Raw genomic sequence first — 72,089 nt, forward strand, 5'->3', positions numbered from 1 at the left:
TTTCCTCCAGGTTCCTGACGTAAAGACTCCTGGGGTTGGTTGGCATATGCACCCTTACTGTTTTCCTGAAGAGGGTACCTCTATGTAATATTCAGCCTCCAGATCGCCCTGTAACTCCGCCAATGCCCTGGATGTGGCCACCATCATATCCAGGGCCCTCCACCATAGCAGGCTCCATAACCTCCTGCAAATACCAGTCCTTCCAGCTGGACCAATTCCCTGTCAACCTCTATCGGGGTACCATGTTGTGATTGCGCTAAAGAGGCCATGCCTAATTTACCAAGACCTTCATATTTTATTTGATTTTGAATTCCGGTTGAACCAAGCCTTCCTGCTTGTTGGGCTTGTACTTGGCTTATTTTACCCATCTGTAAGAAGGTTCAATGTTGGGAACTACTGTTCTCCTCTTCAACCACAGTTCAAAGCAGCCATGCCTAAATTACCATGCCCTTCTTATTTTATTTGATTTTGAATTCAGGTTGAACCAAGCCCTCCTGCTTGGTGAGCTTGTACTTGGCTTATTTTACCCATCTGAAGGAAAGTCTGATGGACTCCCCGGAAATTGGGAACTACTGTTCTCCTCTGTTGCAAAGTCATCCTGTGCCTTGGGCACCCCCCAACCTTTTGCTGACTGGTTCTGGTGGTAACTGACTCTGACTGCCCCTGGGTTCAGCCTAACCAGGCCCAGGGGGCAGTGCTACGCTGAAAGAGACACATTTAGAATACAATGAAAACACCTACATACACTAGGGTACACTGTGGTATGGGGTACCCCTGTGATTGGCATGACCTACCCTATCAGACCCTAGTAAATAATAGAGCAGGGGAATTGAAACTACCTAGAAGTCCCTAGTACACAATAGGGCATGGCAGTTTAGAGGCCAGCAGCTTTTTCTGTGCTTGCATGTGTGCACTACTGAAGCATGAGGTCAGTTTAAAAGCAGCCCTGTGTGGTAGGACTGCTTTTAAAAAGTAAATTGTGCCCAAACTCGACGTTGGTGTTTGGGGCACTTAAAATGGATAACCTACAATGTATTGGCATATTAGGAACCCCCAGGGTCTCCCTTAGGTGTCCCAGGAGTGGGGGGTCAGGTAAGGAGGAACCTTATAAAATGAGCTTTATATGCCCTGGGTTAAGTGAAAATTCACATTTCACTCCATACATTGTGATAAAGTGTTGCCCAAATTCGACTTTGATGCTAGGAGCACTGTGGATGGAGGATCTGCAATATTTCCACAGATTCAGAACCCCTAACGTCTCCCCTAGTTGTTGCATGGGGTGGGGGGGCCTGTAGATATAAGCGGAGTACTTATAATAAAATATGTTTTTATAAGCCCTGGTGCTGAAAAAATAGCTCAAGTAATTTTTAGGTCTCGCCTAGGCAGCACATACGCTGTCTCTCCGAAACATCAAGTAATCTATATGTTGGGTGAGACTCGGCCTATAGCCGTGTAAGTTCTCTTGCCTCTTGCTATCAGTTTAACTTTGTCATTGCTCGTTAGCTGGCTTCTTATTGGCTGCTGATCCGATACTCTCCGATTATTCTGGAAGCAGCACCACCTAACTACTGTTTTCGTCCACTTTTGTGGTTTATGTGTGTTTGAGGGGAACTTTCTTTTACGATTTTTTCAGCCCAGCATGCTGAGTTGCAGCAATACACTTACTTCCATACAGATTCAGCACGGTGCTCATCATGAGCGCCACACTGTTAATTGTTTTATTGTTTTCTCCACCCCTCCACCCTTTTTTTATTTTAATGGTTTCCTGCTCATCCCAGTGCTGCCCTCTACCCCCGTCAAATTTTTGTTTTCTACTCTGGGCTGAGAGAGCTCCTTGTCATGGCGACATGCCATACAGGGATACATTGTTTACGCTCTCTCTGTCAGACCCGCCCGCCCAGCACCACTGAGACCCACGGCCGCCATTAAAGTGAAAGCACTGCACGGGTCGCTTTTGCAAACAACCATATGCAAAGTAATAGGTCTTGTATTTTTGGGAGTTTGGTAAATGCGAGACCTATTGCATTGCAAATGCTTGTTCCCATTGCAGCTTCCATGCCACATAGGTTAACATGGCAAGAAGTTATTATCTAATAACTCCTGATAGGAGAATTATAGAACTTCCATTCAAAGACTTCCCAGAATGGTAGTGATAAATCCAACAATATCATATGGTTGAATTTCTTCTAAAATGTACAGACAAGAAGTTATAAGACTTTCTTCTTTGTAGGTCAAGATTTAGCTTTCCAGTGGTCTGTCCTGATTGGTCAGGGTTAAGTGGATTAGCCAGGCTGCTTTGAAGGGGTGATAAAGAGCCCCTGGGGTTAACCAGCTCTGCTTGGAGGGCAGTGTGCTGCTACACAGGAATGCCAGAGCAGGGGGAGGAGTCGTAAACCATGGTCTTCAAAGGAAAGGGGAAGGCCTCAGTGTCATTTACAACTCTACTCTTTTGACCCCAAGCCAGAACTAGGCTTAAGGAAGGAACAAGCAGATGCAAGGGGGATAGTCTATGGAATTAAGCATCCTAGGGGTGTTTTTAGCCAGCTCTTAACTCCCTGCTGGAAAATCAGCCATTATGAATTTGGAGGATTTGGTACACTCTGGGGCAAAATAATGCCACACTCTACAGTATGTGGTCATACATTTTGGGAGTTACCCTGCTCCCATTGGTCAGGAGTGACCTCCTGCTTGACCCAGAGCCTCTCAGATCTGCTGCTTGAAACTTAAGAGAATCAGAAGGGTCAGCGCTGAAGATTTTGATGTGCATTTCCAAAGGCCAGGACTCTGAGATTGCACCTGTTTGCACAATTTGAAACTACAGCCCTGTGGATCAAACCTGCTTCAAAAGGACTAAAGAGTGGACTCCCTGCAAGCTACAGGTTAACAGAGCTCACCTGGACATCTCCACAAAGAATGCCCAGCCTGGAGTACTACCAGTGGATTTTGAAGGTTTTTGTTCAAGTGGATTGTGGGAATTGAAGTTTCACACTTTCAAGGTCCCTCTTGGAGATTCCAGAACCTTGGATTGTGTGTTGGATACTTTAGGACCCGCAAGTAGAACTTCAGGAAGGAGTTCTAACTGGACACAGCCTGCTGGAGGGGGGGGGCTGCACGAGAGTGGTGAGAGATCCTCCCGAACAATTGCTAAAGTTAAATGTGTCCCTGTCAGAGGCATCAAAATGACTAAAAGGGGCACTGTTGGTTTCTAAGCACTAGAAAGTGACTAATATTTTAAAATTTGTATCTCTGGTTCCCTACAGTAGATATTTTTCATTTTGGTGTCATTTAAAAGATACATTGGTATTGGATTTTTATTAAGTGGTGTGTCTTAATTATTTACTGAATTGGTGTTTTTAAATGCTTTACATACCTGTCTTTGAAGTTAAGCCTGCCTACTCGCAGCCGCGTTACCTAGAGTTGAGCATAGGAATCATTTTCTAAGACCTATTCTGAGCCCTATACTGTGTTAGTGGCCTTATTGCCAGTGGCAGACCTACATTTGCCCCTACCAATAATCCACTTTCCAACATCCTCCTTAACCACAGTACCAAGATATGTCCCTCTGTGCTAGTGGGCCTTCAGATTGAGGGTTGGCTGAGCCCTGTATTTACCACAAGTATGTTTGTTTGAATAAGTTATTGATGTGGCCAACACAATACCCTTATCTTTATCCACTAACCTCCATTTGGGTAGGAGGATAGCACCGGCCAGGAATGGGACCCCATGGGGATAAAAAACAGCTGTCTTCATAACCTCAGGTCTGTGTGATGCATCCATTATGAACTGTGTGCAAATGTTTGCATTTTCATTGGGGGTTGACTAAGCCCTTGTTTGCCCCATTCCTTGGATGATCAGGGTGCAGACCATGATTACCATGTACCGCACCAGCAAGTGGACCTGTAGACATGGATCGAATTTAAGCTGTGTCATATCCTTTCGAGGATGCCTGGTGATCTCCTCACCTAAACCAAGACAAAGGTGGATTCAACCACAAGAGGTGAGGCCTGGGGTCCCCTAAGCGTACTCCTAATATTCTGCTACATTTCATGTCCTATTACCTGCTGAACACCTCCGCCTGACTGCAATCACAGATGCTGTGTCGCCACGCTGGTGTCCCTACCCCAGTGATTGTAACCCATAGACAGGTTTTGTGCCAAGAAGGTTTGCCAATGCTTTTGGGGACATGAAAACATATGAGCAAATTTACCTACCCCTTCTTACATATGAATGCAAATTGTGTTCTGGTAATTGTCAGCATTTGTGCTCCAAACCCCTCTTTACAACACTATTGGAGTAACAGCACACTGTGGTTGTGGAATGAAAAACCAACGCAACACCCCCCCGGCCGAAGGCTGCAGAAGGGATATCCAAGAATGCGGGAACCCGTCACCTACACTCCTCTATTACAGTATTCTGCTTCATTTCATGTAATCATAGCCTCCAAGCCCGTCACCGTCCGACTGTGATCTTTAGATGTTGAGTAGCCATGCTGATGTTCCCACCCTCGCAAGAGTAACCCATTGTCAGACTTCTGTTGCTGTGTACCAGAATGCAGACAAGTGGATGGAAAAGCTACTGGGATGTTGAGAACAATACATGCAGATCACCTGCCCCATATTAAATTGTGTGAATGCTGATGTCCAATAAATTGTAGCCTTTGTGCTGTAACCCAGTATTTTCCCAAACTTTGGAACCCCAACACACTTTTTAGACTGACAAACTTGTGGTCGCTAAAAGCCACTACTACACTTTACGCCTTTCCCAGGCTAATAATAATTCAAAGGAAATCTTTGCCATTGTACAAAGTTTTATGTCATCTAGGGCTCAGGTGCGCGCGACGCCAGTTTCAGAGTCCTGGTGCAACACTCTTTCTAAGTTATTCATGGACAAAATATGCAGCATTCAAGCTACTTTCTCCGCCCCTGCTATGGGGCTTCCAGCTTCCTTGTCTGGCCGTTTGGCTGTTGGTACGGCCAATACATTGTCAACCTTTGCGCCAATAGATCTATCTGACACTCTCAAAATTCATAAAGCCTTGAAGTCGGGCTCTCCCAATTACCCTTGTGCCGCCAGACTCTTGGCCGCTGCCGCTGACATTATAAATCCTGAAGTCAACCAAATCATCAACATGTCCCTGCGGGAGGCCACGGTCCCAATATCTTGGAAGCAGACACTGATTCTCCCTCTTCTTAAAAAGCCGTCTCTTGATCCATCGATACCTGTGAACTACTGTCCAATCTCGCTGCTGCCAAGTTTAGCTAAGGTTTGCGAGAAAGTAGTTACTAACCAGCTTACCAACTTTGTTGAGGTATCAGGCCTATTACAGCCAGCACAATCTGGCTTCCGAGCGTAGTGCATAGTGCAGGGAATAATGCTGCAAAAAATATAGGGCTCTTGTTCTCTGAGAACCTGAACTTTTCCACACAAGTTAAGAAGCTCGTCGGGAACTGTTTTGGCACCTTGAAAGTGCTGAGAGAGTTTCTTCCCTTTCTTCCATGGCCTGCTAAAGAAACTGTGGTCAGTGCCCTGATTTTATCTCGCCTAGATTACGCTAAGGCACTCTGTGTGTGCATTCAGGGCTACCTCCTAAAGAAACTGCAGGTAGTCCAAAACTCCGCTGCCAGACTCCTGTTGGGCTTGTCAAACAGGTGCAGTGTACTTGTTCATTTGCGCTCCCTGCACTGGCTCCCAGTGGAGTCCCGAATCCAATTCAAAATGCTGGCCATTGCCCATAAGGCTCTCTATGGCAGGGGCCCCCACCTACCTTCAGAAGAGATTTGCCTTTTATAATCCAGTAAAACAGTTGCGTTCCTCTTCTCAACTTCTGATGCAGACCCCTAGATTCAACCGCCAAAGGTTGGGTGGTTGTTCACTTGTCAGGAAAGCTAGCCTGGCTTAGAATGCTCTGCCCTTGGCGCTGCGGTGCATTCAGGATCATGTGATCTTCAAGAAAAAGCTAAAAACTTTCCTCTTTTAGTTGTCTTCCTGCTACATTCTTTCCTTTACCTAGTCTGCACGTGCCGGGACACTCTGTCGAGTAGCCGAGCGCGATATAAATATATATAACATAACATGCAACCCGCCGAGCTGCAATGGCGATAATGCGGGCGCATTTGTCTTGTCTACCAAGTCTGTTGAAGTGACCCATATGTTTGCACGGACAGTTTTCTTGACTAATGTGTCATATCAGGTATCAGTAAATGTTTGTGTTATGTGAACCAATCCCAGTATATTGGCGAATGCAACGCCTATAGTACTGCGGATCCCAACACAGAGCTTTTAGAATGGTGAGAACGGGAGAACCATACTTCCAGATTACTTGCCCTTTCTTCAATTGTGGGAATGCTGAATGTTTTCTAATAACTATGGCCGTGTTGCTCAAAACCAGTGTTTCCCCAGAACTTTGGAACCACGGCATACTTTTAGGATGACAAGCTTAAGCAACCCGCCTAGCTGCAGTGGCAGTAAGGTGGGCAACCTGTAACACGCACTAGTTTCTCACATTTTCTGTTGAGCTGAAAATTACTTTGCACCAGCCGTTTTATTGATAAAACTGTGGCAAACCAATTATTAATGTGTCAATCCAGTTTCAGTGAATGTTTTTCTTATTTGCATCTGCCAGTGAGTAAGTACTTTGATTTGTTAGGCTGTAACACGCTTGTGTACAGAGGGCACCTCTTCTGCCGCAATGACATATACATTTTCATGGACAGTTCTATTGATAAACTTTGGCGAACACATTACTAATGTGTCAAGTCTGGTTTCAGTGAATGTTTGACTATAATACATCTGACAGTGAGTACCTAGATTTGTTTTCATCACACCTCCGGTTACAGACATAAGCTTAATCTTTTAGCTTTGACTGTTGAGTGTGCCCAGTCGATTCACAGGTATCACTTTGCAATGTGGAAGGAGATAGTCAGCACCAGATCCCGTGCAAATGTAAAAACGTTTAGCCTCTTCTGTAGGGGGACATAGCCTCATGTTCGCCCTCAATGGTGTGATCTGCACTGCTTTGACTCCTCGCCACTGGAGGTCTTGGCAAGTAACATTGTAATGAATGATACAAAACATTTTACTCAGCATTAGACTGTCAGTCTTGTGTTGACAGTGCCATCCCCCATCCCATGCCCCTTTGAAATCACCATCTATTCTCCCTGCGCAAGGGCATTTTCCTATGAACCTGGTAGTAAACTTGTTGGCATGTTGGTGCTGCACAACAGATGTTTATTGATACCCCACTCAATGTTACACATGTTAACGACCTCCGAGGGATGACAGGCTGAGAGAACCCAACAGGGTTTGGTCGTGCCCAAGAGGTCGAACCCAGGCCCCCACAGTGGAAGCTGTAGTCCACTGAGCCAACAGACCCAGCAACAAATAGGTCCTGAACGGCTACCAGTAAAACCCATGTTAATTAACAGTTCATGGTGAAAGTCCTTGTTTACAGCGTTTTTTACTCTATAGAAGCTCTAGTCCAATAAGGTCTGTGTCAATGTTATGCCAAGGCCTCCCCAGCAGCCTGTTCTACATTGGTGACTGTCCCACTACGATGTGAGATGGCACAACTTTTGATGAGCTAGAATTGTGTGACATTAAGCAAAGGGAGTCCTTGTGTATGCCAGTTGTCACTCCTTTCGTACAGGAATTTTGCATGTGTATTTAATCTGTAGTGTTTTGCCCCCCAATCTTCCCAGGCTGATTACCTACTAATAATGGGGGCAGATGCTGACATTGCTGGGCTAAACCAATGGTTGCAAATTGGTATTCTATGCTGCCACCTTCATGTGCTTCATAGTTCATAGTAGTAATTAATTTTTATTACCCTCTGCCCCCCGCCGAAAAGATATAACACTCCGCTTTAATCAAAACTATAATTATTTTTACCTGGACAAACCTCTAGATGTGTCTGAGGTGGGACATTTATCCAGTGCAAGCACCTTGTAGGCTGGCACTGGTCTTGGTAACCTACTCGGGCACTATTCTCGATAACCTACTCAGCTCAAACAGACACAGCTATTTTGCCGAGTTGCACTGGCTCTCTGATAGCTGTTGTCTTTGGTTCAGCTGGGTAGCTATAATGGGCATTCTAACATGTGCTCCTGATCTCGCGGGGCAGCCGCCGAGCTAAGTCCGGACTCTGCCACGTATTACCAGAATTATTTGGTTTCTATTAAGGGCCTGAAACATACATTATCCCCGTAAAACCAGCCTCTAACGAGTACCCATGTATCCTACCGTCCAGTGCAAGCCAGTCATGATCAAAGTATCCCTCATGTTCCCAGTGCAAGTGTACACCTGAAAACATGCTGCTCAAATTGCTTAACCCTTCCCCCCCCCCCCCCCCCCCCCCAGCCGGGTCTTCCTGTCTGAATGCAAACACCAACGCCGCAGTCCTCAGAAAGGCCGAAAGAAAAACACAGACCTAGGGTTGAAGCACTCTGTGGGAAAACTAGCCCTAAACTTTTCCACGCTTGAGCTGTAACCTTTCAGACTGGGAATCATGCTCTGCCCCGTCAGCAAATGTACAGGACCAGCAATCAGGCATAGATGTTATTCCTCGTTGCCAAGGGCTATTCTGGAATTCATCCCTGTATCCAATCTGTGCCACACCGTAGCGTCCCAGGGGATACCCCCCTTCCTACAAGCCTGCCCAGACAGAAAGTCTAAGCACGCACGGTAATGTGGAACAGGATTCATGTGATGAGCAAGGGGAACTCTTAGTATACTGTCTGGCATAGTTCTGCCTTTTCTGTCATTGTATCCAGATGTATAAGCAACACCTACAGCAAGCCAGGACTGTTGACTTTGTCAATGGTTGCTTGTTGCGTAAGGAAAATACGCAACAATTATGGATTAGTTTGAAGAATATTGACCAATGACCGTTGCAAGGATCTGTACTCAACCCTGGCCCCTGCTAAATTGCCCGAGCGAGAGCACCATGCCCACAGGAGGGGCCTTTACGTGAAACACTGATGCAGAGGTACCTGCCCGGTATATAAAAAAAGACACCAACCGAGCTGAGGAAGCCATGATCAAGCTCCAGGAGTGCTACTCCGACCGGATGCATCACGAGTATTGGCCCTCTCAAAGCCTTGCCTGCAGCCCTCTCTCTTGCGTAAGAGAAAAACCACTTCCGCTGGCCATTGCACAGGTATGGGGCACCATCGGGACGAAATTCTCCCCTATTCCATAATGAATGGGAGAACGGGGGGGGGGGGGTGCAAACCGCTGCCGGTGCCGAGAGTCGTGAAATCTGCGCGGCAGAGCCGTCATTCAACGAACACAATGCACCCACTGGTGAGACCGCGTGCTTATGACGGGCCCGTGACCCACAGACACTCAGTAGAAATAATATTTCCTAATGATATTAGGGTGACCAACCGTCCGTAAATTTCACGGACAGTCCTAATTTCGGCTGTCTGTCGTTGTCCGTGAAGGATTCTTAAACGGATGCCATTTGTCCGTAATTTTAACCCTAAAGCTGGCACAGTTTCCACCCACTTCCCTGCTGGACTCCGATGCTGTTGGGGTCGGGTGTAACAGACTCGATGCAGTACCAAAGCTCAGATACCCAGCAGCATTGGAGAGGCACAGCGGGAAACAGCGGGATGGCCACCCTCACACCTTCCGCCCTTGATGAGCTGTTAAGAGGTGCTTGAAGGTGACTGAGAGGGAGGGGCTGCAGCTTCAGGAGCAGGGGCATCTATTCAGATGCAAACAGCCCTGAATGCATCATGTCTCTGCAATTTAGAGGGACCTCACACATTCCCTTTCTACCCAGGGCCCAAACATCCTAGAACCGGCCCTGATAACCCCGAGGCAGCACGTGGTCCTCTTCACAAAGCTTAATTACTGTCACTAAATTGTAAGCAAACCTCGGTTCTTCAAACATGCAGTCTATAATGTAATACAATAAAGAAATGGCAGAATCGCACCCACACTGATTAACAAAGTATGGAGGACAATCAGTTAAATCAGTTCTCTTGGAGTATCTCCTTTAAGTACTGTACATCACAGTGGGGGTTGGCAAAACTAACATTTTGGAAAGAGAGCCTGTCTTCTCGTTGTCTTGTCCAGGAAGGGTTGAGGAGCCCTACCACACCCTGGAAGAGACCAATATGATACTAGAATACTGCATGCCCACCCCTGTGTCCACCCTGGTGGATCCTGTTCCCCCTCCTGTAATGGCTCCTGCCCCCCCAGTGATGGCTTCTGTCCCCCCATGTGGTGGCTCCTGTCCCCGCTGACTGTGATAGCTCCTGTCCCCCCCTGTGGTGGATCCTGTGTCCGCCCTGGGTGGCTTCTGTCCCAGTCCTGGAATGGCTCCTGCATCGAGGTGAAGTTCTTGATGGGCCTCTTCTCAAAAAGGCTCAGCTCAAAATTAATATGAAAAGGTGGGTGAGTGAGTAAGTGAAGGGATGGGTGGGTGGATGGCTGGATGAATTAGTGAAAGGGTGAATGGATGAATGAAAGATTGAATAGATGGATAATGAGAGAGGATGGATGGATTGATGAGTGAGTGGAAGGATGGATGAGAGAAAAGGTAAATAGCTGGATGTATGGGTGGAAGGGTAGCTGGATGGGTAAAAGGGTGGATGGATGAGTGAAAGGAAGGATGAGTGAAAAGGTGGATGATGAGTGAGTGGGTAGATGGATGAGTGAAATGATGGATGGATTGATGAATTGATAAGTGCAAGGGTGAATGGATGGACGGATGAGTGAAAGGGTGGATGTAAGGATGGATGAGTGAGTGAAAGGGAGGGTAGATGGACAAAAGGATGAATAGATGAGTGAAGGAGTGAAAGGATAAATGGATGAAAGAAAGTATGGATGAGTGATAGGGTCAATGGATGGATTCATGAGTGGATGAGTAGATAGATGGGTAGGTGGATGGAAGGATGGCTAAGTGAAAGGGTTGATGGAGAGAAAAAGGGAGGATGGATGACTGAAAGGGTGGATGGGTGGAAGGATGAGTGACTGGGTGGATGGATGGATGAGTAAGTGAAAGGATGGGCGAAAGGGTAAATGGCTGGGTGGATGAGTGGATGGATGGGTAGAAGACTGGATGGATGAGTGTACAGATGGATAGGGTGAAAGGGTGGATGGATGGATAATGGATAGATGAGTGAAAGGATGGATGAAGGGATGGAAGAGTGAAATGAAAGATGGAAGGATACAAGATGGATAGGTTTGCAAATGGTTGAATATGTTTGGATATGGCTGGGCTTACTTATATACTATTGTGTGACCTCCTCTGATGTGTCTGTAAAACTTACCTATTGTCCTGAAGTTTTGTCCTGAATTTTGACCTCCTGTCCTGAATTTGTGTCCTGAATTTTGACCCTTTGTCCTGACTTTTTACACTCACCATCCTGAATTTACACCAATGCCAGTTGGCCACCCTAAATGATGTCTCTATTAGCTCTCCAATTGAATGGCATAGGTGTGCTCACATATTGCCATGGACGGTCCCAATTATATTTAACAGGTAGTCACACACTCGCCATGGTTGGGCCCCTGTTAAGGCTCTAGTAAACATAAAGGTGCACGGACACCCCCGATGCATCATGGGGGATCCCACATCATGATAGTAACAGCAAGAAGGATCACCGTTTGTATTTCATTGCTGCATACTACAGCAGGGCACAAAGTATGACACGGGTGGTCCTCAGGCCCCCAGCACATCTGTAAGTCATCATCTGGCAGACATTCACCAATCATACCATGCCCAGACAAAGTGCGGCAGACTGGAAACCAAGCACCCGATCCCAAACTCTAGCCCAGCTCTCCCCGAGCAACCGGCAACCCAACCAGGCGGTTGGAGCCAAGGACAACAGGGAGGGCCCCACGACTCTACTTGTCACGTGAGAGCTCAGCCTGGCACCCCACACAGGCTGTCACCGGGACTCGAACTCAGCTCCACTGTTGCACAGCCAGAAGCTCTGGCCGCAAAGATGCAGCTCCAATAACATGGGCCACATTAATACAGGGGGCCGTGAGCCACCCTATGCCGCCCGATGTCCCCCCAGCTCCCGAAAGACGGAAGAACACCAGGATGGACCTAAGCCTTTGCGCATCCTGCTGCTCCCACTTGGGAGCAAGAAAGCATAAACAATTGTGACACTGTATGCTGCCCCAGCATTGCGGAGTTGCTGTGGCGATGCGCAGCCAACGCCTGGTGCCAGACAATCTTGTGACCCCCACGCGGTCGGGTGCCTTTCGGCGCACCCGGTCGACCAAGCTACTGCAGCAGTTGCGGCTGACTACAGGGCCAATTCAAGCGAGCTCGTGACCCTCCACGCAGCCTTCGCCTCACGCTCAACCCTGTCAGCCGCCCCCGGCATTGTGGCCCAAACAATGCCCGAAATGGAGTACCCGAACCCTCTCACGGCATCGAGTCCACAGCCCCTCTGTTGTGACACAAGAAAGTCACAAAGTGAGATTGAAATAAAAGGATTTAATATATTTAAGGCCTGCAAGCAGACAGAATGAAGACGTGGCTTACAAGTCTCATAAGAGGCAGAAAGTGACCCAACGCTCTATGACATCATATATGTATGCTAACAACATTCTAATAATGACATCACAATGGTACAAATCAGAGACTACATATTTACAGAGTGACCTAATGGGAACAACCATAGAGTTAATAGATAAGTGAAATATATGTACAACACCCTCCCCTCTCCACGAGGCCCCGCAATTATGTGGAGGGCAACGCTGGGCCAGCACGGGACCGTTGGAGGTCACCCCCCCCAAAGAGGGAAGAACCAGGCCAAAAGCGGGAGCAAGCGAGCCCTGGACTGAAGGAACCAACCCCCAGTGCTCCTACAACGGCCCAGAGAAGCGGGGCCAGGCCAAGGCCACCATCCCTGCATTACTGCCCCGAATTGTTGAGCGGACAGAGACCTGGTTCAGGAATGTAAGCGACCCGCCCACAGTGCCCTCCAAGCCGCACCGCGTACACCCACTGGGAGAGCCTGCACAAAGGCGGGAGGGGATCACTTTAGTGTTGGTCCTGCCTATGAAATGAACTCGCTGACACTCGTAGCTGGGCTGTAGATTCTTTATTTAACAGAGGGAGAGCGCAGGGCACACACAACGCTCAGTAGCCGGGTACACAATGGTGCGCGCCTATCCCACAAGGCAACGTGCACGCTAACGTGGTGGTCAGGCGACTAGACCGCAACACCACATATCTCCCCCTTAACAACACCCAAAAACGTAACTCAGCATTGCGTATACACTTAGATTTTATAGGAAGCACCTAAACAAGGGCTGCGCTTGAACAACAGAAAACTATTATTCTCACAGGGGATAAGGAGGGGAGGGGGGGAAGGAGTACAACATCACAGTGGTGTAACTGTCAGGAGGACGGCACACGGTTACATATCAAATTCTCTGTATCTCTTAGGTAACATTACCACTCTGCCCGTGCAAGTGCGTAAGGGGTAACTGTGCCTTGTGTATTTCTCTTGTGGGGAGACTGGCCTCCCCGGTACTCCCCTCTGGACGCCTGCCGTGTACAGTGGAAGTCCCTTGCGTGGAGGCTTGGTTGCGAATGTCACTCGTATCTTGGGGTGTAGTGTGGTGTGTGGACCCAGAGTTGTTCCTCTCCCCAGTGGTCCCAGCCTCACCCCCAGCCTCCCTCATCGTGCCATTTCTCGGTGTGCTTGTGGCCCATCTGTCTGCATCATTGTCGGACTCCCAGCCAGTATATCCGGTGTTTGTAGCCAACTCGTCCTTGTTCAATCTGATGACTTTGTTCCACTTGGCCATTCAGCTTTGTGACCATGCTTTGCCGTCGCTCAGCAGGGCGGAATGCGAGTAGGCTTTCCTGACTTGTAAAGGCCTGCTGAACTTGCGGTCTCCTTTCTTGCCTAGGTGACCAAGTTTCACCCTGACCCAATCCACCGTTGCTGAGGAGACCTCTCGCACTCCATGCTTCTTGTCATAGTTGTCCGTGTAAATTTTCTGTGCCTTCTCCAAGTTGCATCTGACCACTGCTGGGGAACATTTGCTCTGTAGCTTGAGGTTCATCCAAACAGAGTTATCCCGTGTGAACGGTTCCCGGCCCGTAGATCTTGAATGGGCTGTAGTCAGTCAGAGTAGGCGTGATACAGTATGCCCAAACCGTGTTTCTGATTTCCGTCTCCCAGTTCTTACCTGCACTGATGGATGCTTGAACGGAGCCCATGAGCACCCGGATAAACCGTTCTGCTAAGCCGTTACTTGCAGGGTGTTACACTGGAGTGTGTTTGGCCGTGACTCCGTTTCTCCTGATGAAGGCATTCCACTTTTCCGAAGTAAATTCGGGATCATTGTCACACGTGATGACTTTAGGAATCCTTTCTCTCAAGAATGCATTGGTGAGAAAGGTAATGACGGCATCCATGTCCACCTTCTCGCACACTTCTACCTCCGGCCACTTGGAGTGTCTGTCAATCAGGACAATGGCATATTTGGGTATATACCCCACAAGTCCAGAATAGGGCCCAAAATGTCAATCGACAACTCTTTTCAGGGGTTGTTGGGAGTGGTGAACTTTCCTAGGGGCGGTCTTAGTAGGGTCATGCTGCAATGTTCGCATGTTCTCACGTACTTCTCCACCTGGTTGTCCATGGAAGGCCACCAGTATGATTGTTTAATTTTCCTTTTCGACTTCACAATTCCCAAGTGACCTCCATGCATTATGTTGAGGAGGCGATCTATTAGCAGTCTCGGAGGGATGACCTTGTCTCCACATAATAAAAATATACCATTGTCGCTAATGGATAGTTCGTCTCGCACCTCCCAAAATTTCCTGAGGTTGTCGCCCACATGCCTCTTCTCGGGCCATCCTTGTATACCTAGCTTTTTACGCACAAGATTTGGGGATCATTTTAGTAGGCTGTCTCCCAATCCTGTGCGCTGATAACGTTCTCTTGGTCCGTTGTGAACGCTACTGTGTACTCGTCCCATTCCGTGGGCGTCGGTGCCCCTTCCATGGCAGCTAACCGACTGAGGTAATCCGCCACTTTGTTCTTCTTCCCGGATAGGTACTCAACGTCGTAGACATAATCCAACAGTCTGAGGGTCAACTTGGCGATGCGCGGAGTAGCACTGGCATGACCGCTGGACGTGAGGACCTTTACCAACGGTTTTTGGTTCGTTCTGAGGGTAAACCGGGAGCCCCAGAGATACTGGCGAAATTTCTCCATGGCCCAAATTGACGCTAGCATCTCCTCCTCTATGACCCTGAATTTTTCCTCGTTGGGTGCGAGGGAACGGGAGGCAAAAAAAACTAATGGTGGTTTCTGTGCCAGCTGGGGACATCTGGGACAGGACAGCTCCTAAGCCCTTCTCACTGGCGTCCGTGGTCAATATGCTGGCAGCGGAGCGGTCGAATCCATGCAGGGGAATGGCATCGCAAATGTCCCTCTTGACATTCTCAAATTCCTCGTTGGATTCGGACATCCAGCTGAAAGCATTCCTCTCCTTCAAGATTTGAAGTAAGTGGTGCGTTTTTGTGGCAAAGTTACAGACAAATTTGCTGTAGAACTCTGCTAGTCCAAGGAATGAATGGACTTTGTCCTTGTTTCGTGGCACGGTTGCAGACCTGATGGCCTCTACGTTGGCTTTCTTCGAAGAAATTTCACTGTCACTGATCTCATGCCCCAAATATGTAACAGAGCGTAGACCAAATCTGCATTTTTCCTGTTCCGCTGTGAGGCCGTTGGTCGCCAGGGTCCGTAGTACCGCTGTCAGTTTTTTGTCGTGCTCCGCTTTGGTTTTCCCCATGATGACAATGTCGTCTTGGAAATACAAGACTCCACTGATGTCTTTGAACAATTTGTGCATCAACTTTTAAAAAACCGCGCCCGCTGACGCCAGGCCAAATGGCATTCGTCAAAATCTGTAGCATCCGAATGGAGTGATGAATGACGTTAACTTCCTGCAGGAAGGATGGAGCGAGATTTGGTGGTATGCCGCTGTGAGGTCGATCGTGGAGAACCAGTGGACTCCTTTGGTCTGAGCCAACAGTTTGTTGATTCTTGGTAACGGAAATGTATCCACAGTTATGTTTTTGTTCAGTTCCCTGAGGTCTATGCAGAGACACACCTTCCCGTTTGGTTTCCGTGCCACGACCAAGGTCACCAGCTATTCTGCACATTCGATCGGTTCATTTATGCTGTTGTCTTCAAGTCGCTTCAGTTCCAACTGCACCACTTCTCTGCAGTTGAATGGAATATTTAGGACTTTATGTCAGACTGGTAAGGCTCCGTCCTTCAGTAGTATTCTGTGCGTGAACCTTGAAAGCTTCCCAATGGTCCTGCCAAACACTGATGGAAAATCTTCTTTAAGTTTGCCCTCATCAGGTTCCGGTGGGTTGTCTGTCATAAGTACTTGTGTCTCTCCGCTGGGGTTGAGCTGAATGCCTAACACCCCTTGGTTGGCCCACCCCAGGACTGAAGGCCCCTTTTCCACAACGTACAGCTTGCCGAAGGAGTTTCTCCCTATGAAATCAAAGCTAAGTTGGCGATAGCCTACCATGGGAATTTTTTCTCCTGTGAAGGTGACTGGGTGTACATCAGTGGGGTGTAGATGACTCCCTATATTGCGAACAAAGTCCCTTTCCCAGATTCTCCGCTGAATTATGGTGTACCCTGAGTCTGTAACCATGGCTACCTGGACACCCCCAATGGTCAATATACAGGAGGGCTTTCTAGTGGTGTTGCAATCAATACCCATGATTTGGTCATCAATGCATAAAATACAGTCATCATCATCACCATCACCCTCCACCCCCTCCGTTTCTGACTCATACATAACACATTCGACTGTGTCAGAGCTGGGTTTTCATCTGCATACTTTCCCAAAGTGTCCCATCACCCCACAAAACGAACATTTGACTCAAAAAGCAGGGCACCGTCTGTCATTTGCCAGGTTAGTGTGACTCCCACATCTGTAACAAGTACCCCTATGGTCACTATGGGATTTGGTGGGTCCTATATATTTCTTCACCAGCTTCCTTCTATTCCTGGTCCCAGCGTTGGGAGGGGTTTTGTCACTGGGCGCTTTCGTGTCACTCACTTTGCACACCGTGGATTTGCTCTCACTGTCCCTCTTAGCGGCCACTGCGCATCTTTTTGACGGTTCAGCTTTCTTTACGATCGCTATGATTTCATTCAGGGGTGCATTCCCGCTAACCCACAATTTCTCCTGTACATTGGTATTGACAGTGTGCATGATGATCTGATCTCGTACTAGATCATCATGAAGGTGGCCAAATTTGCAATTTACTGTGAGTCTTTTCAGCACCGCCACATAGTCTTCCACTGTCTCCGTGTTGTTTTGCTTTCGGCTGAAAAAAAATGTATCTGTCAATGGCGGTGCAGACTACTGGCTGGTAATGACTGTCCAAGTCTTCCAACGCGTGCTGGAATACATCCGCATCATTGGGGCCCCTAGGCTTTTTTACCATGTTCTCATATACCCTTAAGCCTATTTATATAAAAAAATTCTGCGCTTACTTGAGAAGGTCTCCTCTCCTTCGTCCTCCAAGGCAGATAGATAATTGAGGAAGTAGCCCTTCCAATCAGCCCATTTCATGGCTGGCTCGCCTGGCTTCGGAAGGAAAGGGACAGGGTTAGTAAGTGAAAAGGTCTGGGCACACATCGTGGCTGACAGGTGGGCATAGAAATGGGAAACCTTGACAAGCGGCAGAGGAGCAGAGAGACCATTGCCCCCGTGGGCAGGGGTGGCACTGTATGCAGGAGTAAAGTTTCACTCTTCCCCCCCAGGTGAGGTATTGCAAGGAGAACGCTTGTATGCCACAGGATGCTGCACATCATAGGCCTGGACACTTGTCTAGAGGACCTTGTAGGTGCAGGGAGTGTGTGCTTCTTGTGATGACTGCCAGCCCTGCTGCAATGGGCCAGTACAGGGAGCTGCAGCTTGGAGAAGCAAGGTAGGGCTGCACAGGCGTGTGGTACATCCAACTGGAGGGCGATGAAGGCACTGGATTGTCGCCCCCTCCTGGGTGCACCGCTGGCACTCTTATTCAGGCTGCTGACTCCTGGTGCCTTCATGTGGTACCGGGAAGACGGGCGCGCTCCTGCACTGGAGCGTGAAACTTTCACTGGATGCGGCAGACTGTGGGGCCGGTATGCGCAAGCAGGCGGGAATGGAGAGATGTCCCTCACGGCCGGCCGCCGCGTGCAGCACTCCCCCTCCGACTGACCTGAAGCAAAGGCCGTGGCATGCGTATGCGCTGCTCGTCGAGGTTCTTTCACCTCGTCGCCAATTTGTAGTGTTGGTCCTGCCCGTAAAATGAACTCGCTGACACTCCTAGCTGGGCTGTAGGTTCTTTATTTAACGAAGGGAGAGCGCAGGTCCCACGCAACGCTCAGTAGCCCCGTACACAATGATGCGCACCTGTTCCACAAGGCAACGCGCACGCTAACGTGGTGGTCGGGCGACTAGACCGCGACACCACAATCACTAGCCCGGACTGGTGGCGCCTAGCCCCCAGGCACCCCTACCCCAGCACCCAGTCACATCGCCGCCCATTAGCGTCGGCCCCTGCAACCTATCGCGGGTGCCGCATAAGTGGCTGGGGAAGGGGAGCAGTGTGGGGCACCCCATTCACCGCAATTAGTGCACACTTCTTGACCAGAGCTCCGACCCTGTGCGCTGCAATGAGGACCAAATCCCTGATGACCAGATGGCGTGGCCAGGAGGCACAAAAGGAAAGCCCGATGGGCGGGGCAGGTATAAGTACTTTGCCCCTACCCACCAATGCACCAGAAGTGATGCGTGGCCCACGCCAGACTTTGGTGTCTCCCAGAGGGTCCTAACCACTAGTCCTGTTGCAGTGCCTCATGTGGCACTAGGGTGGCTGTCCTCCTGAGTGGGCACACTGCGTGTGCCGCGGGCAGCCTCAATTCTTCAGTTTGGTGAGGTCTGCTTATATTTCGAGATCTGGTGTGGCGTCGTTTACACGATTGCCCTTTTAATGACTAAAACAAAATATGAGGTATTAACGCATTATCACGTTGCGCCACATTTCCAAACTAAAAGATATACTATCCGATCTGCTTCACCCACCTGCAGGATGACTAACGTTTCAGCTCACTATACTTCTGTGGTTTATGGCATGTTTTTATTATTACGTCTTTCATCCACTATCAGCTTGTCATATTAGTGTTAGGCCCAAAATTGGCAGGCTTCAATTAGATTTCCTTACTTATAGTGAAAATCTTCGTTTTTAGGCATGAGAAACACGAACTTCGTCAGGGTTTATATATAAACTTAAAGAATGCGAGTCAACGCAGCTTTCCTTTTAGCAGAAGATTAACTTCGTTCAATAAGGACCCCCGAAGGGTGGCGGGCGCCCGCATTCAGAAGGCCCTTCAGGGCCCTGCAAGTGCCGGGAACGCGCAATAAAAAGACACCCAACTTCATTCAGTTCATTCAATTGCTCATTCTTCCTGCTGTTGAAAATGAGAAAGTCGAATTCAGTCGGTGCCATCCAGCTCCTACGGGACACGAGGTGCGCGGGGTGTGAAAACGGAATTTAATGTTTTAATTATGGCAGTCTGCTTTGCAAATGTGGCTGTTTCTTCGGGGAATTAAAAATGTTTCTCTGTCGCAGAATGTTTTGAAGAAACGGATGGCCACCCCTCGCCAATTCCTTTCCTCATTTGTCTAATAGATGTGGATGAATGGAACAAAGGCTACATGAGAAGGTATGTGATTTTTTTTAACTGAGCAGTGTATAATTGGGAAAATTATCGCGATTGCTTTGTATTTTGTTACAAAACGGTGCATTATTGGGGAAGTTTGGTGATTAATAGATCGAGCAATGTGGCAAAAGTGTGACTATTGAACAGTTTTTGCAAACACAGAAGAGGCTGCGAGGTAGGTTGATTAACACTGCAAGGGCCACCCTGGAGGCGATCACCTGTAGTACGCTGAAAAGCACAACCTGAGCATACTTACTAGTAAAATATACGCTCAGTGGGTCATTGTGACTAAACCATGTTTATGTTTCAATACCCACTGCAACCGCGAAATCGTGACAACATACATGCAACAGATATAGGCTTATTGGAAGCAAACACAAGTATTAAGTAAAGGAAGTCTGCCAAACATTCATCCACAGAAAGCTGAAAATGCTCACACACAGAGTTAACTATACTTGCACCCATAAGTACGGATATGCCTGTCAGATGCTCACATACATACACCCACACACATACACACAGACCCACTAATCCGAAAAGAAAATGGTTACTTTTGCACATACACTCAGAGCAGACAGATAAAGCCTACATGTGATAAATTAGGTTGTTGGTTGAGAGGATTGTGAGCCTTTCTCAACCAACAGCCACAATCCTTGTCAGGGTGAACTACACATGTCACTAAATTAACCTGAGCTCAACACTGGTCGTTTGGAACAAAAGCAGCTAGGCAAAACTCAGAGCATTGTGTAAAGTATTTATGCAGCACACAAGCAGTAATAAAGTGAAAAACCAACACAAGAAAAATCCCACACCAATTGAGAAAAATAGAGTAAGTTTTATTAAATAAATTGAGACCAAAAACGAAGAAAATCCAATCAGTAGAACAGGAGATATGACATTTCAAAGATTTATGGCAAGTATAGCGCCTAAAAGCACAAAGCACCACTCGCGGTTATCTGGTAATAAGAGACTGGTTGCAAATCACAAGTTTATGTAACCGCAAAGGACCATGTTAGTCCTGCTGAAAAAGTTACCTACTCAAAGTCCAACGGGAAGAGTCCAGTTCACAGTGGAGGAGACCGCGAGGAGGAGGGAGAGCCTCACGGATGTAGCACGAAGAGCAGGCCAGGCTGTTGCACAAAGATCCTGTTGGGCATCTCGGACAGTCATTGCTGCAGCTTCACATTGTCGATCACCGCTGGCAGTCAATGCTGTAGCGCGAAGTGCAGATCTAATCAGTGGCGGTCTCTGTAGCATGAAGAATCAGGTTCACCAGAGCTTCACATTCGTTATCAGCATGGGCAGCAAAGTCTTGCTATGAACGGGCCTGTTTGAGGTTGCAAAGAGCCTGAAACTTCAGGATTTCGCCTTTTCTTCCAGAAGGAGCTCAAGTGACGTCACACCAAAGGTTTAGGATCTGGGAGGGATCAAATGGGGATCAGGAACATACTCCAGCAGAGGCCAGCAGGGCTCAGGCAGGTCCACTCTCAGGTCCAGTGCAGCAGGTCAGCTGAGCAGTTGCAGAGAGGCCCCTGTAGTTTGGTGTGTCCCTGTAGCTCAGAACAGAGGCCATCTAACTAGCCGCTGGAGTAACTAAGGTAGCCTGGGAGGAAGGCAGTAGGTGCAGTCTTCCTTCTCAGACAGCAGGGCAGTCCTTCTTCAGCAGTGTCCACAGGAGTGGGTCAGAAGGTTCTAGTTTTATAACTGATGCCAGCTTTGAAAACGGAAGAAATTTCCAGAGTTTTACCCCCACAGAAGAGTCTAGAATTTCCTGCCTCCTTGCCCTGGTCCGAGAATGTCTGGGGAAACAATAGGATAGTGTGATGTTATTTTTGTGTGTGCTGAGGCATTGTCTTTGAAGTGCAAGTGGGGCTGGTCACAGTTCTGCCTCTACCATCAAATTAGGATGGCACATCTTGCCAACATCCAGCCCCCCTATGTGTGGCTGTCTGGGAGGAATACACAAAGGCCAACTGTCAACTGCAGCTAGTCATGTGACACACAAAACAGGCTGCAGGCACCAAATGGTTAAGACAAGAAAATACCAAGTTTCTAAAAGTGGCACTGTTAGAGTTCAAATACGGCTTTACCATTAAAGTTGATCTTAAATTTCAATTCCTTAGACACCAAACATAGCATTTCAACTTGCTCCCGAACAAAAGTTAACATGAATTACATTTTATAAGGTACCCAATGTCATTCTATGGGAGAGGTAGACCTCACAATAGTGAAAAACAAATTTGGGAGTTTTTCACTATCAGGACATATAAACCTTAAAAGTATGTGTTCAACTATTTAAATATACTGCATCCTGCTCTATCGGCTGCTTAGGGCCTATCTTACGGGTGACTTTTATGTATTAAAAACAGAGTTCAAAAAGAGAGAGAAATAGTGCAACCACTTAGCACTGGCTAGAAGTGGTAAAGTGCACAGAGTCCAAAAAGCAAAAAAAAAAATCTCAGCAAAACAGGGGGGGGTGACAGTAAATAGTTTGGGTGAGGGTGACGGTGCAGAGAGAGCCAGGCCCAACACTACCAAAACTGGAAACCCCATAGACTGTGCTCCTGTGACTGGAGACAGACACAGATACAATTAATCTAGAGATACAGATGAAGGGCCAAACTTACCAACACTTTGTGCCAGTGCAATGTCACCAAAAGTGACTGATGTAACGTATTGATTTGGAAATTAATTTTAGGTGCCAAACATGTTCTCCACAGGGAAGTAGCCCTAAATTAGAAGCACTACTTTCTATCAAAGGGGTGTCCAATTCGCGGTACATAGGCATTCCCATTCAACCACCCATGGTTTTTGATGCAAAGCCCCAGCAACTAACATTTGTAGACATGACTCTGTGCCATAAACGTATGCCACTTGGGGGAACGGAGATAGGTGCGAGAAAGGTTTTATTTTCTTCAAACCTTTCCAACTTTGTATGTGAGCAGTACAGTGCAGCACACATGTAAAGTTGCAAAACTGTTTTAAGTAAGTGTTAGGACAGTATTTCGTACTTGAAGGGTACCCTTCCAGTAAATAAAATGATAGTAGACTTATGTACTCTTATTTGCCCTATGGCGCAAATGTGTGCTCATGATGCTAGGCAATCAGAAAGTGCAGCAGCCCCCAGAATGAGAGGAACAGTGCCATGTCCTAGTTGATGTGACGCTGCCTTGCTCGTTCCTTTTCATGCAAAATAACACAGTAACTTTGGTTGCTGCTCTACGTTGCATGAAAAATGGAAGGTTTTTTCACTATATGTGCAAACCACGGCCTTGGCACATCGAAGAAAGGGGACTGATGTCCCATCTCAAAATGAATGTCTACAAAGATTTCACTCAAAAAAAGCATATAATTAAGAGCAGAGTGCCAATTAATAAATCTGACATTAAATCTAGGAAAATAAACAGAAACTCCTGTGTGTCAAGCCCTACATGATCAACCACTCCACAGTGTGTTGCTGGACTCAATCCTGCAGACAGATTGTGTTTGTGTATGGCTCCAGTTTACAATCCATTTGTAATTATGTATATATATACATACATACATATATATTTTTTTTCTCCAAAGCACCCTCGATTCGAAAACGCACTCCAAACTAGCTAATTACTGGCTGTGCAGCATCTCTTCACTTGGAGTAATTTGCAGCCTTACGCGTTTCGGGGCGTCATTCCCCTTGTTCACAAGCATAAATGCAGAGGTACAACGTCCTTACGTTTAAATAGGCGCACTCTTCAGCATGTTACTGAATCCTCTCACTTGCGTTGCATGCTGGGATAGGAAGTCCTTGCATAATCAATCGTAAGTACTTTTTATGAAGCACCTTCAAATTATAATCACCTTAGTAGGTTTGTTCCCTTCAACACAATTTTTCATTCTAAAAAACCCTCTAGTGGGCCTCCAACATGAAGGATGATGCCATTTCATGCCAGCTGGTTTCCCAAATGGAGACTGCCGAACAGTTCTTTTGTCGCCATGGCCCCCGGACATAAGGGGTGGTGCGCTTTCACGGCTGGATAGCCGCAATTATTAGTGAAGAGATGCTGCACAGCCAGTAATTAGCTAGTTTGGAGTGCGTTTTCGAATCGAGGGTGCTTTGGAGAAAAAAATAATAATTGCGGCTATCCAGCCGTGAAAGCGCACCACCCCTTATGTCCGGGGGCCATGGAGACAAAAGAACTGTTCGGCAGTCTCCTTTTGGGAAACCAGCTGGCATGAAATGGCATCATCCTTCATGTTGGAGGCCCACTAGAGGGTTTTTTAGAATGAAAAATTGTGTGGAAGGGAACAAACCTACTAAGTTGATTATAATTTGAAGGCGCTTCATAAAAAGTACTTCCGATTGATTATGCAAGGACTTCCTATCCCAGCATGCAACGCAAGTGAGAGGATTCAGTAACATGCTGAAGAGTGCGCCTATTTAAACGTAAGGACGTTGTACCTCTGCATTTATGCCTGTGAACAAGGGGAATGAAGCCACGAAACGCGTAAGGCTGCAAATTACTCCAAGTGAAGAGATGCTGCACAGCCAGTAATTAGCTAGTTTGGAGTGCGTTTTCGAATCGAGGGTGCTTTGGAGAAAAAAAATATATATATATGTGATCAAGGGCACTTTGTATGCCCGAAACACGTCATATGGCTTATTGAATAAAACAGTTTCAGCCACCAAGTTTGGGTCCGTGACTCCTTGTGCGTGCAAACAGACAACATGCAGAAGTCGTCCTGCAGATATATATATATATCTATATATATATATATATATTTTTTTTTTTATTAGAAATGATATGCTAGAATCTTAGGGCCTGATGTATCAAAGAGTTTTACCATTCTTTGTGGGGAAATGCATAGATCCATAAGTGTCATTTTATTTTGTAGAGGATAGTTTTCATGTCATAGGATGCTTTGAAAGCCTTACATGTGACCCCCTCCTCTAAATGACTTCTCACACTTGACATAGAACACTGACCAGTGATGTTCTCGAGTTCCACCTCTAGCCATAAATGCTGCTGACTGAATTCAACATGTCTGTTTGACCAACCTGTCACTGACCAGTAGCTACTTAATATTTTGGGGAGAATTACATTTGAAGGTTAATGGGAGAGTGCTCGTGGTTATTCTATTAGCAGGCCTGCTCCTCGTATCATCAACAACCTAAGGGTTCACTCAGGTCCTCCCATGTCTGAATCCCAAATTAGTCGACAAGACAACGTTTTGAAAGGAGGATTACCTCTCTCGGTCAAGGATTTCCTCAGCATTATGGCCTTGCTATTCTATTCCTGACCCTACCTCAAACTATTAGTGTAAGTAGCAAAAGAAGCACCTGATACTAGAAGAATACAGGCATATTTTGAACCACTTGAACCACCCGCTGAAAGAAAATGAAAAAACAGTTAGGGGGATACGTACAAGGAAGTGGTGAAGCGTGTGGTCAGCCTCCTTGGCTTCACGACACGCTCCGCCACTTCTGAAGCGCAAGGCTGCACCATATTTACAAGAATGTGGTGCAGCCTTGCGTTTCCCCCTACGATGGCGCTGTTTAGCAACTTAGCGCCAACGCAGGCACCCTTGCAGCAGAGTGCCAGGGTGTCTGCGTGCAGGGGAGGATTGTTTATGTGTAGGAAGGTGTCCCTTCCTGCACATGAATAATCCTAAATGCAAATCTGTCACTTTCATATGTGCTGCTTCATGCAGCACACATGAAAGTGACAAAATGGCTTCTTTTTTTAAAGGTTTGTTTATGTACAGCAAGGGACACCTTCCTGTACATAAGCAAACCATGGCATTTTGCTTTATGGAAAAAGCAAAAACGAGGAGAAATAAAGCATTTCTCCTCATTTCGCAAACTTAAGACCAGGGTTTTCCTGGTCTTAATTTTGGCACTTCCTTCTATGTAGTCCACCCTTGTACATAGGGGTCAGTGTCAATTACAATGGGTGTTGCGGTGGAACCCCCACCACAACACCCACTGCACGCCCCTTTCACGCTAACCATAGCGTGAAAGTGTGCCTTATGTACAAGGCAGGGTTAAGCCACTTTAAGTGGCTTAACCCTGCCTTTTACATAAGGCGCAGCCCCTATCGCCACCACTGCGTCCGTAAAAGTGACGTTAGGTGGCAATAGGGGCTTGTACATATGCCCCTTAGTGCAAATGTTTGTCTCATTTGACCCCTACGTCTGTTTCATTAGTAACTGATTGCTCATGCCATAAAAATGGGCTCACACATTGCAAATGCATTTGTAAGTTATCCATTTTGGCCCCATCAATAAAATACATCACATACACACACTATCACTCAAGGCACAGCATGACATGCAATGTCCACAGTGTTTTGCTATAGGTATTGGCAACCAAGCAGCTGAACATGTCCTTGTACGTGTTAAGTCTATGTAAGGAGACACTGTAATTAGCTCACCAAGCCTGTCATTGTAATGCACTACAAGGGGTGGCAGGGTGGGGCCTCACTAAGGTTTTCAATTACCAGGGTCAAGAAGATTGCAGATCATTAAGTTCACGGATTTGCAAGAAGGTCAAAGGCCCTGTTGTTGTTCATAGTACAATATAGTTGGTCCCAGTTGTATCCACAGTCTTCTGTTTCCCGCATGGACAGTGTTGCTTTACAAATAGACTGACTCTATTCAGATGTCAAATCACGTTGTTAGATGGATTCAGAAATATCTGTCATCATATAATCACAATCGTGTATTTGCATCATAACTAGGGCTCCCGGTTATATGATATTTGTTTTTGGACATTTCCGTCTGTATTTATCAATATTTATTTTTTGCTCGTTTTATCTGTATTTATCCATATTTATTTTAGGGTTTGTGAAAAAAATATGCGGAAATGTGTATATTTTTACATTTAATTGACCAGTTATTGTACACTCTTGTCTAAATGCCCGCCAGGTTTCAATGATTTAAACACACTCCGATGATAAAACATGCACTTATAAGAAAACATGCCATTTTTAGACTTAAACTGCTGTTTAAGGCTTTTTACTTAAATTCCTTTATTTAACCCTCTTTGCCTGTTTAATCTGCATAGCTATTGGCCTTGCAGTCATTGTTGACATCATTTAGAATCACTCAAAACCAACCAACTTCCGTTTTTATCCACATTTAAAAATAAATACAGACAGGAGCATAAATGGTTTTATGTCTGTATTTATCTGTAAAAAATGAAAAAAGGGAGCCTTAATCATAACATAGTGGTGCAATAACTCATCTCAGTAGAATTGTTCCATGGTTATCAAGATCATGGGAAACACATTTCTGTCTTTGAAGCTCAACTTGTCGGTTTTAGCTGCACCCTGTTTACTGGTCCTAAGAATATCTGTGCAGTGCCCCATTGATCCTCTTCAGTTACTGGGATTTATGAGACTTCAACAGCTGCTGGATGTCTGCCTGTCAGGAGATTAAACTGTAACAATTGTCAAATCTTCCTGGTGTGGTGTTCCTTCCTTGTTCATGTGGCCTAAGTGCAACTAAAATAAAACATTCTATGATCATAGCACCAATTACACTCCGATTCGCAGATTTGTGGATCTTTCAAAACAATGGATGCAAAGTACATGATGCAGTAAAGGAGGGTAGACATGGTCCCCATTTGCCACAAAATGATTGGTACTTAAAATGTGTTTGTCCGTGGATCCCTTACCATTTTCTCATTAACGCTCCTCCTGTGTGTGCCATTCTTTTAAAAAAAAAATGTTTTTATTGGTATTTTTATACGTACAACATAAAACATATAATCAATCATCGCTTTCTCGGTACAGGGTAGCAGCCCCACCTGGTTATGCTGCTGGTATAGTTGGTTAACACAATTTCTGCAAGGTTGCCCCCCTATCTACTGTCCTAGAGAAAGGAGAAGGAGGGAGTGAGAGGGGGAAGAAGTGGAAGATCAAGATGGGAAGGAAAGAGGGAAGCACACCTGGAGAATGATAGTCTCTTGGAGGAGTTGTGAAACTAGTGGGGAGTGAGGCTGTGAACCTCTTGTCTACCTTTTGTCGTGGCTGTTCATGGCGGCTTGTATGGGTCCAGTATCTTGTCTAGGGAGGTCCACATGCCCCTGTGTGGCTGTCATGTTTGTTCTTTCTTGGTAATTAATGAATGTGATTTCCAACTTGAACCTGGGTTTAATCTTTCATGTTTCATCCAACTAATTTCCTCATGGAAGTTTCCAGCCTCCTTAAACTTCTTTGGAAGTTAATTTTCCAGACCAGATTCTGATTTTGTATTTCATTATTCAGACCCCAACTTTCCTGGTAGTCATCTCATGTACTTTATGCTAGAGGGACAAGTTAGTCTACAGAGTACGTTATCACTGTTGCACTGTGTATATTTTCAAGGAGTCCTCAGCCCAATGGCAATTTTATTAATACTAGCTCTGTTTCTTGGAGATAATTCATGAGCGACATGGGTGGTGATGAATTCCTGGGGGGTAGACCTCAGACACTGCTTTGTGAGCTGCCTGTTCGAGCCCTTCGAAGGCAAAAATTAGTCTACCATTCAAAGGTATAGTCCCAGGATCATGAACGTTTCTATAGGGTTTAGTTAGAACCGGGCTTTCTGGTTATCAGAGTATGAATGAATGAATGAAATAGTTTTGTGTAGCGTGCAATACCCGAAGGTGTCTTAGCGCTGAGGAGATAAACCAGGTTCTAAACAAGGATGGCCATTGGGCCAGGTGGGGTACCTTTGGCATAGCTCAGTTACCTATTGTAAAAACAACCAGGTCTTCAGCTGTCTCCTAAATTGCTGCAAGATCGGTTGGGAGCGTAGTGCAATGGGCAGGGAATTCCATAACTTCCCACAGCAGAACTGAATTGTTCTACTGCCCCATTTTGCTTTGCTGACTCTTGGGACCGCGACCATTTATGCGGAGCTCGATCTGAGGTACTTGCTGGGAGTGTACCAGGAGAACCGATCCTGAAAGAAGGATGGACCGGCTCTATAAAGAGCCTTGTGTATTATACACAGAGCCTTAAAAGAAATCCTCTTCTCCACCAGCAACCAGTGAAGGTCATGCATTAAATGAGAAATGGGTTTAAACTTGGGGACCTTCAAAAGTGTTCTAGCTGCCGCATTTTGTAAGGACTGAAGTTTCTTTATCACGTATTTAGCGGCACCCAAGTAGAGGGCATTGCAGTAGTCTAACTTTGAGAAGATGAGGGCCATTATCACCATTTTCTGAAGCTCAAACGGGATGAACGGAAGATTTTTCTTAAGAACCCTCAGTGTAAGAAAACCTGCTGAGGCTACAGCATTGATTTGGGCGGAGAAACACAGTTTGGTGTCAAAAATAGCTCCCAGGTTTTTTGCCTTTTGCACTGGTTTTGGTAGTGAACCCAGCTCTAAAAGCCACCAGGGTGCATCCCAGAATGAGATTTCTTTACGAAAAAGTAGAACCTCGGTTTTGTCAGAGTTCAGTTTGAGACAATTTCTCTGCATTCACTCTGCAACCTGTGACATGCATCTACAGAAATTATTTGCATCTTTTTCCACCTGTGATGAGATAGATAACACTATCTGTGTGTCACCCGCATAGGAAAATACAGCCAGTCCACAACTGTGAATCAAATCGACCAAGGGGGTGGCATACACATTAAATAAGCTGGGACTAAGTGTAGAGGTACCCCGCAAGGGATGGAGAAGGGTCACGACCTTACTTCTCCCATCTCTACCCACTGTTGTCTCTCATCAAGGAACAAACTCAACATTTTTAATGCAGTGTTTCTGAAGCCTAGTGACTGTAGTCGCTTAACAAGAAGTTTGTGGTGAACCGTATCAAAGGCGGCAGAGAGATCCAATAAGATTAGTGCATCTCTGCCGCCCTTATCCATCACTCCTTTTATCTTTTCTGATGCAGCCACCAATGCTGACTCGGTACAATGGTTAGCTCTAAAACTGTACTGGGAGGAGTTGAGCAGCTGATTGATGTCCAAGAAGGTTAAAATGTCTTCATTCATTGCCATCTCTAAAAATTTGGCAGGAAGTGGAAGATGAGAAATGGGTCTATAGTTGTCCACCTACTTGGGATCCAGGGAAGGATTTTTCATCAAAGGTAGAATGGAGGCCATTTTCCAAATTGTTGGGTATTGCCCAGCGCTAAGTATCTCATTTAGTAGAACCATGAGTGGATCGGCCACCATACTAGCTGCCAGATTCATGACCGATGCTGGACACGGGTCCGAAGGGCCCCCTGATTTGATGGTGCTTAAGAGACTGATTGTTCTTTCCCAAGTAAGGAGTGAGAACCTTTCAAAGTTGGGTGTTTTGCAAGGCTCAAAAGCCAAACCTGAGTTAGGGACCTCTTACTGATTTGGACCTTCGTCAATATCTGGTATATTCAAGGTGAATGCTTGGAAACTGGAATTGACTTTAAGTTGGAAAAAGTCAGCCAGCTGATTGCAAAATGATTCATCAGGGGTAAATATGTTATTATTGATCCATTTGGACAAGTCTTTAACTGTTTTGAAAAGTTCCCTGGTAGAGTTTGCGGCTAATATAATTTTCCCAGAAACAAATGTAGTCTTTTCTGTTTTGATTAACTCTTTGTACTCAGCTAACCCTTTTTTATATTTATATGTATGTACCCTGTACAAGCAGGAACCACCACTCTAGTAAGGGTAAGCTAGATACACACCGAAAGATAACCTGTTCTCACCCTTTGGTAGCTTGGCACAGAGCAGTCAGGCTTACTTAAAGAGGCAATGTGTAAAGTATTTGTACAACACACACACACATAGTAACACAATGAAAACACCCCAAACATACCCCACACAAGGTAGGAAAATAGAATATATTGAGTAAAACAAGACCAAAATGACAAAAATCCAACAAATAGAAGCAGAGTAATGAATTTTAAAAGAATAAAACTAAAAGTAGTGCTTAAAAACATACCGTGCTTAGGGGTTTCTTGAGGTCACCCTGGACTGGGATAAATCCAAAGTTCAGGCCAACCACAGTGGAGGGCAGGCCAGCTACAGGGCTCATGCAGGTTACCCTGAAAAAGCACCTTGGATGGAGCAAGTGTCGACGTCGACTCAATATGCCGGTTCTGATCTGAACAGGCGATTAAGGCTTCGTCGACGAACCCCTTTATGATGCAGGCGATGTGGCATCGTCGAGCCGTGCTGTCCGTTATCGTCGAGCTGTCCTATCCGTCGAAGCGATGCCGTCAATTGGCTGCAGCAAAGGGCAATGCGTAGGTTCCAACTGGCGCAAAGTTGTCACTGCTTCAATTATTACAATAAGAATGGTGACTTGGGGAAATGGCGCACACTCCAATATGGTCTACAATTGTCCCGACTACAAATATACATTTACATAGGGTGCTCAAGGAGGAGTAGAGCCACCAAATCTTCCTCAAAAGGAAAGTAGACAAAGTCTTTTCCTCACACCTTACATTTATGCTCAAAGCACTCCAAAATCAAATTCAAGTCCGTAATGTGCGTAGATTTCTAATGTCTTTTATTCAGACGTTATATGTCATGTTCTTTTCCACAGTTCCTTTGTGTTAAGCACATTATCATGTACATATAGTTCATAGTAAGCATTGTAAAGGACATATTATATGGATTCCTTTCCAAATGCTGTTTAAAGCCAAGTAGATCATCCACTGTCCCAGTCCATATCAGCAGAATGTCGTCAATATATCTGCCCCAAAAATGTATGTGTTGAACCCAATTGGCACCAGTCTTTCCCCAGATCCACTCCTTCTCAAACCACCCTGTTGGACCTGTCAGCCCTAGGGTGGTCTCCCCATCTATTTTTGATCGTGCCTCATTTTTTCCACCCTCATTTTTGATGTTGGACTTAGGTCTCCGGGCGCCTTTTCATTGCCAATCAGTGTTAAGGTGCAGGTGCTCCCTTCTCCCAAGATGGCTGCCACAGGCCCCTGCTACTGCAGAGTGGTCTTTATTGGTAGCACCCTAGCTGCCAGGAGCTGGCTGGAACCCCACAACAATGTTGCAACACCAGCCCGCCTTTTTTGTCCCATAGGTAGAATGGGGAAGCTCCTGGAATGTGCTGGAATTGACCCCGGTGCGCCCCCTGCAGGCTGGGAGCCACACCGCACCCTGGGCCTGGGTTCCCTCTCCGTGGGAGTCCCCCGTTCACCACGACGTGGACACCCCTCCGAGGGATTTGCCCCCCTTTTCCCCAGACTGTTCGGAAGCTTGGTGCGCCACGAACTGCACCGAAGGAACACTGGAAGCTTGCTCGGTCCGAGTAGCGTGGCCCCCTCGAACTGAACTGAAACAGTCTCTGCTCTGAATGTTATACGCTGTGCTAATTACGAGTAATTCCACATTTACAGGTTCTGCTTTGAATGTTATACGCTGTGCTAATTACGAGTAATGCCACATTTGCAGGTTCTGCTCTGAATGTTATACGCGTTGCTGATTACGAGTAATGCCGCATTTGCAGGTTCTGCTTTGAATGTTATACGCGTTGCTGATTACGAGTAATGCCGCATTTGCAGGTTCCGCTCTGAATGTTATATGCTTTGCCGATTATGAGTAATGCCATACTTGCAGGTTCTGCTCTAAATGTTATACGCTTTGTTGATTACGAGTAAGGCCACATTTGCAGGTTCTGCTCCGAACGATATATGCTGTGGGTGATTACGAGGAACGCTTTGCTTGCAGGCGCTGAGTTGAATTGTTACAGGCTTCCTTATTACGAGTACCGCTATGGTGATAGGCTCCGCTCACCGGAGCTCCCTACGACCTCACCACGAGTAGCGCTATGTCTCATAAACTGCATGTACAATTCCTAAACTGCATATGCCTCATAAACTGCATGTACAATTCGTAAACTGCATTTGAAACCCATGAACTGCATGTACAAAGCCTGAACGGCATTGAACTTGAACTGTTGGATAAACTTGAGTATTTGCATAAAATATACAGTGTGGCGTCCCTTATTGTGTGTGTTCCCCGTTCCATGAGAGGTGCGTGTTGTATGGTTGCTTTACACACAGGCCTTTGGGTGCCCAGCCGCTCGTGTCACGTTACCGCCATAGGGACTGGAGACCCCGGTTTCCTACATTGTTGGCTAGCGGTGGGATTTTAGGACCTGTGACCATACAGCACCCTTCCGTGAAGCGGAGGGCGCCACAATTAAACGCCTATTTGTTCTAAAGCTCTAAAAACCATTAATTGCTGCGATTGGTAATTCCACTGTCCAGGCTGAGAGTGTAAGAATCCTGGTTAGCTGGTAACTGTCACCCATATCCTAGGAATTTTCTCCTTAGTATCTAGGTCCCCACCTGCCAGAATGGAATTCCGGTTAGCTGACCTCGAGGGGTACACTGTAAAGCAACTGAGAGAGTTCGGGCAGGGGATGGGGGTGCTTGGGATGCGGAAGGCCAAATGACCGGAACTCCGCACCGCCATTAGGGCATGGGTAGAGGCCCACCCAGAAGGGGGAGAGGATGAGGGACAGGAGGCGCCAGATGCACCTCAGGAGGAGAGCGCCCAGTAAGTACTAGACATATTAAATGTAGATGGGTCTGAAAATGTGCCCCCAGGGAGACGTTCTGGGGCCAGTAGTAGGACAGGGTCTAGGAGGAGCGCGTCTCCAGAGGAGTACGAGGACAGGAGGGAGGAGAGGCAGTTAAAGTGGGAGCTGGCCAAGTTGGACCAAGAGAAAGAAAGGGAATTGGCCAAATTGGAACAAGAGAGAGAAAACAAGAGATGGGCAATGGAAGAAAAGAAGCTGGCGCACGAGCTTCAGCTGAAGGAGTTGGAGCTGCGCGCCCTCCAGATAAATACGTCCAATAAGGACAATGGTGGCAGCATACCTAGAGAGTCTCACAAATCAAAATCCTACCTACCTAAGGAAGTAATTGCCAATTACACAGTGGGGGACGACATTACTTAATGGTTGGAGGCATACAAGGTAGCCTTGACTGCCCATGGGGTACCCGAGAGTAATTGGGGAGGTGGTTTATATCGGTATATACCTCCCAATGTCAGGGACACCGTGCTATATTTGGCCAAGGCGGATCAGGTCAGGTATGCCCCCATGAAAGAGGCCTTGCTCAAAAAGTTTGGTCTTAACCCCGAGAGGTACCGGCAGAAGTTCCGTGGCAGCCAGAAGCTGTCCACACAGACGTGGGTGGATTTCTTTGATTATGCAAGAAAGGCACTAGATGGTTGGGTGTGTGGCAGCGAGGTGCAGGACTACCAAGGGTTGTACAATCTTTTTTTAAGGGAGCACCTCTTGGATAAGAGCTTTTCGGAGCTGCGCCAACATCTGGTGGACCGCAAGTTGATGGATCCCCGTGAGCTTGCGGAGGAGGCAGATATTTGGGTGAGCACCCGGGTGTCTCACAAGGGCCCCGGGGGAGATGGCTCGAAGGGCGACAGGGTTTCCCCCAGAAGAAAGAGGGGGGAGATAAAAAGGTGGAGTTCTCTAAAGGTCCCCAAAATAAGTTTGGGAAGGGAGTAGGCACCCCACCCCCGTCCAATTCCACAAGACCCACTTACCCTGACAGGAGTCAGCAGCCTAGGATTGTGCGGTGCTACGAATGTGGGGAGATTGGACACTACAAGGGAGATCCCAAGTGTTGCAAGCAACCCCCAGCCCCAACGGGCGGGAAAAGCCCCGGGGTGAGTAGTATAGCGCTTGGGGTGGAGCTGCCCTTAGATAGGGAAGGGGAGTGGACAGGCCTGACGCTGGTTTCACTCGGGGATAGAGAGGTGGTCCCCGTAGTGTCCCTGCCCCCGAACACTGCTAAATATCAGCAGAGGGTGAAAATTAATGGGGAGGAGGTGGAGGCTCTGAGGGACACAGGGGCCAGCATGACCACTGTCGTGCGGCGGCTGGTGTCCCCAGACCAAGTAGTCCCCGAGGAGTTCCATCCGGCCGTATTGGCTGATGGCAGTGTGAGTCACTATCCAGTGGCTCGTGTTCCATTCGAGTGGGGAGGAGTCAAAGGCCTACTGAGAGTTACTGTGAGCCCTGCCTTGCCTGTGGGGTGCTTGCTAGGGAACGACCTGGAGCACACCAAGTGGAGAGATGTCGAGTTTCAAGCTCACACCGAGATGCTGGGATTACCAGGGTGGACTTGCGTAGTCACGCGGCCCATGGCTGCCCGGCATGGAACTCACCCTGGATTGGAGCCTGGAATCATGGCCCAACCCAAAGCCAAACATGGAAAGAAGAAGGTGGTAGAGGACATGCCCCGTGAGATGGATGGGGAGGCCGCAGAGGTGCCCCCGGAGTCCGCGGAGGTAGATGTCGTTCCTGTGGAGGACTTGCCGACCCTTGCTGACGGGCATGTGGGAGGAGGGCCTACCCGGGAGGAATTTTGTCAGGCACAAAGGGCGTGCCCCACGCTTGAAGGCATGCGGCGACAGGCCGAAGCCCAAGTGGCCAGTCAGGAGTTGGGAGGTTATCATGTGTATTGGGAGGATGGTCTCCTATACAGCGAGCCCAGTGTGCCGGTACATGGATCTTCGAGGGCCATAGTGGTCCCCCAATGTTACCGGGCCTTCCTGCTGGAGTTAGCGCACGAGATACCCTTAGCCGGACATCTGGGTCAGGACAAAACCTTTGCACGGTTGGTCCCCCATTTTTATTGGCCCAGGAAGAGGATTGCCTCAGACACCTTTTGCAAGACCTGTAAGTCTTGTCAGGCAAGTGGCAAGACTGGGACTAAATTGAAGGTCCCTTTGGAACCGCTCCCGGTGGTCGGGACCCCTTTTGAGAGGGTCGGTATTGATATTGTTGGGCCATTGGACCCTCCGACCGCAGCGGGACACCGGTTCATCTTGGTTTTGGTGGACCACGCCACAAGGTACCCAGAGGCTATTCCTCTGAGGACCATCACTGCACCGGTGGTGGCGCGGGCACTGTTGGGGATTTTTACCCGAGTGGGATTCCCCAAGGTCGTGGTGTCTGACAGGGGCACAAATTTCATGTCGGCCTACATGCAGGCCATGTGGAAGGAGTGTGGGGTGACCTACCGGTTCTCCACTCCTCACCACCCCCAGACTTGTAGAGCGCTTCAATAAGACATGGAAGGGGATGATCCGAAGCCTGCCAGAGGGCTTGAGGCGTAAATGGGACGTCCTCCTCCCCTGCTTGTTATTCTCCTACCGGGAGGTACCGCAGAAGGGAGTCGGGTTCAGCCCGTTTGAGTTGCTCTATGGCCATCCCGTTAAGGGTCCCCTCAGTTTAGTGAAAGAGGGGTGGGGGAAGACTTCGCAGAAGCTTCCCCGTGACATTGTCAGCTACATGCTGGCGTTCCGCAGCCAGATGGCTAAGCTGTGGAAGGCGGCCTCAGAAAACCTAGAGGCTAGCCAGACCGTGATGAAGGAATGGTATGACCGCAACGCTCGGACGGTCGAGTTGGACATTGGACAGAAGGTGTGGGTTATGGAACCTGGGGAGCTTTGTGCCCTCCAGGACCGGTGAACTGGCCAGTACGACATTGTGGAGCGGCGAGGCCAGACCACGTACGTTGTGGACTTGAAAACCCCCCGTCAGCCCCTCAGGGTGCTCCACGTCAACCGCCTCAAGCCGCACCATGAGCGATCAGAGCTTGCTCTCCTTATGGTGACGGATGGGAGCGAAGAGGAAGAGAGTGAGGCTCTTCCTGACCTTCTAGCGGTACAAGAGAAGGATGGTTCGGTGGAAGGTGTAGTCCTCTCCCCATCCTTGACCCCAGAGCAACAGAGGGACTGCCGCCATGTCCTGGGACAGTTCGCCTCGCTGTTCTCCCTCACGCCTGGAATCACTCATCTGTGTACCCATGATGTGGACACAGGGGACAGCGCCCCGGTGCAGAACAAGTCTTACCGGCTCTCTGACCGAGTGAGGGATAGCATCCAGCGTGAGGTAGCCAAAATGTTGGAGCTGGGGGTGATAGAACCTTCCAGCAGCCCATGGGCTAGTCCAGTGGTGTTGGTGCCGAAAGCGGCCCCACCGGGTACGACACCGGAGCTTCGGTTCTGTGTGGACTACCGGGGGTTGAACTCTGTCACGAAGAAAGATGCTCACCCCATCCCACGTGCAGACGAGCTGGTGGACCGGCTGGGAGCAGCCCGGTACCTCAGCACCATTGATCTGACGTCCGGATATTGGCAGATTGCCATGGCCGATGGAGCAAGGGAGAAAACAGCATTCTCCACCCCCGAGGGCCACTACCAGTTCCGAGTGATGCCCTTTGGGCTCAAAAATGCTCCGGCCACATTCCAGCGGTTAGTGAATCAGGTACTATCTGGTCTGGAGTCCTTCTCAGCGGCCTACCTGGATGACATAGCTGTCTTCAGTAGCACCTGGGAGGACCATCTGCAACACCTCCAGGAGGTATTGCAGGCGCTGCAACGTGCTGGCCTAACAATTAAAGCCAGCAAGTGCCAGATTGGACAGGGATCTGTCGTGTACCTGGGACACCTGGTGGGCGGAGGTAAGGTGCAACCCCTCCAGGCCAAAATAGAGACCATCTTGGCTTGGGAGCCCCCCAAGACCCAAACAGAGGTCCGAGCTTTCCTCGGCCTCACTGGGTATTACCGCCGGTTCGTCAAGGGGTATGGTACCATCGTGACCCCATGACGGAATTGACCTCGAAGAAGCAACCTCGCAAGGTCATATGGACAGCTGCATGCCAAGAAGCCTTTGACACGCTGAAACATGCGATGTGTACCGCTCCAGTACTAGCAACACCAGATTTCAGCAAGGAATTTATTGTGCAGACCGACGCCTCAGAGCACGGCATAGGTGCGGTGCTCTCGCAACTCAACACCGAGGGCCAAGATCAACCAGTGGCCTTCATATCCAGAAGACTCCTCCCTTGGGAACGGCGATGGAGCACCATTGAGAGAGAAGCCTTCGCGGTGGTCTGGGCTCTGAAGAAGTTGAGGCCATATCTCTTTGGAACTCACTTCCTCATTCAGACCGACCACCGCCCCCTTCGCTGGCTCATGCAGATGAGAGGCGAAAACCCCAAGTTGTTGAGGTGGTCCATTTCCCTACAGGGGATGGACTTTCGGGTGGAACATCGGCCCGGAGTTGACCACGCCAATGCTGACGGTCTCTCCAGGTTTTTCCGCCTTAGCGATGAGAACTCCCTAGAGGTTGGGTAGCTCTCCCCTCTTTCGGCTGGGGGGGACGCGTGTTGGACCTGTCAGCCCTAGGGTGGTCTCTCCATCTATTTTTGATCGTGCCTCATTTTTTCCACCCTCATTTTTGATGTTGGACTTAGGTCTCCGGGCGCCTTTTCATTGCCAATCAGTGTTAAGGTGCAGGTGCTCCCTTCTCCCAAGATGGCTGCCACAGGCCCCTGCTACTGCAGAGTGGTCTTTATTAGTAGCACCCTAGCTGCCAGGAGCTGGCTGGAACCCCACAACAATGTTGCAACACCAGCCCGCCTTCTTTGTCCCATAGGTAGAATGGGGAAGCTCCTGGAATGTGCTGGAACCTTCTAGAAGGGAGGTGTGGTTTTACTTTTGCCGCCTTGGCTAGAGGTCACCTGACCTAGGGCTACATAAGTGAGAGGGGGAACTTTTTCTAGTCAGTTGGCCAGTGGGGTAAAGCAGAGCTGGAGAATCCACGCAGGAGTGTAGGCGGTAGGGCTTAGCCAGGGACTTATGCCTCTGAGAGTGACAGGATTTAGGTGCTGCCTCTTAAGTGAGTGAGGGATCCTGTGAAACCCACTGATCTTGCCCAGCAGTAGGAGGACCCAGGGAACCTCTGCCTAGCCTGACTAGGAAGGACCTAGTCGCCAACTCATTCCCTACCCCCCAGGAACAGAACTCCCAAGGGCGCCAGAGACATCTGCGCCATCAAGACTTCATATAACAACTGAGTACAAAAACTGAATGCTGAGACTGCGTGTCCAGACTGAGCCCTGAAATTGTATGCCAAGCGCTGAGACTGCGTGTCCAGACTGAGCCCTGAAATCTTATGCAAGCGCTGAGACTGCGTGTCCAGACTGAACCCTGAAACCCTATGCCAAGCAGACTGAGGAATCGCTGGGGATCGACCAGGTATTAGCGCTGTGACCCCTGCGCTCCCTGACCTGGCCTGGGATCCCCGGCAGCGTGCTCCGCTGAACGCGGAGCTCCCCTACTTAATTTGAACCCCCCCGGTGGCGTGGAGGCGAAGTGCGCTCACTGCTGCAGCCCGGAGGCCGGAAGAAGTGCCCCTCAGTGTCACGAGGCCCGCGGAGAAGCCCGGGGCCCCGTCGCTGCCGTCGCAGCTGTTGGAGAAGGTGCGCGAGGCCGTGGACGATTTCCCCCGTCGCCGCCGGAGCGGACGCCTTCCCACGTCGAGAGCAAGGTAAGCCCGGAGGCTGGGATTGACCCCGGTGCGCCCCCGGCAGGCTGGGAGCCACACCGCACCCTGGGCCCGGGTTCCCTCTCCGTGGGAGTCCCCCGTTCACCACGACGTGGACACCCTCCGAGGGATTTGCCCCCCTTTTCCCCAGACTGTTCGGAAGCTTGGTGCGCCACGACCTGCACCGAAGGAACACTGGAAGCTTGCTCGCTCCGAGTAGCGTGGCCCCCTCGAACTGCACTGAAACCGTCTCTGCTCTGAATGTTATATGCTTTGGTGATTACGAGTAATGCTGTATTTGCAGGTTCTGCTTTGATTGTTATGCGCGGTGCTAATTACGAGTAATGCCACATTTGCAGGTTCTGCTCTGAATGTTATACGCGTTGCTGATTACGAGTAATGGCGCATTTGCAGGTTCTGCTTTGAATGTTATACGCTGTGCTAATTACGAGTAATGCCGCATTTGCAGGTTCTGCTCTGAATGTTATACGCTGTGCTAATTACGAGTAATGCCACATTTGCAGGTTCTGCTTTGAATGTTATACGCTGTGCTAATTACGAGTAATGCCACATTTGCAGGTTCTACTCTGAATGTGATACGCGTTGCTGATTACGAGTAATGCCACATTTGCAGGTTCTGCTTTGAATGTTATACGCGTTGCTGATTACGAGTAATGCCGCATTTGCAGGTTCCGCTCTGAATGTTATATGCTTTGCCGATTACGAGTAATGCCATACTTGCAGGTTCTGCTCTAAATGTTATACGCTTTGCTGATTACGAGTAAGGCCACATTTGCAGGTTCTGCTCCGAACGATATATGCTGTGGGTGATTACGAGGAACGCTTTTCTTGCAGGCGCTGAGTTGAATTGTTACAGGCTTCCTTATTACGAGTACCGCTATGGTGATAGGCTCCGCTCACCGGAGCTCCCTACGCCCTCACCACGAGTAGCGCTATGTCTCATAAACTGCATGTATAATTCCTAAACTACATATGCCTCATAAACTGCATGTACAATTTGTAAACTGCATTTGAAACCCATGAACTGCATGTACAAAGCCTGACCGGCATTGATCTTGAACTGTTGGATAAACTTGAGTACTTGCATAAAATATACAGTGTGGTGTCCCTTATTGTGTGTGTTTTCCGTTCCATGAGAGGTGCGTGTTGTGTGGTTGCTTTACACACAGGCCTTTGGGTGCCCAGCCGCTCGTGTCATGTTACCGCCATAGGGACTGGAGACCCCGGTTTCCTACACACCCCATAAAGAGGTTCACGTAGGAGGGAGCGAATCTGGAGCCCATGGCTGTCCCGCTAATTTGTTGAAACTACTTGCCTCCAAATAAGAACACATTGTTCTGTAAAATAATCTCGATCATATTTATGATCATCTCGGTGTGTAAAAACAGTTCAGCTGGTCTCTTATGCATATAGTGTTTGATAGCAGTCATGCCGAATTCCGAAATATTATTCGTATACAAGGACACAACATCCAAGGGGACTAAAATCATCTCATCCCACACTATATCACTCATCATATTCAAAACATGTTTAGTAGTCCTGATTTTAAGATGGAAGCAGTGGCACCAAAGGTTTTAAAAAGGTATCTACAAATTGGGATATGTGTTCCGTGGGTCCACCTATGCTGGAGACAATCGGTCTCCCCGGCGGGAAAGGGGCAGGTTTGTGAATTTTTGGTAGGGTGTACAGGCACGGGAATCTTGGTCTGTCTATTTTAAGGTAAGTGTATTCATCCTGAGTTAGTAATCCCATATTAGGCCAACATTTAAGTTCCTTATTTACTGCAATAGTGATGCGTAACAAGGGATTCTTTTCTCTATCTGCCAAATCCAACATTTTTACAGAGATACCAACAAAATTAGCACAGATCAAAATCAATACTAGGAGGTGCTGCACACTGAAACAAAATTGTTACAATAATAATGGTGACTTGGGGAAATGGCGCACACTCCAATATGGTCCACAATTGTCCCAACTACAAATATACATTTACATAGGGTGCTCAAGGAGGAGGTAGAGCCACCAAATCTTCCTCAAAAGGAAAGTAGACAAAGTCTTTTCCTCACACTTTACATTTATGCTCCAAGCTCTCCAAATTCAAGTCCGTAATGTGCATGGATTTCTAATGTCTTTTATTCAGACATTATATTTCATGTTCTTTTCCACAATTCCTTTGTGCAGAATTCTTAATAAGATATCACAGCATCATGTCACAGCTTCATGCCAACACGTGTTTCGTCCAACAGGACTTCATCGGGGCTGAAAACAAACGTGACATAGGCGTCAGGAATGAGAGGCTTCGAAATATACCCATTCACCCTCTTGGTGTCATGTGTTTCATTACAAAGAAAGTTGCAAGCTTGTGATGAGTTAGTCTTAATGTCAAGGCAGGACAGGTCATATAAAAAGGTTACCACCTAAAGATATCAATATCTAATATAACGGAAGAACCCAACTCCAAAGATCGAACGTGTGATAAAATCAGATAAGAGAAGAAGAAAAAAGACAAACAGTGTGTCACTGCAAAATGTGCCAAAGCTATACACTAAGAACTCCAAATACCAGAAGCATTGGCCAGGCAAGAAAACACGGCTCACCTTAATCGTCACAAGTATTAATACACAGTAGATAGCTGTAGTAATGTCAATCTGGACTGTTAACATGGCGCACCTGAAGACAGAATTTAAAAAGATAATATTTCTAGGACTCGAAGTCGTGCCATAGTAAATGGGCAATGTATATCAACCTACTTACCACGATTATAGAATCTCATCCACATCGTGTAAAGATGAAAAAATGTAACAAGCATCCGGAATCTGAAACGCAAATACATTCAACTGTCACCCATATGACTACGTGTATAAGAAAATTGTCATTACGATACTGACAGATCGGCCATCAGTATGCGTTAGCCTGAATGTGCCTCATAGATGTATATATACGCAAAATCATGTACACGAGGCACAGAAAGCACTCTACAACTTTAAGGCCAAAAATCTGACCAAAGCTCCGAAGCTCCTTCAAATTGCATTACGGACTTGAAGTTGATTTTGGAGTGCTTGGAGCATAAATAAAACTGCTTCAATTCTGGTGGTTCTGTACAGCAGAAGTCACATTTCAAGGGTCCAGGACTTGACTGGCACCACTTGGAATAGCAGGACTCACAAATGACAGAGAGTCCAGGTGCTGTTGCACGGTTGAAGGAAGTCTTTGATGGTCCTAAGACTTCAGAACAGGGGGGAAATTAGCACGCCCTTGGAGTCACTCTGGGTTCAAGTGAGTAGGGTTCAGTCCTTGTCCTCAGAAGGGCAGAGCTCAGCAGGCATCAAAGCAGTACAGCAAAGCAGTTCTTTGAGAGCAGCAGTCAAGCAGAGTGGCAATCCTTGGAGTACCTATACAACAAAGAGAAGGGGGGACCGGGAGCTTGTTATGGTCCAGTGTCTGTGCTCCGTGTGTCATCTATAATACAAAAAATGGAGACACTGTTCCTTAAGAGGGAAAGGAAAAAAGAGACAAATTCGAAAAGAAATAGGGAAGAGTAAAGTCCTAGGCTAGTATTAGGCCCAAAACTAGATCAAGGGGGGGGGCATACCTTAGTTTCTCTTGTTGCCCTCACACACCCCGAAGGATGTCATGCTTCATCATTGGGCGTTTTGCTCCTCGTCGGGCCGGCGCTGCAATGCCCTACGGGTCCCCCGAAGGGTCACTTTAGCGGAGATCTTTTAGAGAAAACGCCATTGGGTGCATGCGGGTGTGTGGTTTAGGTCCTAATAAAAAAAGACACGTGGTGATGTGGGTGTGTCGGTGACGTGATAGCCTAAAAATGTCTAAGGGTTACTAAGGAGATAGGATTTAATATAGATAGCACCCTTGACATACTAAAAAACCCGTAGGTTAAGTGTTACCTTATTGGAAATAATGTGCCATTAGGTAACTAATGTGTGATCATGTGGTCGACATGTTTCGCGCCCCACTGGTCCATAAAGGATCCTTGGCGCTTCCTCAGGACCAAAAAATAAAATAGTAGTGAATGTGGGCTGAGGGATACTACCCACAGTTAGTATCCGGGCGTACAGGTCAAGATAGCCCTGCTCTCTGTGTAAGAGTCAAGTCGCTCCAGGATAAAAGCCTAAAAACGGGGAGAATAATGCTCTATAGATTAAGGGACGAGCGTACACACCTTCAAGTGAGTTTAGCTCCGGCGTGGCCTCTTAACCACCTACCCCAATCGTCCTCCTATCTGGAATGGAGACGATTGGGGTAGGTGGTTAAGAGGCCACGCCGGAGCTAAACTCACTTGAAGGTGTGTACGCTCGTCCCTTAATCTATGGAGCATTATTCTCCCCGTTTTTAGGCTTTTATCCTGGAGCGACTTGACTCTTACACAGAGAGCAGAGCTATCTTGACCTGTACGCCCGGATACTAACTGTGGGTAGTATCCCTCAGTCCACATTCACTACTATTTTATTTTTTGGTCCTGAGGAAGCGCCAAGGATCCTTTATGGACCAGTGGGGCGCGAAACATGTCGACCACATGATCACACATTAGTTACCTAATGGCACATTATTTCCAATAAGGTAACACTTAACCTACGGGTTTTTTAGTATGTCAAGGGTGCTATCTATATTAAATCCTATCTCCTTAGTAACCCTTAGACATTTTTAGGCTATCACGTCACCGACACACCCACATCACCACGTGTCTTTTTTTATTAGGACCCAAACCACACACCCGCATGCACCCAACGGCGTTTTCTCTAAAAGATCTCCGCTAAAGTGACCCTTCGGGGGACCCGTAGGGCATTGCAGCGCCGGCCCGACGAGGAGCAAAACGCCCAATGATGAAGCATGACATCCTTCGGGGTGTGTGAGGGCAACAAGAGAAACTAAGGTATGCCCCCCCCCTTGATCTAGTTTTGGGCCTAATACTAGCCTAGGACTTTACTCTTCCCTATTTCTTTTCGAATTTGTCTCTTTTTTCCTTTCCCTCTTAAGGAACAGTGTCTCCATTTGAGTATAATCCTTGGAGTACAACAGTCTTTAATTAGGTCCAGTAGCGTAATAACTTGGAAGGTCAGAGCCCCAGTACTTATACCCAGTTGTGCCTTTGAAGTGGGGGTGACTTCAAAGTAGGTGGCCTTGAAGTGCATAGGTCCCCTATTCTTCTCAGCCCCGGCTTCATTCTATCAGTAGGGGGTAATCAGATGTTTGTGTTGGAAACCGTTTGTGTGGGAAACAGGCCGTTGCTTATTCAGGTGTAAGTGTCAGCTCCCCCTCTATATTCCTGCCCAGGAAGAACTATCGGAAGGCAGATGAAAGCAGATGCGCTCTCTGTCACACCCACCTTTCCTGTGTTTGTGGCTGTCTTAAGGGAATGCACAAAGTGTAGCTGTCACTCACCCCAGATGTGTATTGGAGACAGGCTGCAAGGCACACACAGCAGTGAGAGCAGAGAAATGTCTACTTTCTAAAAGTAGTGATTCTACAGTGGTTGAGTGAGTCTGCACACCTATATGTGTATTCAAGCGTGTAAGTATTCTATAGCTGTTTTGTTGTGTTTTTAGCGTGCTTTCACATCGAAGGGGTGTGAGTCTACATCCCCGAATATAACATGAAAAGAAGGGAGGTTCCGGAAAACCAGAACCTGTGTGAATCACAGCTCAGACCAAAGGTCTCAATGTACGTAAAACAAAGTCTTTGTCAAATGTAAATTCACATGAAACTCAAACAGAACCTGATTTAGTATTCAAAATACAAAAACTCCATGATTGTTTAGAAACAAAAATATATTGTTTATGTTTTGTAATTCAAGATATTTGATATGCATTTGAAGTTTCACATCACTTATAACAATGCATAGTTATTCAAACTGAAGAAAACATACAATGTTAAGAATCCCAATGCATTTCGGGTAATGCCTACCCTTCGTCAGGGGATCAATACATACAACACTAACAATAAACCAATTATAGCTTTCCATGTGTATTGTTCTTCTTGACCTCCATACGGAACTACAACAAAAGGCACAAATGTGCTATTAGACATATTTGTAATGACATTGGAATGTTATAGAATTTGCACTCGAAATGAAGGAAATTAGGGGAAGACAGGAAAACCTGTAGAAAGATTCCCATGCGGTGATGCGGTTAAAAGAAGGAGCAAAAACGGGGTATCACCCAAAAGTGAAAACGCACAAAATATGTCACAAGCTTACCGAGAATATCGGCGTGCCACGTGTTGAAAAAAGGTCTCTGGGCAATAATGGACTAACCGTCTGCAAAAAGTTATGCTTGATTAGAGGGGCAGGTTACGCTTGCCGTGATGTGTTACAGAAAATCAAAATAAAAATGTAATGTGTATAACAAACTCACCCTCTTCAAATGTATGTTGTCAAGAGCGGCGATCGCTGCTCCGGAAATGTGCAAAATGCCGTATCTGTAAAAGAAGCGACCAGAGAGATTACTCTCGGTTGCTGTAACGAAAAAGGTTCAGCAGTTTCAAGGTTACTGCTCCGCGAATTAGCGGAACGAGTCTTACCACTCTTTTAGTCCGTATGTGTTCAAAAAAGCCTCCAAAACTTCTCCCGTTGAGATTTGGCGCATGCGCGTCTGCTGAAACCCGGGGGTTTAAAAAGTGAAAAGGGTCTCGAACCGTGATAATAGAAAGAGGACTGCGGTGCTGGTAAAAACAAACGTAATCGGAATAAAATGAAATAGATGTGACTGGTGGAACCGGCATGTGTCAATTCCAAAAAATAATGATAATAATAAAGTTCGTATTAAAAACTACTTGTCTTGCTATTCACTGGAGATATGAGAGTATGTATAAGAAAAATATGAAGTGAAAGTAAATGAGAGCCTTCACAAGTAACACAAAAACTAAAAAACTTAATTGCGAGTGCAAATTCTTTACAGAAGTACAATGTATTGGAGCCTAAATAAAGCATAATAATTCATAATGATCATTTAGACCATCCGGACACACTGTTCCTAAGAATTTTATCCAATGTGTTTCTCTGCGGGCAAGAACAATGTTCATATCTGAATCAGTATGTACATGAAGACGTTCCAAGATTGTGAAACGTAATTGTGGGATAGTGTGAGAAGTGTTTACCCAGTGTGTTACTAGGGAGGATGTCAAATTACTGTTACGGATCCTACTCTTGTGTTCAATAATCCGGGTTTTAATTTTTCTGCTTGTTTTTCCTACGTATACAAGGCCACACGGGCACTTGATGGCATAGATAACCCATTCCGAGTTGCAGTCTGAAGTATGCTGAAGTTTAATACCTTTGCCTGTATAGGGGATGTGTAAACACATTTCCTGTGATTACGTTGCTGCATTGTCCGCAATTGTAACATTTTCTCATGCCAATGTTCTTAAATATTACAGGACGAGTGTGACTTTTGAGAAGATCCCTCAAGTTCTTTGGTCTAGTGTGTGCAAAAAGAGGCGGATCCTTAAACAAGTCTTGAAAATCAGGTTCCTGATCAATTATATCCCAACGTTTGCGAATGACTGACTTGATCTGTGTCGCTTGAGTGGAATGTTTTAGTACAAAAACTTCTCGTTTAGAAGAATTTTTGGGAATGCTCTGAAGTAGATCTTCTCGTTTTTTTTGGTCAACCTGATTCTTTGCTTCCTTAAGAATGTCCTCTGGATATCCTCTCATTTTGTATCTCTCAAGTTGCTGTGTGATGTCAATATCACACTGCTGTTTGTCCGAAGTGATTCTTTTGATTCTGGTGAGCTGAGATACAGGTAAGTGCTTCTTCAGGGAATACGGATGGGCGCTCGAAAAGTGAAGTGCATTGTTTACATCTGTAGGTTTTCTGTACACCATTGTTGATAGGCCACGTGTAGATTTTTGTATCTCTATGTCGAGAAAATGAATTTTCTCCAATTGGATGTCATAGGTAAACTTAATCCTCGGGTTGCATTGGTTTAATTCATCAATGCATTGTTCCAAAACTGTCCTGGATCCTTTCCATATGATGAGAATATCATCAATGTATCTTAAAAAAAGAAGTAGGTTAGATTGCCATGCTGGGTTTTGCAAAATGTGTTGATATTCAAAGTGAGCCATGAAAGTATTGGCATACGCCGGCGCTCCTGGAAAACCCATGGATGTTCCAGTAATTTGTAGGTAATATTTGTCCATCCACGAAAAATAACTGTGGTACAGTGAGAAATGTAGAAGCTCCAATAGAAAAATGCTTTTGTCTTTAGACTGTGATGAGTTAAGGAGTCTCCATTCTACTGCCTCGAGTCCTTCATTGTGTGCAATAGAAGTGTAGAGAGCCACTACGTCAATTGTGCAGAGTAAGAAATCTGTTTTGAGATGAGGTATAATGGCTTCCAATTTCAGAAGACAGTCAGTAGTGTCCCTGACGTATGTTTGCCAAGATTGAACCAGCGGTTGCAAATGAAAGTCCAAATAGCGTCCAATAGGCTCATGTAGTGATCCACAACCCGCCACAATTGGTCTGAAGGGTGGGTTCTGTCTGTTTTTGTGTATTTTTGGAAGCATATATATATGAGGGACTTTTGGTGTGGAATGACATAGGAATTTCTTGGTGTTATCATCAATGTTGCCCTCATCCAGGCCTTTCTGTAAAATGGTGTTGAGTATTTTTAGAAATTCTTTGGTAGGGTCTTGATCCATAGGAATGTACGTAAGTGCATCTCTTACATGTTCGTTAACATTTTTGATGTAAAAGTCTGTGTCTAGGATTACCAAGGCTCCCCCTTTGTCCGCTGGTTGAAATGTAATGGAAATGTCTTGACGTAGGGCATTTAAAATGCGTGATTCACTGATTGAAAGATTGGAGTATTTGGGTTTCCTGTACGAAATGGATTCCAGGTCTTTTCTGACCAACATTTCAAAGGTGTCGAGAGTTTTATGCGACACAGGAGACATATATCTGCTTTTAGGTCGAAATCGTTGTTCTATTTGAGGTTCCTCTTCTGTTCTGGGATTAATGGAAAAGAACCACTTCAATCTTAATTTTCGCATGAACTTAAAGAGAGAAATTTCCGTTTCCAAACTGTGAGATGTGTAGGTGGGTACAAAAGATATCCCTTTATTCAGAACCTTCATTTGTTGAGAATCAAATTGTTTGTGAGAAATATTCACTACTAAGGAATTGTCTTCTTGGTTGTCCTCTGTGGTCTGCCTGTTTCGGCGGTTTTTTTTAATGTTTTTTCCCCTCCGGGTATGTTTTCGCTTAGTGTGGTAGATTTGTCTGGAGGTGATTTGGAAGAATGGCCCTCGGCTAAAAAAGAAGCTGTGCCAGTTGAAGTAGTGGTAGTTTCTTCAGTTTGTTCAGTGGCGCGAGGTCTTGATGTTGCCGCCGGTCTGTGCAATAATAGATCTTGATCAGTTGCCACGCTTTCTTCAGAAGAAGAAGCGCCAGTTTTTTTAAAGGGACGTTTTTGGGCGTAAACCTCGGCCCATGAGTAGACCTCATCAAGTTTGTAGTCTATTGTGTCCCTTTTAAATTTTCTGATTTTTCTTTCGTGTACTTCTTTTGCATGTACATCAAGTCTGTTATTTATGTCTTCCAGTACTTTATGCCAATCTTCTTGTGCAATTTGCTTAGATATTTCATCCTTGAGTTTATTAATGTCTTGATCTAGTTCTTGTAATATGGTGGAAATTTCTTCTATTATAAGAAGTATTAAGTCCAAAGAGCACTTATTTAGGATGGCGTACCACCGAGACATAAATGACTTGTTGTATTTAAAGAGCATAGGTCTGAGGGCTATCCTGAGGCCCCGAGGAATCCTCTTAACTTTGTGGTACTCGATGAGCGTGGTAGCATGGAGACGTTGATTAATCTCTTTTCTCATAACATATTCCAGTTGTCTTAATTGTTGTGCTGTGGTTCCAGAGGGAGAAGAAAACGTACGTGTATCTTTCACAAGAGAGTAGCTATAGAATACTTACACGCTTGAATACACATATAGGTGTGCAGACTCACTCAACCACTGTAGAATCACTGCTTTGAGTCACCGACAGTCCGCACCCTTCTTTAAAATATGTCTTGGAAAGATATAGCAGATCTGACAACCAACCAGGCTGAAACAAAAGCATATTCATTGGATGAAGCCACATCCATCTACTCTCTTGTGAAAGATACACGTACGTTTTCTTCTCCCTCTGGAACCACAGCACAACAATTAAGACAACTGGAATATGTTATGAGAAAAGAGATTAATCAACGTCTCCATGCTACCACGCTCATCGAGTACCACAAAGTTAAGAGGATTCCTCGGGGCCTCAGGATAGCCCTCAGACCTATGCTCTTTAAATACAACAAGTCATTTATGTCTCGGTGGTACGCCATCCTAAATAAGTGCTCTTTGGACTTAATACTTCTTATAATAGAAGAAATTTCCACCATATTACAAGAACTAGATCAAGACATTAATAAACTCAAGGATGAAATATCTAAGCAAATTGCACAAGAAGATTGACATAAAGTACTGGAAGACATAAATAACAGACTTGATGTACATGCAAAAGAAGTACACGAAAGAAAAATCAGAAAATTTAAAAGGGACACAATAGACTACAAACTTGATGAGGTCTACTCATGGGCCGAGGTTTACGCCCAAAAACGTCCCTTTAAAAAAACTGGCGCTTCTTCTTCTGAAGAAAGCGTGGCAACTGATCAAGATCTATTATTGCACAGACCGGCGGCAAGATCAAGACCTCGCGCCACTGAACAAACTGAAGAAACTACCACTACTTCAACTGGCACAGCTTCTTTTTTAGCCGAGGGCCATTCTTCCAAATCACCTCCAGACAAATCTACCACACTAAGCGAAAACATACCCGGAGGGGAAAAAACATTAAAAAAACCGCCGAAACAGGCAGACCACAGAGGACAACCAAGAAGACAATTCCTTAGAAGTGAATATTTCTCACAAACAATTTGATTCTCAACAAATGAAGGTTCTGAATAAAGGGATATCTTTTGTACCCACCTACACATCTCACAGTTTGGAAACGGAAATTTCTCTCTTTAAGTTCATGCGAAAATTAAGATTGAAGTGGTTCTTTTCCATTAATCCCAGAACAGAAGAGGAACCTCAAATAGAACAACGATTTCGACCTAAAAGCAGATATATGTCTCCTGTGTCGCATAAAACTCTCGACACCTTTGAAATGTTGGTCAGAAAAGACCTGGAATCCATTTCGTACAGGAAACCCAAATACTCCAATCTTTCAATCAGTGAATCACGCATTTTAAATGCCCTACGTCAAGACATTTCCATTACATTTCAACCAGCGGACAAAGGGGGAGCCTTGGTAATCCTAGACACAGACTTTTACATCAAAAATGTTAACGAACATGTAAGAGATGCACTTACGTACATTCCTATGGATCAAGACCCTACCAAAGAATTTCTAAAAATACTCAACACCATTTTACAGAAAGGCCTGGATGAGGGCAACATTGATGATAACACCAAGAAATTCCTATGTCATTCCACACCAAAAGTCCCTCATATATATATGCTTCCAAAAATACACAAAAACAGACAGAACCCACCCTTCAGACCAATTGTGGCGGGTTGTGGATCACTACATGAGCCTATTGGACGCTATTTGGACTTTCATTTGCAACCGCTGGTTCAATCTTGGCAAACATACGTCAGGGACACTACTGACTGTCTTCTGAAATTGGAAGCCATTATACCTCATCTCAAAACAGATTTCTTACTCTGCACAATTGACGTAGTGGCTCTCTACACTTCTATTGCACACAATGAAGGACTCGAGGCAGTAGAATGGAGACTCCTTAACTCATCACAGTCTAAAGACAAAAGCATTTTTCTATTGGAGCTTCTACATTTCTCACTGTACCACAGTTATTTTTCGTGGATGGACAAATATTACCTACAAATTACTGGAACATCCATGGGTTTTCCAGGAGCGCCGGCGTATGCCAATACTTTCATGGCTCACTTTGAATATCAACACATTTTGCAAAACCCAGCATGGCAATCTAACCTACTTCTTTTTTTAAGATACATTGATGATATTCTCATCATATGGAAAGGATCCAGGACAGTTTTGGAACAATGCATTGATGAATTAAACCAATGCAACCCGAGGATTAAGTTTACCTATGACATCCAATTGGAGAAAATTCATTTTCTCGACATAGAGATACAAAAATCTACACGTGGCCTATCAACAATGGTGTACAGAAAACCTACAGATGTAAACAATGCACTTCACTTTTCGAGCGCCCATCCGTATTCCCTGAAGAAGCACTTACCTGTATCTCAGCTCACCAGAATCAAAAGAATCACTTCGGACAAACAGCAGTGTGATATTGACATCACACAGCAACTTGAGAGATACAAAATGAGAGGATATCCAGAGGACATTCTTAAGGAAGCAAAGAATCAGGTTGACCAAAAAAAACGAGAAGATCTACTTCAGAGCATTCCCAAAAATTCTTCTAAACGAGAAGTTTTTGTACTAAAACATTCCACTCAAGCGACACAGATCAAGTCAGTCATTCGCAAACGTTGGGATATAATTGATCAGGAACCTGATTTTCAAGACTTGTTTAAGGATCCGCCTCTTTTTGCACACACTAGACCAAAGAACTTGAGGGATCTTCTCAAAAGTCACACTCGTCCTGTAATATTTAAGAACATTGGCATGAGAAAATGTTACAATTGCGGACAATGCAGCAACGTAATCACAGGAAATGTGTTTACACATCCCCATACAGGCAAAGGTATTAAACTTCAGCATACTTCAGACTGCAACTCGGAATGGGTTATCTATGCCATCAAGTGCCCGTGTGGCCTTGTATACGTAGGAAAAACAAGCAGAAAAATTAAAACCCGGATTATTGAACACAAGAGTAGGATCCGTAACAGTAATTTGACATCCTCCCTAGTAACACACTGGGTAAACACTTCTCACACTATCCCACAATTACGTTTCACAATCTTGGAACGTCTTCATGTACATACTGATTCAGATATGAACATTGTTCTTGCCCGCAGAGAAACACATTGGATAAAATTCTTAGGAACAGTGTGTCCGGATGGTCTAAATGATCATTATGAATTATTATGCTTTATTTAGGCTCCAATACATTGTACTTCTGTAAAGAATTTGCACTCGCAATTAAGTTTTTTAGTTTTTGTGTTACTTGTGAAGGCTCTCATTTACTTTCACTTCATATTTTTCTTATACATACTCTCATATCTCCAGTGAATAGCAAGACAAGTAGTTTTTAATACGAGCTTTATTATTATCATTATTTTTTGGAATTGACACATGCCGGTTCCACCAGTCACATCTATTTCATTTTATTCCGATTACGTTTGTTTTTACCAGCACCGCAGTCCTCTTTCTATTATCACGGTTCGAGACCCTTTTCACTTTTTAAACCCCCGGGTTTCAGCAGACGCGCATGCGCCAAATCTCAACGGGAGAAGTTTTGGAGGCTTTTTTGAACACATACGGACTAAAAGAGTGGTAAGACTCGTTCCGCTAATTCGCGGAGCAGTAACCTTGAAACTGCTGAACCTTTTTCGTTACAGCAACCGAGAGTAATCTCTCTGGTCGCTTCTTTTACAGATACGGCATTTTGCACATTTCCGGAGCAGCGATCGCCGCTCTTGACAACATACATTTGAAGAGGGTGAGTTTGTTATACACATTACATTTTTATTTTGATTTTCTGTAACACATCACGGCAAGCGTAACCTGCCCCTCTAATCAAGCATAACTTTTTGCAGACGGTTAGTCCATTATTGCCCAGAGACCTTTTTTCAACACGTGGCACGCCGATATTCTCGGTAAGCTTGTGACATATTTTGTGCGTTTTCACTTTTGGGTGATACCCCGTTTTTGCTCCTTCTTTTAACCGCATCACCGCATGGGAATCTTTCTACAGGTTTTCCTGTCTTCCCCTAATTTCCTTCATTTCGAGTGCAAATTCTATAACATTCCAATGTCATTACAAATATGTCTAATAGCACATTTGTGCCTTTTGTTGTAGTTCCGTATGGAGGTCAAGAAGAACAATACACATGGAAAGCTATAATTGGTTTATTGTTAGTGTTGTATGTATTGATCCCCTGACGAAGGGTAGGCATTACCCGAAATGCATTGGGATTCTTAACATTGTATGTTTTCTTCAGTTTGAATAACTATGCATTGTTATAAGTGATGTGAAACTTCAAATGCATATCAAATATCTTGAATTACAAAACATAAACAATATATTTTTGTTTCTAAACAATCATGGAGTTTTTGTATTTTGAATACTAAATCAGGTTCTGTTTGAGTTTCATGTGAATTTACATTTGACAAAGACTTTGTTTTACGTACATTGAGACCTTTGGTCTGAGCTGTGATTCACACAGGTTCTGGTTTTCCGGAACCTCCCTTCTTTTCATACTTTCTAAAAGTAGCATTTCTAAAACAGTAATATTAAATCCAACGTTACCAGTCATGAGGATTTATCATTGCCATTTAAAAGATATGAAACAGAATGCAGCTACTCCTTTCTAATCCGGAAGTACAGCTTAAAAGTGTATTAAGAAATTCCCCATGATAGCCTATGAGAGGAGTGGGCCTCGCAGTAGTGAAAAACAAATTTGGGTGTTTGTCACTACCAGGATATTCAAAGCTCAAAAGTACATGTCCTACCTGTTACTTATAGAGCACTCTGCCTTATGGGATATATAGGGCCTATATTAGGGGTGACGTGTAATAAAAGGGGAGTTCAAGGGTTGGCACGTAGTTTTAAATGCAGAGTCAAAGTGGCAGTAAACTGCACACATAGGTCCTGCAGTGGCAGGCCTGAGACAAGTTTGAATCGCTGCTTGTGTGGGTGGCACAAACAGTGCTAACAGGTCCACTAGTAGCATTGAGGTTAAAGGCCCTGGATATATGGTATACCACTTTACAAGGGTCTTACAAGAAAAACTAAATATGCCAATGGTGTATACACCAATGTTACCATGTTCAGGGGAGAAGCACATGCACTTTAGCAGTGGTCAGCACTGGTAAAGTGCTCAGGGTCCCACGGCCGACATAAGGAATCTACAAAAACAGGAGATAAGCAGGCAAAAAGTTTGGGGAAGACCACGCTGGGGATTATAAATCTAACACAGTGCCTTCTTGTGATTTCGTGGCTGATTAGCTTTGTATTGTACTTGTCACCTCCTTGTGAAAGAAAGTAAAACATAAATTCATGTATTGACCTTTCCTAAACAATTTAAATTCAAAGTCCTACTTCTAATACTAGGTGTTGGATAGAAAAAAAATATAATCTGATTTGACATCGTAGTCTTCCCACTAATGTGAGCTCTGTGATTCCACCATATGAAGAGGAAACCTTGCCAGGCTGAGGAGCAACCCCAGTGATGAAGCATGCACCTTATACTGGGCGAGGGGTTGCAGCATTTTTTAAGAAGTTTTTTTAAATAATAGTGGCATGATTATGATGGAAACACACTACTCTAAAATAGATTATTGAAACAGGTTTATTGATATATAAATGTATTTGACAAACAGCTCAGTCGTGGAGGACATAACAAAACTTGTATGAAAACAAAGGCCTCCAAGCTCCCCACAGCAGTTTAAATATCATTCGGGGGATTTGGGACCATGTGAGAAGTCTCAGGGCAGTCAGGGGTTACTAGGCTCAGATTTATCAATCTAAGCCGTTTACCATGGATGTCCTGGTGGATGTCATGGATGGCCTTACTGTGGTGTACAACCCTGAGCTCCAGGTACAACCCTTTACTACAAGACACAAGTAGTGAAGAAAAGTCCAAGGCTTACTCAGGGAGGTGGTGTGGGATTGGAGACTCCGAACTCAAACCACTAAGATATGTTAACTGAATGTCCAGTAGTTTCTTAGGCTTTTGAGTAGAAAAGTACTTAGCTGAAAATCACACAAGACATTATATTGTATATAATTTGTTCTGAAGCAAAGTAATTATGAAAGGTGCCAATATAACTCTTCGAACTAATAACACTGAGGGTAACCTAGATGAATGTTGTAAGGTAACCTCGAAAGGCTCTCTTGTGCCTCAGCCTCCCCCCCCCCCAGCACTCTCTGGACATTCCCTTGATAATGCATTTTAGGATGGCGTTTTGAAGAGCGAATGCTGCTGTCAGAACTGCCCACCTTTGCTTTCTCAAAGAATTTGGACCTTGCTTTCCCCCTATGTGCTCACTTGTGGAACACAGTACTGTTTGTTTCATCAGATCAATTTGTTCGCTGGCTGCACTTGGGCAATTTGGCATCCTTTGTTGATCCACGGTGCTCGTGGTCTGTGTGTAACATAGTGCCAAACATTAAACAAGCAGTTGTCTTGCTCCAGCCCAACTGGCTGGTGTCCAGTAAGTATCTGTTGTGCCATGCAGGCATTTGGTGAGTGGGGCAGCACCAGTCAGAGAGGTGGTAAGTAGGTTCCTGTTCTCGCACCATGGTGGAACTTGTTACTTGAAGATCTCGCTTAGACCCAGACACTAACCCATCATCCAAAGAGCTAGGTAACCACCCCAGGTGATTCTTTCATTTTTGATATTTGTTTCACAATAACAGGACTTCAGTTTACTTTTTGTACAGACAGTGAACTGTTTTTGTGCAGCACCTCACAATTACATGGTGCTCAGGTTGTTTCTTGCAGATCTTTGCAGCTTCACAATGCTTGGTGGTTGTAGGGGACCTGGCACAGACTAAAGTGGTCCCTCAGGGGCTCCTGGATTTCATGCTCTCAGAGTGGCACAAATCTTTTCCTGAGACATAGTGGAGTTCTTCAGCTTCTTCGACCTCAGCTCTATCACAGCCTCACTTATTCTGAGCAGGGTCTCCCTCGAACACCCATCATGCCCATCCTGAAAAGATGTTTAGCTCTTTCCCTCAAAGTATAGTCCAGCCAGCTCCTCCTGGCAGGCCAGAGCAAAGTTCCCCAGGTTGCTAGTCCCAAACCTGGTAAGGGAGATTGGTTTTGGTTACCACAACCCTTGAGCACACCACTGGTGAGAAGACCCTGGAATACAGTACACTGGATGGACCCTGGAATATGGGTGAAGTAGCTGGAAGTTTGTCTCATATTTATTAAAAGTTGCAGAGGGCAGTTGTATATTCCAGCTGTCACTTTCTCATTGGTCTGTAGGACCACCAACCGCTGTCGCGGCAGTCAGGAGTCCGTCCGACAAGCAGTCAGCGGCCGACCGCCGCAATAGGATGCGACCTCCGGGCTGGCATTGAAAAGTGCTCCTATTCACTGTGCCTTGTGCTGCGGCCCAGGAAAAGGGTCACAGCACAAGCCACCGTGAACAGGGGCACTTCCTGCACGTCTATGGATTGTGTGCAATGTGCATGGAGATGTACATGTGCCCCAGGGACACTTTTCAGTGGCCCCCACGAAGGACACTTTCCAAACATTTTAGCTGATTTAGAGTTTGGTGGAGAATGGTACTCCGTTGCAAAAGTGACGGAGTACCCCCTCCACCAAAGTGACAGTCAACTCACCTCTTTAAGAGCCAGGCGGATCCTCAGTAGGTTAGCTGCTAAGACTAATCCACCACCCCCACTGACATACAATCAGTGGGGGTGCCCAATCAGAGGTTGACTGCCTGCCAGATTTAGAGTTTGCTGTCAAATGGCTAGTTTTATTGTCCCTCACCACCAGGTAAATTCTGGCTATGAGGGGCAGTTAAAACTTGCAAATAACTCCCATGCGTGAAAGAAAACTCCCATGGTGAAGGGGGGGTCATTGCTTTTCTTATCTTCAAAAAGGAAATCCCAAAGTGGGATTTTCTTTATGAAAATGAAAAAATAAATTGAAAGTGTGCCTTATAGCTCGCTTATGTTGACAGAGCCATAGGTCAAACTTTCAGTGCATTGAAAGGAACCTGAGTGACTGCAGTTCCTGGCAATGTAGGAGATGTCCAGACATCTCTAAAGATGGCAAGAGGGTACTCCATCAGGGTAACATAGGATTTTACTCCTTAACCCTGACAGAGTAAAGGCAGTCGGCCAAACTCTAAATCCGACTTAATGTGACTGAAATAAAAAGACAAAAAAGAGATGGTGAATGCTTGAATTCCACTCAGCTAGTGGTGATTCTTCTGGATCAAATCCCTTACTTTTATTTGCTTACTGTGCCTCTACCAATAGGACCAACCATTTGTGAAACATTCTTCATCCTGATCCAATAGGAAAAGCGAGTGGAACAGTAACAGAAGCAACCCCCGACCAGTTTCATGTTTGTTTTGTCTCACCAATGAGATGAAGACTGAGTCCTCTAATTTAGTAAAGACCAATGAAATAAACAGTGCAAATTTCACTAACCCCACCATAAACAAATTCACAATTGTCTTTTAATTGTCCAAAAATGCATACCCGTTGACCACTCACACCTCCCTGCAAACACAGAGCACATTTCTTTCACTGACAGTAAAAAAACTGCAGTATTTTTCCTGTAATATACAAATGCACAAGCTTTCAAGAATGTGATATTATCTCTAGTTTTTCTGCATTTCGTAGTTGTCGAAAGCCTTTCTTGCTGGGCCCACCACATTATAAGTCTCTCACGCATGATCATACATGTGGTATCTTAGGTTACAGAATCTATAAGACATGAGGTTCTGTAACCTAGTGATGCTCTGCTATCTGGTGCTGTTCTGTTGCCATGTGATGATGTGCTGCAGACACATCATCACTGGAATGTAATGTGAGTGACAAGTTGGGAGCTGCTTGACTCTCTGGCTGCGGATGGGGTCTCTGTTCCTGGAAACCTAAAGACAGGATTTTTCATTGTCCCTGAAGTTGTCGAGACTGGTTATCTAATATACTTCATAATTTCATTTGTTAGTGGTTCATACTTTCACCTAATGAGTTACTCAACTGCAGCACTTGCCAAACGTTGTGACTAAAATCAAATTCCAAAAGTGGTGGGTAAATGATTAAATTAAACTTAGCTACTGGCAATTACTCTGGCTCTGTCCATCTTTTTTTGCCGACTGTACCATGGTCAACAGAGACCAGCTGTATGCAATAATCTGGATCCAATTGGAACAGTCAGTTTGAATAGTGACACAATCAACCCACAACGAGTTTCAGCTATGCCTCATCAGTGAGGTGAAGTCGGAGTCCTGCTTTTATAATAAGTATAGGACCCAGTCTGGGCATACTTGTTGCACCTATGGCACCTCACAGAGAAAGCCGAAGGAAGGGGTGTGGTCTGCTTGAATTCATCTCAACCTCTGGTAGTCACCTTGGGCCTCATTCCAGGATGTCCTGTTTGTGATCACTGCAGAAAGGGACGAACTGCATGCAAACGCGTCCAGTTCCATGAAGAAGGCAGGTACAACAAATCACATACAACGTAGAAATACAGAGATCAACTGCAATAGAAGGCGTGCCTAACAGAAGACCTGATGTCAGCTGATTTGCCTCATATAGAGTTCACAAGGAGAGCAGAGACACAAATATGCCGGACTGTGATGTCAAAAAAAGAAAACTCTTCATATGAGGTTTTTCAGCCCAGAACAAACTGTACCTCGTTGATGTATTATCATAATAAGGCATAGACCCTGCCATGGCTCCTGTGCTACTTTCTGCCATGTTTTTTGCAATACAGGTGATCAAAGGTGCTGGTGAGTTTGCTCACACACTGACATTGAACCTCGAACTCGAGGGATATCTTACTTTTACCTATATTCCTACATTACTTACTTATAGAGAGGGTCTTGTGGCTCTTAAACTTTAAAAATGCATTCAGTTCAAGTCACTTCTCTCTTACTACCTTTTTAGTTTATATTTAATTTAGTGTCTTGGATTGCCTATTTTTTGCACCTTATCTTTTATGCATTTCCAGTTTCACAATGTAAAACAGAATGCATCATTTCCACTTTTATTTTTTAAAACATAGTATACCTTTCATCTTAATTACAGTTCTAAAAGAACTGTAGATAATGAAAAACGAGCAAAAGGCTATTATTTAACCAAAGCAAGCACTTTACACCTGAAACCAGACCTGATTCACTAAGTCCATAAAGCAGCAGAAGCAGCCAGTCCTCCCATGGCCTCTCTATATTGGTGCTGCTCATGTTGGCTAATGTTGAGTACCGAACCCCTCTCTGGTAAAGGAGAGTATCCTACAGAAGTGAGTGGTGAGGCGTGGTGTGGCTGATGGTGTTAGAAATCGTCATGCCTTTCATGTAGACTTGCAACTTGGATGAGTGTGCTGTTGCAGTCACAACAAGTTTTTACCTGGGAAGACAATGACATGTGCTGTCCTACTAAGTACCTAAGCGATAATGAACTTGCACACAGAAAAAGAAGAGCGAGAAAGGCAGTGCTTAATTTTAGCCGGTGGTTGTCGGCAATCATTTTTGGGGACCAGGACTTATTTTACCTCATCAGATTTTGAGCAAGAGGGAGAAAAACACAAATGGGGAAGAAAAAGATGAAAAGCAGTGACAAAGGGAGAATGCAGTAATGAAAACGAACCCATAAGAGTGAAATAAAGAAACATGAAGTGTAGAGTGGTGAATTAAAGAACTACGAGGTTCAATTAAAATAACAAAGCCTTGGTGTTTGACACCCAGACCAATCTGGCTCCGCCATTTAGTCTTTTACAAATTTAGCACTGGAGAAAAGAGGGACTTAAACAGAGCGGCAGAGGGGTGAGAGTATGACACAGAATCAGTGTCAGCAAGATGGAGAACAGTATAAAGTGGGAGTTAAATAGAGTTGCAAAAATATACAGATTTGAGAGATGAGAGTCAGAGCGAGATGGTAAGTGTAAGAGAATGGAAAGGGGCAAAAAGAGTATGAGAGAAAAACAGTGAAAGGGACAAAATGAGTGTAAGCAATAAATGTAGATAGAGGTGGTGGCAGTCAGCATGTGTGAGGGTGCTGAAATGGGACCCTGGGGGCTTGTATTTAAAAAGGTGGCAGTGGTGGAACCCAAGAGAGACAAGAAGTGGCAATGTGATTGACGAAAAAAGAATGTAAATAAGAAAAATAGAAGATGCAGAAAGTGCTAAGATACTAAGAAAATGAGCCATTTAAAGAGGCAAATTAGGATGGTTAAAGAAATGGAAATCTCAAATGGAGCTCAGGTTGGATGCACTAACCAGGTTTGTCCTGGTCAGACTTAATCTTCTGACATAGTCTTTTAATTAACTATTCAGGGCTTCTAGAGAAGCTCCTCTCAGCCACTTCTAAGGCTCCCAGTACCTTAGGACAGCACTAAGGAGCCAGGACCCACTCTAGCAGAGGCTACAAGCAATGTCCACTACATATCCACTTGCTACTGCTCAGCTGGTCACTCCAGGGAAAAGGTCTCTTGCGGCCTGTTTTGTCCATGTAGCCGCACAGAAGATTAGCCAACTGACCCTTGAAGTCCGCTTCTTTGTCCTTGAGCAGGTCTAGTCATTCAGGGCTCCTATCAGGTTACAGGCAGCAGTTCCAGCCTGCTTTTGATCTTCTGCAAGTCTAGAAAGTGTTCAGAGGAAGGTGCCTTGGGATGCCACACTTATGGTTGGCAGCAGCTAGTAGGTAGGTGTGACCCTTGCCTGACCCTAACCAAAGGGGTAAACACTCACAGGGGCAACCCTATCTATTTTTCAACAGTTGCAGTTTGACCTACTGCACACAATCCCACAGTGCCCTTCACTTCAAAAATCCATAATGAGGAAACACTTCCTCTGTGCACAGCTCTAGTGTCCACCCAGAGGTGGAGCCAGGGAAATGAGCAATCACTTGTTCTCTAGTCACTCAAATCTGTTTTTTGGGGTAGCTTCCCTCCCACTGGGCTTCACGTTAGCCTGACTGAAGGGGGTAGGGGTGGCAATGGGTTTCCTTCACCAGGTCTCACCTTACATTTCTCCATGAAAGGGTAAGTTAATGAATTTCCTGGGTCCACCCTAACTAATCTTCCTGCAAGGTACACGATGGGAAGTTACTGTTAGGATAATGCTAAATTAGCCTCCAGGAAATTCAAGCAGGGAAAAGGCAACGTTCTAAAAGTTACTTTTTCTGAATATTAATTAAAAAGACAACTTTACCAATGAACTGTACTTGTAATAAATATGAATAGTCTTCCTGTGACTAGTTTAGGCGGTTCCTGTTGAGAATTGCAGGTTAAAGTTTATAATCTGTGCTTTGCCATTCTCTACAATCCAGCTCCATCCCTGTCAGTGAAAATTGCTTTTGGGGGCCAGTCACTGGAGGAACATGGCAACCTTGATTTCGTACCTGTTCCACTTTTGAATATTGGGAACTCTGCCTTTTGGACTTCACAGGGTATTTAGATGTGGCTTAATATTTAAGAAGAGAGTTTCCCGCCTGTCAAAAAGAGTTTGACAGCAATGTTCAGCTGCAGCAGTCAGGCTATAATGAGAGGCCTGAAGCTATGTTTTACAGGGCAGTCCTATGGATGGCACAATAGGTGCTGCTGTCCACAGGTGGCATTTAGCTTCCAGATCTTGAGGGCATTCTTGAAAGCATGTACTAGGAGCATATAGGCAAATTAAATATGAAATTGGTGTATACGTCAATGTACCCATTTTTAAAAGGGGGGCATAAGCTATTTACACTAGTTTATCAGGGGTAAAGCAACAAGCATTGTAATGTCAGCAATAAAAATAGGATTCAGAAAAAGGCAAATGGAACATTCCGGACAAAATACTTAGAGAAATATTGCTCTTATATTCCAACACATGGATGAGAGTAAAACTGGGAGATGGCACAAGTCTATCAAGAAACGTTAACACCACCAAAGGGCTCTATGAAGGATCTGTCCTGGCCCCCCATCTCTTTAATCTTTTTATGGCAGACCTTGCACCAAAACTCAACAAGATCATATCCCACCCACCTAAATTGGGTACCTTACCACTAACTCATTTATCATACACAGATGATGTTGTCTTAATGAGGCTAACCAAGATTGGTCTGCAAAGATCACTTGTAGGAATGCTGGATCTTATAGCCAACAACAAGCTAGAGATAAACATTACAAAAAGCAAAACAATGCTTATTAGCAGAAGTCAGACAGCCAAACAACAATTCCAACTACAGGGCAAAAAGCTAGAAGTAGTATCAAACTACAAGTATCTGGGGTTCTACTTTGACAACAGGCATAACCATCAAGAGCAAAAAGCTTATATTACTCAGAGAGCAAACGCCTTATCATTCGCCTTCAGGTCTTTATCAAAAAACCTTAAGGGGCCATCATTCAAACACCTACTAGCAGTAATAAAAGCCAAAACGCTATCATATGGCAGTGCAGCTCCACACGGGAAAGACGCTGACCTGCTAAACAAAGCACAAGTTACAATCTACAAAAAGTCTTTCAAATTCATCAGGGAACTTCCCCAGCACAGACCAGACTTGAATTTGGGGTAACCAACGAAACGCTGGGGAGAATGTACACAACCATCAAGCAATGGTATAGCCTGAAACAAAACATAGTAGTCTTGGAACTGAACAAGGCTCTGTGGGACGAAATAGAGGAAGATGCAAAGTCCCCATACAATCAATACCTAAAAAAGGCATTACTAGAAACCTGCACAGGAGAGCTTTGGTAAACCAATCTGCCCTACACTGCCCTTAAGCAAATTATAAATAAATCAGCAAAGCTTCATTCGCTGCTAGTCAACAAAAACACTTTCAGTAGGAGAAAACACGCCTGGATGGTAATAACCAACTACAAGTCACTCACCCCAGCACCATATTTAAATATCACGTTCTCGTCCTACAGAAAGCTACAATTAATGGCCTTGTGTCTAGGTAAACTGCCGTCCATTATGGACCAGCCAACTTGGGTCCACGATGGACCAAAAGAATGTAGACTATGTGGGAGCAGTAAAGAGGACCTTGTCCACCTTGTCTGCATTTGTCCTAAATTATCACAAGCACGAGCCACTTTATTAAAACACGTCATGAACATTAGAGGCATAAGGACATGCAGATCAGCAATTATAGCGGCCTTGGAACCAACAGACACCTCATCGAACTGCCAATTAATAAAGCTCCTTTCTGTTCATGCGCAAGCATTAAAAAGTAATCCTGTGCCTTGCTCGCTAACATCAAATAAGACGGACTGCTCAGAGGCAGATCGTACTTCTGAACACAAGGCTGAATAACACTATAACACTGGGAGAAACATTCTTAAATTTTATATAGCGGTCCTGGTGTCAAGCAATGCTCCAGATTTACTCATTGTAAACTACGCACGTTGAAAGTGTCTGCATTTTTTTTAACAACGATATTTCTATATATGTTATTCTAGTTAAACAAGTTTTAGGAAACAACATTTTTACTGCAGTCTTCTGTTTTAGTAATTGTATTGTTATGGTTTTAATTAACTGAAACAATACAAAAAAAAATATTGACTTGGTTCAGAAAAAGGAGAAATGTCTGGATTGGCCATGCAGAAAGGGCAGATCTCCGAAAGAGACTTAGATAATGAAAGCCATATGAAAATTGAAGGAGAAACCTGGTGGAAAAGAAAATGTAGTAAAAGATCATGAAAGAGCAACTGAGCCCCAGGGAGACCAGAAGCAAAGATTGAGTGAAGATGGAGATGATGAAAGAGTCACAGAGAGATGAAGAGAGAGAATTTATTAGACAAGACATACCTTGCTGGGGATAAAGTAAGAAAACAGGGACAGAGATGGAGGGCAAGAGAACAGAAAAATGAGGAAGGTGTGACAGAAGATAGCATTAACAAATATACAGAGAGTGAAAGTGAGAGAATAAAATACAGTATTCATGAAGGAGAGTTCAAGAGAGCAAAAGAGTGAATGAAAGAGAAGAAAGATAAAAAACAGAAAGTAAGCAGTGTTTTAAGTGGAATAAAACAAGCAAAAAAGTTGGATGGGGAGCCAAAAGCTTGTGGTCATAGAAGCGTATCAAAGGAACCTTCACAAGAGGCCGGGCCTAAATAACTAAGGGGGTGGCCTAAAACATGTGAAATTGAATCCTACACTTGAAACATTAATAAACAAAGTCTTTCTGGACAAATATCAACAGAAATCAGCATTGTTAAGATATTTAATTAATAGTTCATACAGCACACTTTTTCCAGGCCATGAGAAAACAAGGCGAATTTTAATGTTAGCAGCACAGTTAATGCTCGCTATCGCTACATGTGGAGAATCACATGTACGAAGGAGAGAACATGGGTATTCAATTGAAATCAAATGACATCTTAAGCCCGCGACGCCAATGGTAACCAGTGGTATCCTCAATGTTGCTTCATCCTGGTGTCACATAGGGGCTTTCTTGACGTTAGGCTAAAGCTTCGGGATCTGCCAGACAGGCAAATATATGTTTTTTTCTTCACTAAATGAATGATGGAATAGGGGCCTCATAGGGTGGTGGTTCAATATGTATTTTGTTTTTTTGCTTGTGACAGGGCCCAGCCCTGGCAGGCTCTAGTCTACTGAGACCACTAAGAGAAAGGGAGATAGGAAAATGGGGTAAGAGTCCGAAACAGACTGAAAAAAACAAAGAAGGTTTTTCTGGGAGAGAAAGAACCAGAGACAAACCAAGGTTGAAGGCGATAGAGATACTTATATTTGAGAGAGAGATACAGAGAGAGAGATACAGAGAGAGAGAGAGGGAGCGCGGGATACAGAGAGAGAGAGAGAGAGAGAGATACAGAGAGAGAGATATACAGAGAGAGAGAGAGAGAGAGAGAGAGAGAGAGAGAGAAAAGGGGAGATAGATCAAGGGAGAAAACAGCAACTGAGAGTAAAATAAGTGAAGTAGTTCAATAGAGAGAGAGAGGTGGAAGAAACTAGCAGGTGGGGATCAGTAGATGGCCCCAGGAAAAAGTGGTAGAAGGTAAACTTGAAGTAAAAACCCCAACAGACAAAAGATTTCATTAGAAAAATATGAAATAAAGAAGGGTATTCCAAGACAAAGTGAGCATGAAAAAGAGGCCCACAGAGATACAGCATGAAGGAGAGTCTGGGGGAGACCGAGAGAGAAAGAAAGAAAGAATGAGAGAGAGAGAGAGAGAGACAAAAGGAGGGAGGGAGGGAGAGAGAGAGAGAGAGAGAGGGGTAAAAGAGAAGGAGAGCGAGAAAGAGACTGAAGACAGACCCAGAGAGTGAAGGACTGAACAACAGAGATACTGCTGGAGCGGGTAATGCAAAATTTTGCATACCCACCCCATGTCATTTTATTAATTAGATTAATTAATTAATTATAATCGTACTAATGGTTTAGAGTGATGTGGAAATATCTAACCAACCTTATTAATGACCGAAATACCCGTGGCATTTGCCTCTGCATGGCCTAATTAATTACGTAAATTAAATTTCGTACGCATACTAATGATAGATAAATAGAATGTTGCATGATGTATGTTGCTTTAGTAATGTAATTGTGATTCGTGCTTCATTTTGTAAGTATAACCCGCAATGAGTGTTGCTTTTGCTAGATAAATACACACACATATGGGTATTAGTCATTTCTATGTATTGATTACGTTTTTGTGTCTCTTTGCTTAAATTGTCCATTATGGCCTGCCTAAAGATGGCTGACTTTGGTGCCTAACCCGACTGCCAACGCTGAACAAGGCTTGGGTGAAGTGCGCCTGCGCTAAGATGAGCAACAATGGCCCCGTCCTGACCCCAGGCAAGATGTACTTATCAAGGCCACTGGGAGTGGTGCCAATGCTACAGACAAAAGACTTTATAAAAGAACCACAACCAGCAAGTATGCTGACATCATAGACTAAACCTTATGGGAACAGAGAGGATGATCCCTGATTGTCCAATCAGCGAACTCGGATGCCCAAAATTTGTTACTTTTTATCATCAATTTTACTATAAATTATGGTAGAATAGAGAGGTAATTACGGTCGCTCCTTCGATTTCCTGATGATATGCTGACGGAGAGGACAGTGACACTGCAGGACAGCTGTTAGCCCAATTCTCTGACGGACTGAATTAATGCCCAAATTCCTAATGAACTTTACCTGCTAAATTGATGGGCATAGATTTGCGAGACTGCCAGATTTGACATAGAGGACGACTTTAGCCAGAATAGGTAAATATGAATGGCAACTTGATCAAATGAGTGATTTAATCTGCAATTTTAATATAAATTTGGATTTGAACATCTACAGAAATGAGTCGGGTTGTTTATTCATTGAAATGTGTTAATGTAAAGGTTAATTAGGGTTTCACTAAAATCTTCAACTAACAGATCCATCCCGGTCTTGGAAGGATAATACGAAATGTGGAAGTCTAGGGCCTAATGAGTATTAGAAGGGTTTGTAGGTGTGTTGCTCATTAGGGTAAAGTGATATCTTCCTCCATCATTTTATCCAGCGCTTGGAAGGATAAATCGCCTCTCGCACGGACTAATGGTAAGGGTGCGTTGGTGTTATGGGCCCCACCAGCGAATGTATAGATAGTGTATGTGTGTGTGAGATCTATTAAGTCCGTGACAGTACGGAGGGATTTTGCACTCTGCGCTGGATCAGTTTTTCTGGTAGCAGTATGATGGTTTGTTATTGCTTGGTTTAGTGATTATTGCTTGTACATCGCTTATTGATTGGTATTGATTTATGTACTAACACTCTATGTTGCGTTACGTTGAGTTTAATGTTGTTTGCACGGCTTCTGGGATGTAGGAAGTTTGTAACGGTTCCGTAGTAGAGCAGACGTAAGTGCTGCTCTCGGGAAAGACAGAATTGTTGTTGCCCTGTAGGTACACAGGGGAAACGTGTGACAATTGAAGTTGCACGGCGCATTGTCTGGGTTCGATTCGGTAGCATCGTCGTGTGTTGCCATTAGAGACATTTTCTGTGTGAGAGAAGTGTGTATGATAACGAATGTTACCTGTGAAATTCTGGTCTTAGGTACCAGGGCTCCAACTGGCATTCCAATAACGCTTATCACTGGAAAGGTAATAGGTACTCTCTGAGCTTGTAAGAAGGACAAAGGAGAGGTAAGCGCTGCTTTGTTAACGTATGACATAATTCTGTAGCAGGACAGACTGTTCGCTGTTCTCGGGAAAGACAGGATTCTGTGTGAATGTACTACATTTTCTTGTGTGAACGAGTGTGACTGCAAAGGCATTTGGGTTGATTGCGAAACTCTAGGTTTATTTCTCAGGTGCATTGGGTCTCCAACTATGTGTCTTAAATACTAGAGAAACAATTAGCTAATGCTTGTTAGAAGGGTGAAGTAGAGGGATGTGCTACTTTATCAACGGAAGTAATGATTCCATAGTAGGGCAGAGGTAAGCGCTGCTCTCGGGAAAGACAGAATTCTTGTGAGAAGGTCTTTTTGCTGTTCTTTGGTTAGCGAAGCGGACAATGGAGATGTTTCTATGTTGTTACTAACAGAAGTGTAGAAATTGAAACAAAAACTTACTGAGCGGTTTTGTAAAGGAGGGGTAGGCAGAAGCAGGAGCAGTAGCTGCCGCAGCGGCTGCTGACGTCAGAACGACAGCGCTGGGATTGGACAGTCGGTCAGAACTGTGAAACGCCCCGGATTGGTGCGTTAGTGTACGCCGCGCTAGGATTGGAGATGAAACAGGGTGACATAGACGCTCCTTATTGGTGCGTTAGTGTGAGTCGCACTAGGATTCGAGGACTGTGACAGTGACGTGGGCGCTCTGAATAGGTGCGTTAGTGTGAAGTTGCGCTGTGATTGGATAAATTAGCGGTACAGTTGTAAAGAGGGACTAGCGTTGTGCGAAAGACAAGGAAAATGTAGTATGACCCTCCAGAAAAGGAGAAAAAGACCTGGTTAGGGAGAATTAAGAAGTGGTTTAAGAAAGACAAACCAGTTAAGACTATGGAAGGACAGTTACTTCCTCCACCGAAAACCCCTGCATCCTTTATGATTGCGAAATATGGGTATCATACTTGTATTTGGTTGGATAACTGGGTGAGATACACCAAGGACGACGGAGTGCTAGCTTTTCCAGAGCATGGTTCATTTAATTTGGCTGTTTTAAGAAACTTAAGGGAAAAAATGACGAATTTGGAGCCAGGACCTAGACCGACACAGTTTGAGGCTTTGACCGAATGGGAAGACGAAATGCATGAACGAGAAAGAAACAGAAGTGGTAGAGGCTATAGGTATTGGTTTGGATGACCATACGGACATGAAATGCATAGTGACCGAATGAAAAGATGGCGAGATGCGAGCATGACTGAGGGTGTGTTCCCTGTAAGAACTGTAGGAGAGAATGAAGGTCGAAAGTGTGCAGAAAAGAGGCATCATTTGGAGTCGAGAGGGTATGGAGCGAATGAGTCTGAGGATGATGTTCTTGATGATATGTTTTACAAAAATCCACCACCGTATAGATCAGAACCAGAAATGTTAACTCCAAGTACCCCAATGAGAGAAACAGTGCGAATTATAAAAACGGAACCAGAATCCCTCAGCTTGAGTAAAAACAGTGATACCGGGGAAATAGAAAGGAGATCAGAAGGAAGAAAAGATGGAGAAAATTCAGTAGAATTAGCAAAAACAACCCTGGAATTGACTGAGAAAATAAGAGAATTGACCAAAAATCTAGAAGCAGTGACTATTCCAGTAACAATAGGTCCAGTAATGCCTATTTTTGAAAAACAGAAGGACAGTGAGCATTGTTTGACAGTCCCTTACAGAAATAGTAACCCTGTAGAAGAACCAAGAGTGAGACAGAATGAGAATCCATGGAGACAGACTATAAGTGTAATGGAACCGAATTTTGCAAATAATCCATTTGTAGATCAAAATTGTGCAGAGAGACGTATGACAATGATTGAGACAGTGTCATAAACACAAAATGATTTTGGACACGGAAGTATAGAAAAACCAGTAGGACCATCAACAGATGAGTTAAGTGAATGGTTAAGAAGCTTACAGAGGAAAGACAAAGAATCCCAATCAATTGATGTGGCCAAGTTACGAATGGTATTGGAAGAGTTAATCGTAGGGACTATCCCGACAGAAAAATTGAAAACCTATCAGGATGAAGAATTGTTATTTTTATGTAAAAGCGCAACCTGGCGAGCGAAAAACTTGCATGAAAGGTTAGAAGAAGTAGCAAATGAAATGGGTATTGATATGGAAAAGGTAAAAGCTTTGCAGAAACCTTATCGAGTAGAATTTACTGAAAAGGACATTGAAAACATGAACACCACAGGACGAATAGGTCAAATTAAGGACATAATCATTTTGCTGAGAAAATGGGGAGACGTGGATAAATGGAGAAGCAGGTGGTATAGAAAACGCGATGACGCCTCAGATAAGACATTTTCAGCCTTTCCTGTAAGAGAAAAAGAGAAGGTAGTGACAGAGTACCCTATGAGAGAGATTCCAGGAGGAGGATATGTACATGTTCCATGGACAAGACAGGATACTTTGTCATTTACGAATGACTTCCCTCAACTACGCGAAAAGCCCGTCGAGTGGTACAGACAGGTAGACAGATTTGTGAAATTGTCTAAAGTACTATGGATTGATTTGAATAGTCTATTTGACATAACAGTACCAGCAGACCTATGGTCAGAGTGTAAACTAATGATAAACTGGCCAACTAAGGAATATCCAAGGGATCCTAAAACAGGAGCACCAGACCCTGAGGTAATGAAGAAGTATGAGCAGGTTATGGTATTTCTGAAAAATAAAGTGCCCCCTAAAGAGACAGACTGGGTAAAAATTGATCGAACACACCAAGAAAGTAAAGAGTCAGTACATGCGTACTATGAGAGGCTAATACACGAGATGAGAATCTGAGTGAAAAGGATCTGAGCCATTTTGTATACAGAGTTGTATATGGTTTAAGACCAGAAATTGGTGATATGATCAAACAGCATACGGTAGATTGGCAAAACAAGAAAATAGATGAAGTACTGAGACATGCTAAATACTTCAGTGATGAAATTGAAGCAAAACAGCGAAAGTTAAAGGAGAAGGCAATGTGGGCACAGGTAAAGGTAGCGGAGAGACAGGAAGCACAATTGGTGGAACAAGCAGGGACCAAACCAAAATGTAATAATGGGAAGTACAAAGGGAACATTGAAGAAGCTAAAAAGAAATTTCCGTGTCATAATTGCGGCAGGATAGGGCATTGGAAATCCGAGTACAAGTTTCCTCCGAGTACTAACAATGAAAATCCATCATTGAATCCACAGGTGCAGCATGAGGTGAGTGGTCAACTGCAGCAACAGCAGCAAGTTGTTCCCCCACAGAATCAGGTGCCAAAGCCGCCTTTTCCACAGAGCAGAAACACACAGAAGTATAGTAGTGAATCGGGATTCTACAATGAAGAACAGGTAAATAAACTGCCGTGCGCTAGCGCTGTCTCGCAGTATTGGCTGCAACGTGATGAGTGACGCAGAAGAGGGCTATTGACGGTGCCGAAGGGAGGAAGAAGAGTGCGTGCTTGGCGCAACTCTAGAAGTAGACCAGACAGGACCTTTTGTCGATGGGAGGGTTAATGATGAAAATATTACTTTCCTAGTGGATACTGGTGCTACTCGATCAACTGTTAGATCAGCTGATGTAAAGAATCTTCCTCTCTCGGATGAAACGATCCAAGTAGTTGGTGTGTCCAACAGGCAAATTAAGACCTATCTTACAGAACCAGTGAAAGTTAGCATAGGGAAATTTTCTGAAATGCACCGATTTGTGGTGTGTGACACCAGTCCTGTGAATTTATTAGGTAGGGACCTGTTGTGCAAAATTAATTGCACTATATTTTGTACTCCGGATGGAATAGCTTTTGAAACACCAGATGATGATGTATTGTATAAAATGACCCTAGCTAACAGAGAAAGTGAAGTTACTGAAACATATGCTGTATTCAACCCTGATGAATTACCAAAAGAACTGAGAAACTCTGTAAAAGCAGAGGTTTGGGATTTCACTGGAGAAGATGTAGGGTTAATGAGAAATGTAGATCCAGTTAAAATAACTGTAAAAGAAGGAGTAACGTATCCAAATGTTCCACAGTACAGATTGAACCCTGAAATAATTGAAGGTGTAACTCCTATAATAGAGAAAATGATCAGACAAGGAATCTTGAGAGAAATAATGAGTAGTCCATGTAATTCACCGATAATGGGACTGAAAAAGCCTAATGGGAAATTCAGGATAGTGCAAGATTTGAGAAAGGTGAACAAAATTGTGGTATCATGTTGTCCCATTGTACCAAATCCATCAGTGATTTTGTATCAGATTCCCCATGATGCAGAATGGTACACAGTAATTGATCTGTGTAATGCTTTCTTTTCCATCCCATTGCACCATGACAGTCAGCAAATTTTTGCATTTCGTTTTGGTGAGCGTATTTTGGCATGGTGCCGAATCCCACAGGGGTATACAGAGAGCCCCTCAATATTCAAGCAGTTGTTAAAGAGGTCTTTGGAGAGTCTAGAAATGCCAGAAAATTCTGTACTGGTACAATATATTGACAACCTTTTGGTGGCGTCAAAGACACGTGAAGCCTGTGAGGTAAATACAATAGCCTTACTAAATCATTTCGCAGATGGAGGACTTAAAGTGTCACCCGCCAAACTACAGTTTTGTAAGAAGGAAGTGCAGTATCTGGGACACAACATTGAGAAAGGACTAAGGAAAATAACCATAGACAGAATCAGAATAATAAAAGGAATGAAAGCTCCCATGACTCAAAGACAAGTAAGAATGTTTTTGGGAATGGTAGGGTATTGCCGTCAGTGGATAGGGAACTTTTCCTTGATCGCAAAACCTTTGGTGCCATTAACGAGAAGTGATGTAAAAGATCCCCTTGAATTAAGCAGAGAAGAATTGGCAGCATTTAGACAATTGAGAGATGGTTTGTGTGAAGCACCTGCATTAGGCATGCCTGACTATGAAAAAGAATTCGAGTTGTATTGCAGTGAGAGGAATGGATGTGCACTTTCTGTGTTGACCCAGAAACATGGAAAATTGAGAAAACCAATTGCATATTTTTCATCAATGCTAGATCCAGTAGCTGTAGGTTTACATGGATGTCTGAAAGCAGTGGCTGCAACATGTCGGAGTTTGGA

The sequence above is a fragment of the Triturus cristatus genome, chromosome 2_1 (assembly GCF_964204655.1).
Source record: "Triturus cristatus chromosome 2_1, aTriCri1.1, whole genome shotgun sequence".
Taxonomy (NCBI): domain Eukaryota; kingdom Metazoa; phylum Chordata; class Amphibia; order Caudata; family Salamandridae; genus Triturus; species Triturus cristatus.